Source organism: Polyodon spathula, chromosome 4 (genome assembly GCF_017654505.1).
Source record: "Polyodon spathula isolate WHYD16114869_AA chromosome 4, ASM1765450v1, whole genome shotgun sequence".
Classification (NCBI taxonomy): domain Eukaryota; kingdom Metazoa; phylum Chordata; class Actinopteri; order Acipenseriformes; family Polyodontidae; genus Polyodon; species Polyodon spathula.
Window position 1 is genome coordinate 78,912,614 of NC_054537.1, and position 63,617 is coordinate 78,976,230.

General features: G+C 36.9%; 2 protein-coding genes and 2 long non-coding RNA genes across 4 annotated transcripts; all 4 read left to right on the forward strand.

The window, feature by feature from the left end:
• The first annotated feature begins 783 nt into the window (after positions 1–783).
• On the forward strand, positions 784–10,254 carry LOC121313979 (CUB and sushi domain-containing protein 3-like). Its single transcript, XM_041246748.1, has 5 exons — positions 784–934; positions 4,381–4,497; positions 4,766–4,981; positions 5,390–5,578; positions 10,163–10,254. The coding sequence occupies exons 1-5, from the start codon at positions 784–786 to the stop codon at positions 10,252–10,254; spliced, it is 765 nt and encodes a 254-aa protein (XP_041102682.1).
• A 13,585-nt stretch (positions 10,255–23,839) lies between these two features.
• On the forward strand, positions 23,840–26,812 carry LOC121314908. Its single transcript, XR_005950175.1, has 3 exons — positions 23,840–24,002; positions 24,438–24,594; positions 26,627–26,812. It is a non-coding gene; the product is annotated as an uncharacterized LOC121314908 (long non-coding RNA).
• Positions 26,813–31,501: 4,689 nt separating this feature from the next.
• LOC121313981 (CUB and sushi domain-containing protein 3-like) lies at positions 31,502–36,509 on the forward strand. The gene is made up of 4 exons (XM_041246749.1): positions 31,502–31,687; positions 34,079–34,217; positions 36,149–36,336; positions 36,493–36,509. Exons 1-4 carry the CDS (start codon positions 31,534–31,536, stop codon positions 36,507–36,509), a joined length of 498 nt encoding a protein of 165 aa, XP_041102683.1. The 5' UTR covers positions 31,502–31,533.
• LOC121314909 lies at positions 36,258–39,405 on the forward strand. The gene is made up of 3 exons (XR_005950176.1): positions 36,258–36,336; positions 38,856–39,050; positions 39,305–39,405. It is a non-coding gene; the product is annotated as an uncharacterized LOC121314909 (long non-coding RNA).
• Positions 39,406–63,617: the final 24,212 nt, after the last annotated feature.

Sequence of the window (63,617 nt, forward strand, 5' to 3'; positions counted from 1 at the left end):
ATTTTATCAAAAACGAAACATAGTTTCAGCAGAGAAAATTACCTTCCTTAATTTTGGTTTGAGATTATGTTCTGCTCATGTGTTGTAAGATGTATTGGAAATTACAACATTACTGACTTCTTTGAACATTATATGAAGTATGTCATGACAAACAATAATCATAATGATGTTAAATATGTACTTAGTTTTTTTTTTCTAAAACAAGTTTGGTTGTTTGTCTGGTTATTTATTTTCTGCAGATTTCAGACTGAACTGAATTATGATGTTTTAGAAATTCATGACGGGCCAAATCTTCTGGCACCGCTTATTGGCTCCTATAATGGTACACAGGTCCCTCAGTTTCTGTTTACTAGCAGCAATCACCTTTATCTTCTCTTTACCACTGACAACAGTCGTTCTAACAGTGGGTTTAAGATTCAGTATGAAAGTAAGTAATATCTTTAATGTTGTAATATCGCCTTGATATATGTGTATTTATATTATTTTACAGAGTTAAAAATTCCTTTAGATGTACAGTATATTAAATAATCTGCATTTACTATCAGGTCTTATAAGAAGGGACCCTAATAAATTGACTGTTCACCAATTTACCAACCCACTATTTATCAATGATTGACCCTTTCCTGGCAATGGTTTATACAGATGTGCTGTTCTTATATTTTCGTTTTGTTTCTGTTACCTAGCTGGATTTTTAATGTGCCACATTTTTTTTTTCATGTAAAATAATTAATGTCTCTTTTGATAGGTGTTACAGTAGATACATATTCTTGTTTGGATCCTGGTATGCCAGTAAATGGACACAGATACGGACATGATTTCTCAATAGGATCAACTGTGTCATTTGGTTGTGACCCAGGATACAGGCTCAGCCATGAAGAGCCTCTTGTGTGTGAAAAAAGCCACTGGTGGAGTCACCCTCTGCCTACTTGTGACGGTGAGGAATGGTTATGAGATCTAAAGCAGTCCTCTGTGGGTCTTCCTACTTATTAAAATAGTTTCCAATTTTGTTGAAGAGGTTTGAGTACAGGTTAATCAGAAATAAATCTACTACAGTACCACTGTAAAATATATATTTTTACGGTTGCTGTATAATATCACAAAATATATAGATCCATCATTGGTTTAAGACCTATATTTGAACTATAAAATAGTCTAACAGAATACTGGAAGGTTTTCTTCCTGAATAAAAGTTAAAATATATAAAAGTATTAAATATTTAAAAGTATTTAAATATATATTAGTATTAAAGGTGAAGTATGATCACTCATTGATTCATTTTTTTTATTATTTTACCATTGTTCTTTTTTTCATTTAAGTTCATTCATGTTATATACTTGTGTTGAGATTTTAATCTTCAGGGGTGTTTGTTCTGTCAGCAATAAATAAAAGCATTCAGATAAATAATAGTATTAGCATGTAAAACAATTTGTGAGGTTTTTTGTAGGTTTTTTTTTTTATTCAGTAAAAATCACAAGGGAAAAGTGACACTCACAATAGAAAAAAAAGGTTTGTAATGCTATACAATGACAGTTATATACAAAATGACATATTTTAATAACATGGAACTGTAACCCCTATTAAAGTGTTTAGGAGTTAAAAGTTAAATGCCTGCCAACAATCAGGTGTGGCCGTTCCCCAGTTAGGTAATTGAGTGCTAATTGGGGGAATGGGTACCTGTACAAAGGGGAGTAGAAATCCTTTTTTTGGAGTTAGATCAGTTTATATACTAAAATATAACTAGTTTATATACTTCACTAAAAGTGAAGCCTCCTAAACCACTGAAACTGCTGATTCATTTGGTTCACAAAAACATTCACTGAGCCGAAGCACACAAAACGCTTCATTCTCTTTAGTGCCATCTCTTGGTAGATCTGCACAAGTCAATACATTGAGAGTAAAGACAACCCCCTATCTCCAGAAAGAATGCATTTAGTAAAGTGGACAATTGCAGTGACATTTCATACATTTGACGTTCAATATCAAGCAATTAAATTTTCTATTTTCTCAGTTAATTGGGCATCTATAATTGAAACAATAGTTTCTGTGTAAAGAAACATTTCAGTGCATTCACTAAAGACAGCTCAGCCGTTGCTTTTTTTTCAGAATTTCCTGAAATATTTATTTTACACCTCAACCACACATGCGGTTAACCAATAAAACCTTCTTAAATAATCATACTAGAAATATAAAAAAGTGTTGTCCAATTGAAAACAAGCTCTTGTTGCTTGAAATAAAAAACAGAGTAATTTGATGAGACTTCAGCAACTGTAGTGAGTAAAATGGTGTGATGAGCGGGATATTTTGATTCAAATTACACCAGATTCTTTGGTGGTGCTTGTAGTGTAGCTCTAGCTGTAAAGTACAGAGGTGGAAAATAGTGAGTTTGAATCCCTGCCGTTTCCATTTTTTAAAAACATTGTGTACTCTGTATGCTTTATACACTTATAATAGAGCAGAGAATGTTTAAACCAATAATGTTCACAAAGAGCTCTGATTGTTCATACTTAATGCTTTTTTGTTTATTTGAAAATACATAAATGTTTATGAAAAAGCAGTATCTTAAAAAAAAAAGTTCCTTTCAACTTGACTGAAATACCACACAGTGAACACTGCTAACAAAAAGAGTAAGTCTTGGGTAAAAATAAGATAGTTTTCTTCCTATCAGCTACTGCTAAACACCGTTCATGGGTTATGTGACCTAGTGGTTAAATGAACTACACAAGCCTTTGCTTTCGTAACACTGTTTGCTTCAATTGGTTCATGTGGGGTCGAATCAGCTGAGGCTTCAGTCCCATCACTAATATATATTGTGTTTGGACTGTTTTTTAGAACTATATAGTGAAGGCGAATGCCCAGCCAGTATTGTTTGTGTGTTTAAACCTTTTGTTTTGGCCCTTCTGTCTGTCTTTGTTTTGTGTTCAATAAATATGCATTTTGCGCTTCAGACCTCAGCTTCTGTCTCAGTCTCTAATTCAGATTTAAAAACAGATTGGGCCGTGACGCTATCCTGTCATAACGTACCTGTAATTCTCTTTTCATTGTTAACATATTGACAATTTTTTACACTTATAACTTTAAAGTCTGTTTCATAGCTCTTTTCAAAATGTAAACTATAATGGTACGAAAATGTATTTTAAAACCTTAGCAACAACACTTTTTAACAAAGATCCACTCAGTGATACAGGTAGCAGTGAAGATATTTCTGAAATCAGTAGCAACACAATGAAAAGTTAAACTGAGCAATAGCGACCAAGTATCCCTACAAGGATGTAAATAACACATTACAGGTACCGGTATAATTAATAAGTAGGTGACCAGGATCTAAATCCACAGTAAGTAGAATATATCATAATAAACTAGGCAAAATTGAATCACATTTTCAAGATATAGCCTTCAATAGCATAGCAAGTGCCCAAACTCTGAAATAGTATATCCCTGTGAGCTACATTCAAATTATGTGTAATAAAATGCTTCATATATATATATATATATATATATATATATATATATATATATATATATATATATATATATATATATATATATATATATATAGAGAGAGAGAGAGAGAGAGAGAGAGAGAGAGAGAGAGAGAGAACACGCTTGGCCATAGTTTGGGTTCGTGCCCCTTTAAAAACTCAGAGATAGTTTCAGCGCTTATGCACACTTTTATTCACAACAAAAAATAAACACAAAACAAACAAACAAACCCCTAGCTGCCTCAGAGCACTAACTAAATATATGCAGGTCCCTGACTAATGCGCAGGATAGCTAAGCTGTTTACCTGACACATAAAACTAAAACAAAACACTAATACAAATTTCGATAAAATCAAAACATTTTTTATTTTAAACAGACCTTACGACTTCAGCAGCTGCCCAGAACAAACTGGCTGCACTATTGTTGATAGGAACTGATTTCTGCACAAGCTTAGATCTTTGATATAATGTTCATTCAATCGCCTAAATTCTCATGAAATAGAAACGTGTTCTAAATGATAACACATTTTGTGAAAATATACAATTAAAGTTGAAGTTTTGTTGTAACAGGATTAATGATTTGTTTTTAAGCACAGGTGATATACTGGCATCCATGGTCATTCCTCACTTGTATCCCAGAGTTCTTATCACCTGCCTACTCATCTGTAGTGCAATTTTTTAAACTGTAGCAGATCCTAATACTGATGTCCTTAAGCTCACTTTTCTTTCGTAGTTTTTTTGTTTTTAGATTTGCCTACCATTTCAACATATCCTAATACAATAACAGACATGGTATAGCTCTGTGGCAAAGCTTGCATATAAGTTTCAGGATGTGTTCTTTTTTTTTTTTTTTTTTTTTTTCATAACGTGCTGTAATTTCTATGTCCTGGTTTGTTCCCAGCATTATGTGGTGGTGATGTCCGAGGACCTGGTGGCACACTTTTGTCCCCTGGCTACCCTGAGTTTTATCCAAACTCATTGAATTGTACTTGGGCTGTGGAAGTTAGCCATGGTAAAGGTAAAATAAAAACAAAAAAACCCAATATTTTCTCATGTCAACCCCAGCATGGTTTAAAAGTATATGTATTGTTGAATTTAAGTGGATAAAAAATACATTTCTTACAGATATATAATGGGATTTACATTTTGAAAATTGTCATCATCTTGTAAATGAAGATCTAGTTATGTAGAATTTTGTAATTTCCATATAATATGACATTCAGGAACTCAATTTGCATGTATATTATTAATGTGATCCACAAACCTAATTTTAGCTTTCTTAATAGGAGTGCAATTCACCTTCCACACCTTTCATTTGGAGGATCATCATGACTACTTACTAATCACAGAAAATGGCAGCTTTACTCAGCCACTGGCACGGCTGACTGGCTCTGAACTCCCTGCTGCAATCAATGCTGGTCTATATGGAAATTTCAAGGCGCAGTTACGCTTTATTTCAGATTTTTCAATATCATATGAAGGATTTAACATTACTTTTTCAGGTAAGAAAATTAAACAGGTTTTCTGTGTGGTTCATAAGAGGGTACCCATTACTTTTGTTTAGATTGTAAAACATTTTACAAACAACTAGAGTTTTATGGTTTTAGAGCATGTAGTCATAAATACATAATAAAAACATGATAAAATATGAAAACCTTTGAACTTGTGTTAAATATATATATATATATAGATATATATATATATATATAATATATATATATTATATATATATATATATATATATATATATTATTATAATAATATATATATAGTCAAGAGTTCTCATTTACGTGCAAATGATTCACCCATGCTATTTAAGGCTAGATAAAGTTTTCAATTTAATGAGCTTTATCATCTCAAGCTAATTAATTGTTTTATTTTTTCTTGCTTTTACAATCTATTATTAATAGAGTACAATCTTGAACCCTGTGAAGAGCCTGGTACTCCAAAATTTGGCAGACGGATTGGCTATAACATTGGCATTGGGGACACATTGACATTTTCTTGCAATTCCGGATACAGACTTGAAGGTTCATCTGAGATTATCTGCCTTGGAGGAGGCCGCCGCATGTGGAGCGCACCTCTGCCCAGGTGTGTGGGTACGTTGTCAGCTGCTTTAATTTGCTTGTACATGTAGTGTCTTTGGAGCTGTAAACATGAAGCTTTAGCTGAGCACTGTCTTTAGAAAGGATGTGCCGAGTTCATATGACTATTGTGTGATTATGGCAAATAATCATAATACTCAAGTAAAAGGCCTCTTTTACATTTAGCTCATTATTTTATTTATATGTAATGCATTAAATCATAACCGGACAGTGATGGCTGTGAATCTCAAATGCAGGGATATACATTCCATGCAAGAAAGAGGAGTAACTGGTACTTCACAGTTAGGTCTTCAGAATGAAAATCATTGTTCAATAAAAATCAGCCCTGACTGGTTACCTTCTGAATGGGAAGCAGTGATAGAAATGCACGACATAGCACTTGGTGTTTTAGCCCTGCCCAGTATGATATCTCTGAGTATGCACAAAAAATTGAGTAATGTGTTATATGCAAACCCCTAGTCTTTAGCACCAGTGTTAGGGAATAATTACCACGACACACAGTGAGATAGGAAAGATGAGGACACATTTCTGGCAGATGTCACATCATGTAGCAGTGTACATATCAGCATCAAAATTCAATTAGGACTTGAATTACAAATAAAGTTGTTATGAAGCCACAAAAGTAGTTGAACACTACCCTGCCCATCACATCTCAGCATATATGCTAAAAGTCTAACCTTGATGGAAATGAGTTATGGGTGGTATGACATTTCTTAATTTTTGTGCCTTTAAGCTGCACCATTGAACTTAATTTAAGCATTTTTTTTTTTTTATTTTTTTGCAAGGAATTTCCAATTTCTTTCAACATTTTTTATTTTTTTTTTGTAATGAATTTCCTGACTTTTGTTACTGGTAGGAATACTAGTATTTGTTATGTAAGCAATAACCCATGACAGGGTGTCTAGTAGGGCATATCTTACCACACACCTGGGTGCATTCTGAGGTACAAGGCTCTAGGCTGAGTGCCTTCGAACACCCAGAAGTACAGTAAGATATGTCTTACTGCACAACCTTTATACAATTGCTCTATGTTTATTTTGTAAAATGAAAACAAAAAACAATATGATTTAAAACTTTTAATAATTTGTTACAGAATGTATCCTTCTTCAAGTGCAAAATAGTTCCTATAGTTTGGCTGTAGAGAGTACAAATTAGCTTGAAGAACGTATTACTGCTGAATAAGTTATTTTTTGTACACTAATATATATATAAGCACCGGCCTAGCAGATTATTAGTTAAAAACTAGCAAGGTACGAAGAGGAGATGTCTGTATATTGTGGAGATGTTATTAAATATGCCACGTCCTACATGTTGGTATTATTTTGTCAAAGAAGACATCCTTCTATCTCCAACTATAAAGTTTAATAATAATATAATAGAAGTAGTCTTCCCATCATCCAGGAAAAATATCAGTCTGTTAATGTAAATTAAATCCTCAGAAATTAGGTTAAAGTAAAAAAAAATGTTTGAAGTACATGTTCTGTCTTCTTGATGAAGCAATTGAATTAATTGTGTCTTCTGAATATGTAATTATCAGTTGTATGTAGAATTAGTTGGAAACTTGAACACAGACCCAAGCTATGCATTTAATGATTTTGCTACATTGAATTAAATTAAATTTTGCAGTAGAAAAAGATATTACTAATTGTTATAATACCTTAAATGTGTTTTTGATGCATGTTCAGTCATGGATAATAATAATAATAATAATAATAATAATAATAATAATAATAATAATAATAATAATAATAATAATAATAATAATAATAACAATAAAATACAAATTTAACTTATATAGCACTCTTCATGCAAGCATTCCAGGGTGCTTTACAAAAGAAATAAAAAAAATCCTGTGTCTAATATATAATCTAGGATTTAAGCAATTCAATTGTGCTAACATTCCTGATTATAATTATAACTAAATGCCCTGGCTCTGACAGAGTTCAAACGAATTTTAGGGACTGTCAGAAGATTAGCATTTTCCGATCTCAGGGAACGACTAGGGACATGTGGGGTCAGCAGATCTTGAAGATCAGAAGGTCCAAGACCATGTAAGGTCTTATAAGTAATAAGAAGAACTTTATAATATTAATAATAATAACAGCATCAGTAATAATATAGACTTGAATGAGATAGATGCAGTAATTGTATCCATTAAATATGCAATTAAAACCACGATTAACTAACATTAAAATGTTTAATCACAATTTTTTTTTTTTTTTTTTTTTTTAATTGCTTGAGAGCCCTAGTAATAAGGCACAGAAAAAGCATGGCAAAATATAAATATCCATTTGAAGCCCAGTGAGGTTTTGTATATAATATTTAAAAATATGACTAACCATCATAAACTATGGTAAATACATAGTATAGCCATGAGAAAACTGCTAAATGATGGTGTACATTTAATGTAGTGCACCTCTATAAAAGTGTATCTTGTCTGTGGATTTTAAACTACAGATGCATGATATTTGAAAATGTAAGAACAAACATAATATTATACTTATCTCTATTGCAGAGTGAAGTTTCTGTGAAGAATAGTGTAACACCACCACACTACTCATTAAGCACACACAAGAGAAACGAGGCACACCTGTTCTAGGCAATGCATATTGTATGGTGGCCAAAAGTAAGGTCTTCACATACAGTGATTCAAATTAATTGTGCACACACCAGTCAAAACTACAACATCAACATATTTGGTTATGTTTAATGAAATAAAGAAACAGTAGTAACTAAAAAAAAAAAACAACTAGCAAAACTATCTTAGAAAACCATTTCTAGGAAACACTAGGACTCATGGACTCTTTCAGTCCAGGAATTAGAACTGTTAATTATTCAACTGAACCTATTAAACCATCATGTAGGCCCCGCCTATGAAATATAATTTCTCCCAAGGACAGCATTTTCCCAGGGTTAATTTTGAGCAATGATGTATGTTAGGCTCTCTCAAATCTCCATGGTAAATAAATTTAGGTTCATAATTGTATAACTTAATATCGGTCGTCTGTTTTTTGGTGGTACTGAGGTTTACTATACTAAATTGTTTTAATTCTAAAAACTAAGTCAAAGTCAAACATAGGAGAAGATCTGCATCAAAACCAATGGCCTGGAATTGGTTGAAAGCACGTCTGTATGCATAAGTATGCAATTGTAAACAATATACACACATCAAGCTAAGGAAGCAGGTTTGTGCACAAGTGATGTACAGTATTTGACTTTCTAGCTTGTCATCAGATAATCATTTTACATAAATATTGAAATCAAACTAAGAATAGCTGCTGATGCACACTATACCACATTTCAGAATAAATTATTTGCTGATTCAGAATGGAAATTCCTGTTCTATGTATTGTATTTAAATTGCTTTGTTTTGCTGTTAAAGTTGTCATATAATATTTGATTGCATAACAAAAAAGTTTTTTTTGTAAAATATAAATATACTAGATCCTGTGGGTTTTAGAAAAAAGCTTTTATATTAGATGGTACAACATATACTATTGTAGACTGTGGAATTACTCAACACACATAATAAGGCTTAGTAAACTGTTAGCATAGCATATAATTACCAGAAATGACAGGAATATGGATTTGGAATAGGGTAACTCACTGGTACTGGAGTGGTTCTATATATATATATATAATATCCCCTCCACGACCTTACCACAATACTGCGTCGCTGTGGAAAATCCCTTTACTGTTTAGTCCCATTAAACCAATATTAAATGTGACGGCAGTGTTGTTGATATGAGTGGATTATGGGAGTTGTAGTTTTCCACTACATTTCTGCTGATTGGAAACACCTTTCAGCATGTACCAGATAAACTACTATTCCCAGAAGACACGCTTCCTTTTCTTTGAGAACAAATGTAATTGTTGGTTTTGTTTCTTTTTTTCTCTGTTACTGTTTGTTGGAAGTGGTGTTTATATTATTTTAGCCCTTCCCCAGCAGTATTTGTTTATTTTCCCAACGCAGGCAAACTCATTTACTCTTTTTTTGCCTGTACAGTATATCATTATTTTGTTGGTCAGTCAGTTAAGCTTAGCAAATTGAGTCGAAAGGATGTGCTTGGTTTTTGTCTGCTTTCTCCTGTCAATAAGAACATGCAAAGTTTGTTAGTGACATGGTCTTGAAATATAAATGCTATATTCATGGTATATGCAGTGCAATTTTAAACATATGCTGGCAGTTGTAACAGAAAACATTTATCAGAATAAACAACGATGGACTACTGTTTTCTTCTCTATTGACTAGTGGAGAACATGCGTTTAACAGCCGAATTGGGGTAAAACCTGTTAGACTGCACTTGTTGATCTCTTGATCTACCCCTCCTACTACTATGCACTGGACTTGCCTGACCTACGCACCACGTTACTGGACCCTCAGCTGATGCATTATCCTTGCACTATTGCAGTACTAATATGTCATTGTAACTTGTTGCATCCTAGTTCATATTCTTGGAAAAGTTGGTTGTATTTCTGGAAGGAGAATCTGCCCACTAATCAGCACATCATTTCCAAGCACCATAAAAACTCTGTGTGGCTGCATTCATGTTGCTTCTTTTTTCTTTGGCCTCTCAGTCATGAATGGCAAAGCCAAGAGGAGACGGCCAACTTTAGAACCTGGAGGAAGGGCTACCCTCAGCCATGGGTTTCCTCCTACCAGCGAGTAGGGTTTCTGTTCCTTACCTGAGTGCTGAACTGTTCATATTTAGTTTCTGCAGGGTGCATGGCAGGCCAGAGAGGCTGGGTTCTCCCTCAGTGCATTCCAAGGGTCTGTGTTTCAGCTGTTTACTTTTCATTCATCCTTGTCCTATTTTTTGGGGTAGGTGGCATTGCACCACTGCAGTTGTTACGTTAACCATTCATCATTTCATTTTCCAGTCATGGTTTTGCGGCTTTATCTTTTGGGGGAGGTGGCCCTACGAGCCACTTCCTATCCGTGGCACTAGTCTACATGATGTCATCTTGTTTTTGGTAGTCAGCATTGCGGGTAGCTGTCAGCACCCACAGACAAAGACTCCGGCCAAAGTCATTATCATCATTAATTCATCTGTTCAATTGCAATTTAAATTATCCACATTGCAGATTCTCCATACTGAAATTTTAGTAGTATTACTTGTACTTACTGTAAACTATGCTATATTTAAGTATTAATCTTGCATTGTAACCCTGTACATTACTGCCCTTTAACACCTGTAAGTCACCTTGGATTGACTTTGACACGAAATTGTGAAGTAAAGAAGACTCTACATCTTCAAACGGAACCAAAAACATCCTGCATACTAGTTCATGAAACATTTAGTTTGATGCCACGAAAGAGTCCCAGTGGAGTTTTGTGCAGTTAATGAATGCACTGTATTAAGTCCAGAGCAGTAAAAACTGTATACTGCACACTCTAGACCAGGGGTTCTAAACCTTTTTGCTTCTGAGGCCCCCACCCCACCCCCCCACCACCCCCACATAAAATTTACTGGACCGAGTGGTATATATATATAGATTATATATATATATATATATATATATATATATATATATATAATTTTTGTTTTACTTACTCAATGTGAAATTTGTTACTGGTTCTGAGCAACAATTCTGTCAAGATGTAGAGGTATCTTCGCCAAGCACACACACACGCATGTCATGGTCAATGTTCATCCTGGCTCGGTACTTTGTTTTCATCGATGTCATGGCTGAAAATCCGGTTTCGCAGAAGTAGGTTGTACTGAATGGGACTAACACTTTCAGTGCTGCAGAAGAAGCAGTACTGTATTCATCGGAGCACTCACGTGAAAATGTCTCCAGCGCCTTTTCACTGAACATGGTTCTGAGGGAATTGTCTGATGAAATGTCAGTGAGCTCTTCTAATAGCTTTGATGGGACAGAGGGTGGCAGTTTAGTTTCAATATTCTCAGTAATGGGGTTTGTAGCCCACAGTGTGTAGCAGCTTGTTCATTCATGAGTTCAGGAAAGTAAGTATTACATCTGTTGAATGGACCAGACAGATGCACTGCTAGTTGCGGTTTGATTACATCAAAGTCAAAGTTTCATTCCTGAATGAAAGAATGTAAGCGCTCAAACATATTAGTAGTACCCCCCCCCCCCCCCCCCCCCCCTAACTTTCCAGAATTGTAGTTTCCTTTTGAATGTGATATTCTTTCATGCTGGGCAGGAAAATTAGTTCTCCCACCTTGCATAGTTTTATTCAGCTTATTCATTTCACTGAGCATGTCTGCGAGGTAACCCAATTTTGCCAGCCACACGTCATCTTTCAGCACTTCAGCTGTGCACCCACTTCCTCACAAAGTGCAGCAAAACACCTGGAGTTTGTTGCTCTGGAGTTAATAAAATTAACGAATGTTACCACTGTGTTCAGAACACTGAAGACCTGGTTCAATATATTTCGCAGCAAGCGCCTCTCCGTGTAAAAAGCAATGTGTCCAAATAACACGAGGTGCAGCGGCTTTTATTACATCAGAATGCTTTCCAGTCATTGCTGCGGCTCCATCAGCGCAGAATCATAAAATGCTGAAGTCATAAAATCATCTAACAGTTTGAAAATATTGTCTGACTGTTGAGCTCCTTGCAAAACAAAAAGTCTTCATTTATTCCCTTATTCCACACATACCAAACATAGGCGAGTAAATGGGACATTTAAAAAATGTCTGTGAATTCATCGAGTTGTATAGCCAAATCATTCAGTGCGTTTACATGGTTAATAATGTTCCTTTAGTATTCGGAATACTGAATAATCCAAATATATATTCCGCCATGTAAACAGCATATTCGGAATATGAAGAGGAATATTCCACCTCTGCATATTCGGAATGTTGGAGGTGGCATATTCCACTGGTATGCGGGATAATAAATACTCATCAGGTGTAAATATGATGGCACGAGGGAGAAAACACAACTACTTTTGGTCTGATGAGGAGTCATCACTTTTATTAAGAATTTTAACGTTGTTTGACAGCATGATGTGCAGAAGTGTTTGAAAGGATGGCGGAAAAAATCATGAAGGGGGTTTGAGAGAACTGTGGATCCAGTTCGTCATCGATGTAAAGTTTTAAAAGCACAGTACTATAAAGTAGAAACCAAAACATAAAAAAAGAACAGAAGTGGGGTGAATCTATCAGTTTTTCCGTAGTCAACCTTATGAATGATTTATTGGGTAATCGCCCTTTGTCTTCACCGACCCGGTGTAGAATGCAAACGTGCATCCCGTGAGATAGTGCGCCCCTTCAGCGGAGCAGTGTACCTTTAACATGTGCACGTCATGCGATGTAAAGGGAGACAATGGAAAAAAACCTTGAGTTTAACATCTTAAAACTAAAAGAAACAAGCACATATTGTATGTTTTCCTCTTTGCAAGCTTTTCCCACATCTCTACTTTTGCTTTAGGTGTGTTTTTTCACACAACTTTTTACTCGTATTACAAAATTGACGAAAAGGGTATAAAACACTAGATGTTGTATTCAATGTTTTATTAAGTGTAGCGCTCTATATAACTAGTAAGTAGCAAAAATTACAAAACAAAAAGGTAAAAAGTATTTATTATATAAGGGGTGCACTTTCACACCAGGCGTGGTGTGGAAATCGGGTTTGAAGAAGAAAGTTACCCTGACCAGCTGACTGACGAGACTGAAGGAAAATAATTTTATCAGTATGTCATCACATTATAATATATTAGCCATCACGTACATATTACACTATGTAACACAATTTTTGTTCCTGGGTAGTAAGTGTTATTTCCTAATTGCTTATGCCTCAAAAGTATAGAAAATGGCTATTATTCCCCACAAACTTTGCTTTTGTGACCAGGACAGTGATATTTTGAAATGTACCTATTTCCAATGAGAAAACGGGTGAATTTGTGTCTTTTTGTTCACATAAAGTCAGAAAAAAACAACATATGAATCCAAATTAACATGTATTTATACTAAAGTAATACAAAAATGACTACAAAAGATTTAAAAGTGAGTAGTTTTTCGAGATTAACGATTATACTGTAAATCACTTTCACGAATCAGCCCCCAAATGTAGTCTCCCATCATGTTCTCATTATACTGTCCTTGGTAGCGGCGTTCAAAGTCTAGTATATCCTGGTGGAAGCGCTCACCTTGTTCCTCCGAGTATGCTCCCATGTTCTCCTTGAATTTATCAAGATGAGCATCAAGGATATGGACTTTGAGGGACATCCTACAGCCCATTGTGCCATAGTTCTTCAGAGTCTCAACCAGCTCCACATAGTTTTCGGCCTTGTGATTGCCCAGGAAGCCCCGAACCACTGCGACAAAGCTGTTCCAAGCCGCTTTCTCCTTACTAGTGAGCTTCTTGGGGTGAATTCATTGCACTCCAGGTTCTTCTTTATCTGTGGTCCGACGAAGACACCGGCTTTGACCTTTGCCTCAGACAGCTTAGGGAAGAAGTCTTGAAGGTACTTGAAGGCTGCCAACTCCTTATCTAGAGCTCTGACTAATTGTTTCATAAGGCCCAATTTGATGTGCAGTGGTGGCATCAGCACCTTCTGGGGGTCCACCAGTGGCTCCCACTTGACGTTGTTCCTCCCCACAGAGAACTCAGTCCACTGTGGCCAGTCCCGCCTGTGGTAGTGCGCCTTGGTGTCCCTGCTGTCCCAAAGGCAAAGATTTGGTAAAACCGCCTTGGAGACCCATCTGGAATGCCACCATTTTGAAGTCTCCTATGATCTCCCAGCCGTACTCATCATACTTCAAGGTGTCCAGCAAGGTCCTGATGCTGTTGTAATCCTCTTTGAGGTGCACCGAGTGAGCCAGGGGAAGAGACGGGTACTTGTTACCATTATGGAGCAGCACGGCTTTGAGGCTCCTGGATGAGCTGTCAATGAAGAGGCGCCACTCATTCTGGTTACAGGGGATTCCGATTGCCTCGAACAGACTGGTCACATTGTGGCAGAAGCAGAGCCCATCTTGACGGGTGAAGAAGCTGGAAAAAGGTTGGTGACGCTTCTTCTGATCTGTGACTTGCACACTTTCATCCAACAAGTTCCGTTGCTTGAGCCTAGACGTCAAAAGCTCGGCATTGGACTTGGTGAGACCAAGATCTCTAATCAAGTCATTGAGGTCTTTTTGGTTGGGGTAGTATGGGTTTCTCTCCTCAGCTCCACCTCTGAAATTGTCATCTGGATCTACAATGTCTTCCTCGCTCTCTGACTTGCTGCTCTCTTCTAAAGATGGCTGCTCTCTCTCCGGAGGAGTGGGTACGGGGAGCTCATGGCAGTGTGGCACCGGGGCGATGGATGAAGGAAGGTCCAGATACGTGACAGCAGGTGCATTCTTGCCAGTCCGACGTTTGGAAGGGTCCACCATGCAGAAGTAGCAGTTGCTTGAGTGGTCAGTGGGTTCCCGCCAAATTCTTGGGATAGCGAACTTCATGGCTCTCTTTTCCCCTCTGTACCATCCTACAAAAATACATTTATTTCACCCATGACTAATGTGTAAGAGATTCTCGCAACATTTTTCATATATGATATATTTTTTCAATAACATTGAAAATTGTAAAACATTTTAAAATTAAAAACTTTTACAATTTAAAAAATGTTAACAAATTTTATAACATAAAATTCCGAGCAACAATTGTCCATCTTACCTTCCAGAGTTTTTTTGCAGTGGTCGCAGGTGAAATGAGGTGCCCAGGGTTTGTCTTGATCCCCGACAGGTATGCCGAAATATGCCTTGTAGGCCTCACACATCTTAGCAGATGCTTCCACGGAGTACTTTTTCGCTCTTGTCTTGATAAATTGGCCGCAGACATAGCAAAATGCGTCTGCCGGATGCTTGCAGCCTCTTGATGCCATCTCAGAAAAATGCAGATATGTATCCACTTAGGCAGCTGGAACTAAACTGAACTGGTGGGCTTAAGGCCCCTGTATTTATACTACTATTTATATTACTGGAAAGTTCTAGAAAGTTCTAGAAGTTACTCCAAGTTTACTCAGCACTGAATCTATCTGGAATGTTCTGGAAAATAGGTAAATTTCAAAATATCAATGTCCTGGTCACAAAAGCAAAGTTTGTGGGGAATAATAGCCATTTTCTATACTTTTGAGGCATAAGCAATTAGGAAATAACACTTACTACCCAGGAACCAAAAAAAAAAAAAAAAAAATTTGTTACACGGTGTTATCTATTTATTTTATTTTATTTTTAAATCTAAAGTTCTGCGCACCAGTAGGTTTTGGGGTGCTGTGTAGATACAGTATGAAATGCTCTTACAATTTGAGTACAAAAGAATATACAGAAAACAAATATCAATACATGCTAGATCTGCAAGTATACATCTAAATTTCAAAACTGCATACATTTATATGTTTATTTATATGCAATTACAGCTCCCTAAGATAAATTTAATCAAATGCTCTTTGAAAAAGCAACTATGCATGTGATATATATATATATATATATATATATATATATATATATATATATATATATATATATATATATATATATATATATATATACACACATACATACACACACACGCTCAGTATTTGCTTTATTCATTTGCTGTGGTTATTATTTTACTGTACATTTGTTTACTGTTGACGATGTGCTTGGCTAAACAGGGGCAACTCATCTTCAATCTGTCTCCTTGTTATATTAACAGATATGCGTGCATGTCTACATGAACACATTGCACTGAATTAAGACCCACAAGCATCTACACAATTGCAAAATATCAGATTCCATATCTGAACAAACAAAAACAAATAACAAAAATATACGTCCACACCACCAGTTCTTTACAATAAACAACAAACTGTTCTACTACAATCAGCACTATTTTGGTTTGCAGTGGTAAGCAAGGTACGCATGTGTTAATGGCATAAAAGGAATATTTTGTTTACCATGTAAAAGCAGAATATGAAAGCAATAAGAGAATTCTGCCTGCATGTGTGCAGAGCATTAGGAATATTCTAGTATTCCAAATACTGCATATTCTGAATACTCATGCCATGTAAACGTACTGATTGTCACACAGCCAATCAGTGTACTTCAAAACTATGTCTTTTGACATAAAAGCGGTCTGTTGTTTGACAGAGCCATTTGACATTGCTATTTTTGTTCCTTGGCATTCTGCTCTCCTTTACAATTTTAATGTCACACAGCATTATCAACTCCTCAGAAATCGTATGCAAGTTTTTTGCTTTAGCAATTTTCTGCGCCACTATGTACAATGACACTACAAGCTTTTTTCCTGTGGTAATTGTGAATTTTATTACAGATTTAGTACCAAGCAGTTCCTTAGCATTTTGCTCAAAAAAAAAAATGAATATTGCGTGTTTTTATATATTTCATTCTTGGTCATTTGAATGTCTCCGTAATTTGTAGGGTTTCAATTTTTTCATTGAACAGTAGTTGTGCATAAATTACACACTGTGATTGAGGCCTCCACTTCCGATACACATAAAACCAAGATTCAAGTAGCCGTTTTTGCATTTCCTTAATTCTGTACGGTTAATAACAGCTGTTCTTCACCCCTTACGGTTGAACTTGTTGAAGGAAGTTCTGTATGATCATTCTGTGGGGTTTGTTGTTTTGATGCTAATGGTCGAGTAAAAAATGTGTCCATATTTATTTATTTATTGTGTGTGTTTCCAACAATTTTTCCTTTGCTTTGTCATCTGTCGTGCTCCCACTGAAATAGATCTATTACACCATACCTAACCTGAGAGCATGTTACTTAACCTGTTTAAAAGCTAATAGGTTTCAGCGTGTCATAATCATGCAGGGAAAGTAACACATTCTCTGGTTTATTTTTGGAGGACCCCATGAAACCTCCTCAAGGCTCCGAATGGGGCTGCAGACCCCCAGTTGAGAACCTGTGATCTAGACTATTTGAGTGAGTCATATCACAGATTGTTTTCCTAAAAAATTTCAAAAATTTTCAAAGATACAAAAAAAAAAAAAAAAAAACTGTAGAATTCAGTTAAGTAAAAACTGAAAAACATGATTTGTAGTTAAGATAAACAAGTTTAATTCTTGCCATGTTTGTGCAATAAGTGTGATGACAGATTCTACAACAAAGGAACATCTTTTTTTTTTTTTTTTTTAAGTTAAATAATGTTCCAAACACTAATTACATAATAACAACTATTTCATTATGCTGCTTAATCATCAGCTTAATCATAAATTCCAGTTAAGTATAGCTACTATATTCTTCATGTCATGTCATATAATAGGTATAATGCAATGCTAAAGTACATACTATACATTCCTAAAATGTATTATATGATGTCCATTAAAATATACATTTCTGAAACTTGCTGTGGACATTCCTTACACAACTGCTTGAAGTGCATAAATGTAAGTGGAGTGTGGTCTGTTTTGCATGGACAGTTATAAGGTATTATGTGTTGTCTGTTTTGTAACAGAAATTGAAAAGGTAAATCTCCACCTACATCAGTTCCAAGCACTGACAGATTTTTTATGAAAAAAAAAATCTGTGTAAAATGAAAAGAATATCATTTTTGAAGCAACAGTTAATTTGTTTTGCAAAAGCTTTACTGATCACTCATTTATTATAATGATTTTAGCAAGCGATAAAGCATCATTTCTAGTGTCCAAGGTGACAGCAGCTCTGAAGCAGCACTTAAAAGATGGATATTCACCAGGTGAAAAAATTGGATAATGATAAACTATTATAAAGTATTATGAATATTATTAAGTATATCCAGGAGCAGCAGCATATTGAGGTGGAGGATGACATATGCAGGTTATAAATTCTGATAGCAGTCTTGCCAGATTCATTACCTTCTTTGGATATTGCCAGAGCTGAATGATTACATCTTAATTGTATGTGTATATCATTCTGTATACAGGGAGTCAGAAGAAAAAGTTCAACGCTTGCCGTATGTACCACACACGTGTATATGGTAGAGTCCCTTGCATGACTGATTTAAAATGCCTGATGCAAATGACATTCCTGACGTATTCTGTGACATATGACTGGTACCATGCAACTACACTGACAGCAGGCTGATAGTAAGCACTTAATTATTACTCATTTCATTGGCAGGTCATTCTTTATCCACAACTGCATACATAACTATGTAATGACTGAATAGTAAAAAACATGGAAAAGATGCTGACCTAACACAGTAGTCAAAAAGTAGCATCAACATGAGGCATCAGCAATCAGTTAAATCTGTGTGAAGGGTACTCATACAACAGGATATCATGTCAGGGCAGCAATCCACAAAGCTCTTCTGGCATCAGAAAATGCATGTTGGTGTATCTAATGGTGTAAAGAGCACACAACTGGGGTGTGGCCAGATCATTAAATAGCTGTGTTTAATGTAACAGCAAATCAAGGTTTTAGGGTGACCATCTTACTAAATGCACTGGTTGCTAAATGTTTTGAATAGCTTGAGGCAGCTTTTCATCTCACTGATCTGCTCAGTCGTCGCCATACTGAATGTTTTAGGCATTATTCTGGAGAACAGATTTGCTGCAGATCTCCTTCCCAAAAGGAATTTGTGGTGGTAATTTTTGAGTGTGTAAAGCATGTAAAATACAGGGTTATGTTATGTTTTGTCTGCTATGGATTTATGATACTCCATGAAAATGTACAATGTTATTTAGTGAATTATTTTTATACACGGTTTTTAATATTATTATGCAGTACCAAGCTGTAATATGAGTATGGGTTAGTGAAGGTCTCAAGGTTGTACAAATTCCCACATAAACTCATTTCAAGTTGCATCAGATTTACATTACCATTCTCCATACTCAATTTGTGCTTCTTTGTTAAACCATGATTTAGTGTCAATTGATTCCAAACTTGGTAGTGCTTGGTAGAATCTTATACACCTAGAATTAAGTTCATACAACAAGCACTTTCCATGTTAAGCCTACACAGGTTATGTAGATAGAATACTATATTTGTAACAGAAACTTACAGGAACTGGCCCTAGATAGTATATGTTACATTAAATACAAACAATCTGTAGAAAAATAGATTAGTTTTTGTTATTTCTTTATGTACCTTGTGAGTGATTTACCCCTCTGGTTTTGACAACTTCCAAAACTGAGCAGTGATATTCAAACCAGTTAAAAGGCTAACTTGAATTATTATGAGCATTAGGAGCATATCAGGAAGCCTCCAATGTTTTATATATGGCCTTAACATGTAGTAAAGCTTATATTAAGAAGTATGGTACACTATGTCAATAAACCTGTTCTGCATCTATTTAAAATTCAGAAGACCTGGACCAGTCATGTCTATTTATAGTAATTCCGACCTTAATGAACTGTGTGAATATGGCAAGTAAAATAAGAAGCTTGGCATAGTATGCTGCTTTGTAAGACTGAATTCTCCCTATCAGGGGCTGTTTGAAATTCCTTGAAGCCATACTGTATTTATCAAGTTATTTATACCAAAATGCAATTAGTCCTGTTTTTTGTAAAAATTAAATAAAACAAATACATTTTACAAAACAAATACCAGTTTGGAATATTAATACGAGGACTCAAATGTGCCTTTTCTGTTTAGTACAGATTCGGTAATATCAACATTTATTTTTTCCCTTAAAAAAAATGTTAAAATTGCATTTTGGCAAAAATACTTTTATAAATTTGGCCCTGCATGTCTTTTTCATTATTTCTTTTTAAGAAGATGTAACTACAGTATATTATATTGTAATGGGGTTATGATATATTTTGGAAGGTTTTCACCTACTTCACTAAATTAGAAAGTCCTTATATAAGTAAGTTGTATGGTTCTTGTCACCATTCCAAAGGAAGTACCCATCAGCCTTTCTTATGTTTTCCCAGAACCCATTAAGTAGCCACCAGAGATCAACTTAAATTAGCCACTTCCAGTCAAGATTTGCCTTTCATCCTCAATTCTCAAGTGAGAGAAAATTACTTTGGACAGCAGTGTGCTTACGGCAACAATGATAAAGGGTATTTTCAAAAAATTAAAATACCTCCCGATGAAGATAGAATTCTATGAACCTCATGCGTTTCATGGATCAGCATGAAGTACGTCAATCCTAAAGTACTGTATGTGCCTGTTACATTCAAGAAAGACAGAGCAAGTGCCGTCAGGTTTTGATAGGACTGCTTTCCATCCCACGCATCATGCTGCAGGAATTTAAATGAATTTAGACCTCAGGGTCATAAACAATTTTCTATAGAGGACATTTGCAGAGCTATATCTAGAAAGGATGCTGGTAAAAAACAGAACACAAATACAAAGTATGCTGACATACATCTTGAAGGTTTAGGACATATTGTCAATTTACTAAATGACAGTGTTTAACTGATGTGAATTATTTATATATGATACTCATGAATGTGTTATAACATCTAATTCTGAATAGTAAGCCACTCTATGAACATTGTATACATCACATCCCTCTGTTTGGGTAGCGTTATTCCATGGTAAATTATATATGTGACTGATATGATAATAAAGCTATCAGGCTAGCAAACAATTCACATAAAGAGCAACTTGGTATTGATCTGAAATATTAAGGGTTATTTTTGTCAATGTATTATTCTTATTGTGAAGCCTGTCCCCCTGCAACCCTCTGCAATTAGTGGATGTAAGGAATGCATCAGTAGAAAATCATATATATATAACTTATGTGATGCTTTTTATATCCACCAGGGGAAGAGTGTTGCAGGTAGACAATGGTTACACTTTGGTGCACCAGAAGTTCTTGGAATGTAGACATTATTATTAGAGCTTCTCTGAGGCCACAGGGGTGCTTTAGTAAAGTGACCAGGATGTGTAGCACAGGAGCCACATCCAGAAACCAGTTTGTTTTAAGGAGTTTTTTTTTTTTTTTTTTTTTTTATATATATATTTGCATAGGTGGTATCAATAGAAAGGTTATCATCTCTGGAATAATATTTGACATATTTATCATATTTTGAGAATGAAATCATGTCCTAAATCTCTGCTACTGCTGTTTCCCGGTCGATGGACGCTCTATTTAGGGTGCATGACACCTAATTTAGCACTCCTGTCCAAGGAAGCAACCTGCCCCATCAAGCACTGCCTTGTCTCTGAGGTGACACTCAAGTGCAGCTATTCAGCCAGCTTGTCCGGCGCAAGGCTAGACAACTATAATAGCATCCTGGTAGCCTACCACTGCCATTTGCAGAGGTCCCTTTCTGAGAGCCACAGGCCCTCGCCACAACTGTTGAATGAGCTGCACCTGGTTAACAGGAACCTTATTCATGTATCCAAGCTCAGCAGCCAATCTGTGGGTAGGAACCTGGCTGCGCTAATAGTTACATGTAGGCAGCTTTGGCTTTCCCAGGAACACAACATCTGTCAGGAACAAAGCACTTCTGTTAGACACCCCAATTACACCAGGACATACATTTAGTCTCGCGTGGATGAGGTGCTGCAGTGCTCTCACCGCTTGCAGAAATCCACAAAGGAGCTGGTTCACTTCCTTCCCAAGCGGCCGCCTCCAGTGCATAAACCAGCGGCAAACTGGCGCCATAGGCCACAGCAGCCTTAAAGACCGGCATAGCCGGCTGCACCAGCTGCCAGAGGTGATGTTCGGAACTGACCCGCAGGTGTTCCGGCAACCGACGCAGAGACAGAAGCCTCAGGCCTAAGCAGCAATCCTAGGAGTTTGCTGCCACAGGCCCAGCACCCCTTTTTCATCTGGGTGCTTTCTACTGTTCAGACCAGCTGTTCTCTGCAATTCAAGCTTGGTCCCCCTCCCTTTCACGGCTTGACTACAACATCATTCACTGACCCGCAATGCACTGCTGTGGTGTCTCAGGAGGTAGCAGTGCTGCTGCAAAAATGGGCTATTCACATGACAGACCGCCTCCAGTGGGAGGAGGGGTTTTACTCCAGGTACTTTCTAGTGCCAAAGCGGGATGGTGGCTTCAGACCCATCCTCTACCTCAGACAAGTCAACATGTATCTGAGCCGAAGGACATTCAAAATTTTATATATGCAACAGCTGTTGCAGTCAATCAGACCAGACGTACGAGTTCCATGTCTTGCCATTTGGCCACTCCCTAGCCCTCCATCATATAATTAAAGGAAGAATTTCTGTTTTGCCATCCACTTCCTACACAAGCAACTGGCGAAGAGTTTTTAAACTAATAAATAATTTTGTCTAAGACACAGGCATTGATTGGGGACATTTGCAGCAATGGAGTGCAGTCTATGACATGATGGCATAGTGTGCTTGTGACAAGGGTGCAGGAAGCTCCCTCAGCAGTCTCGAATCATTCTATGATCCACAATCAGGCATTGGCTGCCAAGAAGATGCCAGAAGACCTTACTGTTGCAGTGAAAATTGTGCTTTGTAAAAACACTGCCAGGGATTTTATCATTTTATGCAAAGAGATAGTGGCAAACTTCATAAAGTCGTTGTTACATGTAGAAGTTTGTGATTGAGCCTTTACTGTCTCTAAGCATTAATCATCCTCATAAGATACACTATGACCCAAGAGGTTAAGTATATTCAACATTATTTAGAACCTGCTACATGTCGATGTGTTTGGGCATTTTTGTCTTTCCTTGTGAAACCTGAAAATCAAGATCCACTCAGAAGACCTATACTTTGCAGAACAGCAACACATATGTGGTTGGCGAGGACTAATTGAGATGAAGTCCTATCAGATTGGTTCTGAAAGTAAAGCTATTCCCCACAGTGATTCTTGAGTAGTTGTCTAAATTGTTTGTTTAAACAGATGATGTCTTGATAAACCAGTGGTGACTGAAACAGAAAATGCACAAAAAAATACAAATTAAATCCAAACAAGAAGAATACATTAGTTCAGATAACTCTGATGTTTATTACCCATGCCAAGTTGCTCTTTTGTATTCTACAATCCAGATTTGCAAATTGTCAGACAAAGTGGTCATATTGTTGTTATTCCTGACTGAAAATTAATTTCCCCTTAAAATGTGTTTTATGCCCCTGGCAAAACAATTAATACCTGTGTTGATTTCTCTTGTTTTGTAAAAATACAACTTGATAGCTGGGTTTCATGTAACTGATATGAAATTCAGCTATCAAGTTATAAGTAAGTTATAAGCAAATTTTTATTATCATTACCATTATGTAATGTCAAGCTTAAATCTTGGTTGAAAATATTTTAGATATTTACATACCCGTATTTCTACTATATACTTACAGTCGACTAAATAGTACACAATTTTACAGGACTTTATATATGTGCCAACTTACTTGTTTTCCAAAATCCTTTTCTTTTGACATGCAGCTGAATGTGGAGCATCAGTGAGCAACAATGAAGGCATTCTGCTGTCACCCAACTATCCTCTGAACTATGAAAACAACCATGAATGCATCTACAGCATTCAAGTGCAAGCAGGGAAAGGCATCAACATTTCTGCCAGGACTTTTCACTTAGCACAAGGAGACATTTTGAAGGTATGATTTCTGTGAAGTTAAATAAGTAAACAAACAAACAAACAAACAAACAACACCTCTTACTTATTATACACCATGCATAATGTTTAAAATGGTTGACTGTTTTTCTGTCTTTTTTATCACATTTTAAGAAAAATACAGCACTTTTAAAGAGAAAATAAATGGTTATTTTCAAATGGTTAATTTTAAATAGAGACTCAAGGATTAAAAGGTATTTAAGAGCCACGTGGCTTAACTGCTTAATATTTTGTTGCAGACAAGGGTTTAATCATTGAAATAATATTACACTCCTTTTGATAGAATAATAATGTGTGTGTGTTTACCACTGCAGCATTGTAAAGTGGCTCATTGGCTTATGAACCTACTGTACAGTATGACTAGGTAAAATGCATTCAGTAGTGTATCAGTTTAACCTTTTTACAATGCTGTTTCCAGATTTATGATGGGAGAGATAATACTGTTCATGTGCTTGGCGCTTTCACTGGCTCTGCAATGACGGGACTGACATTAATAAGTACATCAAATCATCTCTGGTTGGAGTTTTATTCTGATTCTGAAGTGACCAGTGAAGGTTTTCAGCTTGTCTACTCTAGTAAGTTCTATTATCATCTTAAAACTGTATGCAGCTAGTGTTTGTAACCTCAATAAATGGCACTCATCGCATAATGAGCTGATTGTCATCTCTTTTAATATTAATCTTCGCTTCTTTTAGTATATATGGGTGACAGACAGACATCACAAGTAATCCAATTTTAACCCTCAACAACCTTCCCTTTAAAACATGTAAAATATTGTGCTTTATTAAAATTACGATAACAATCTGAATCATGTTTAAAATCAGTGTTGATTATATCAACTTTTTAAACTCTTCCAGTGCCTCCATTATATAAAATATATAAAGTCAATCTACTTTTCCATTAGTTGTAAATATAGTAGAGGGAAAAAGTGGAGGTGCAATGCAGTTTTACCTGATGCATCAGGTTATCATTTATTCCTTGGTAAAAGTGTATTCAATACATGCCATAATCTTCAGTATATTCACATTACTAATGAATGTAATTGTGTCAGGTGTATTGCTGTCGAATGGATCGTACATCATATTTTCATTCTTTATTATTTAAAAAGACAAAGTTAAAAACAAAGCAACATTTTTGGTCAGATGGCCTTCATCAAGCTGTAGTGAATAGCAAAACCCACACCATTAACTACATTAACATAGGACCGTAATTAGTTAATTAAAGATACAATCATTGAAAATTAGCAATTCAAACAGTCAACATAATATGTGCAAACAATGCTATTAATATACAATACAGATATTTGAAAACATGTATTTAGTTTTACTTTAGTCAGACATTTTAATATTACCTTATTTAAAATTGTATTAAAGTATATTTTCCAAAAGTATTCACAAATATTCATCACTGCACATACCCAAAATACTTCCTGTTATTAATTATTTTATTGCATTTCCAAGTATAAGTATCCAGTAATTTACCTATCAGTAAGAATGCATCTTAAGTCATATTCTTCACTGAGTGCTTTAGGAAAATTCCAGAAAGTTTCACGGCATAAGAATATGTTTTATTTATTACCTCCTGCATGAAATGCTCATATTTTCAAAACAGAGAAAACATATGCATTTGTTAAATAACTAACTGTGAACAGCTTCAACTAAAAAAAAAGGATAACATAATATATAAAAGACAGATTGCTGATCATTATTAAACTCGATTAACCCCAATAAAGAATTTACTTGATGGACATAAAAACGTGACAGCACTTTCATTTCTGTTTGTCACAAACCAAGATCATTTGATATGATTCGAGTTAATGGGTCAAACTAATAAACCCACTCTCAAGTCATCCAATTCTGCTAAATCCCAGCTCATGTAGAATTATTTTTTGACCTTGGGGATTGCATAATAACGGTCAGAACATGACAAAAGAAGGTTAGAATACCACAACCAATTACTAAACCATTATTGTTGATGACTAGAAATGTGATGGTGAATATGTTTCTGAATCTTCTACTCATGGTTGTATTAACCCACAATCATTATTTTTACACAAACTGTGAGGTGAAGAACCGAAAATACAATCACATATTGAAAAACACTTCCTTCCAAGTGGTCTGGATAGTAAGTATGAAATGCAAAATGTAACCAGGAAACAGAAGTATTCTACATTCACTGATAAACATGTTTCAAATTCCAGCTCCTTCAGGTTACAAGGGTGAGCTTGCGCTAAGTAGGATAGATTGATGTTGGTTTTTTTTTTAAACTAACTTCAGTTCCGTCATTTAATAACATGTCTTCTTGCCAGCCAAGCTTGTTATTATGCTGGCTAGAGAGACAGCAGAGCGCTTGCAGTAAATACAATTTTAAAAAAGTGGATCTTGTTAATAAATTACAATTGGTATACCTGCTGTAAATTATGCATGTGTTTGTACATTTTGTGAAATAAGAAATGTTTTTGTAAAATGGTACAGGACTTTGTCTTTGAGATCACATACACATAACACATGCAATTGTACTAGAATTTCTTTTACAGATATTTTTTTCTTTGCTGTTGTAAGTTTCATTTTTACACAGATTCTTAACAGTTCTCTACACTTGTCACAGGTTTTGAGCTTTCCCATTGTGAAGATCCTGGAGTACCTCAGTTTGGGTTCAAGATCACTGATCAGGGGCATTTTGCTGGCAGCACAATTACTTACAGGTGCAATCCAGGTTACACGCTTCATGGAAGTAGCATCCTAAAGTGCATGACTGGAGAAAGAAGGGCATGGGACTATCCTCTTCCTTCCTGCATAGGTAATAATATGTTTTTTTTTTACTTAATTTAGACAGTGTGTCTATTTAAAGTTGGAAATGTTTTTGTGTGGCATTTATATTTTGTCTACTTCCTGTATTCAGCATTTAGAATGCCAAGATTATTCATTTTAGAGTATTGTTTAAAAAAGATTATGCTTCAAACCCTGTTTGAATAATCAAGCGCTAGGCAGGAAGAAATAACCCACGACAGGGTGTGCGGTAAGACAATTGTAGGCCGAGTGCCTTAAACCACCCAGGAATTTTAATAATTACACAAACTAGCATTTTTAAGGAAAAATGTATTATGTATCTTTCCACTGAGAAAAAAAAAATAGTCCCTGAATACATGTTTTGTACTTTTTTATTTGCCATAAACATTACAGTGAACATTTCCATTTATAGTAAAATTTTTGAGATAAAATGGCATTTGGAAATTAAAAGCAAACTGATTTCCTACATCTGAGGGAGGATTCACTGAACAGCCAAACACTGCACTGGCACCTGACATCGAGGGAGGAGCTTCCAAGTGTTTTTTTTTTTTTTTTTTTTTGTGTGTGTGTAGGAAATTATTCTACTCAGGTTTTGCGGTCTTCAAGAGAAGCTGACCAATAATTTCAGAGGCTGTTTTCACACCGATGGCCAGTAACAGGCGTAATTGTAAAGATTGTAAAACTAGCATTAGATGAAATGTGGACTAAACAACTTCTGTGTAAGTTTGCGCAGTGCTCCAGTCCTTTCCGTCTGCGGCGAGCACAATAGAATTCTGCACCGAACCCGACCTTGTTTAAAAGCCCAATGGTTGTGTCAGAAGAGCAGGAGAGATTTTAATTGTTTTAAATATGTTTCCGAAATTGGAGGGTAGTGTTGAGATGTATCTGTTGTGTCTAATTTAAACATTGCATACTCAATAGTCAGTTTTATAAGGCGATATTTAGTTTAATGGTATGTATTACATGCTGAGTGAGACTTGCGTGATGATTTCTCAGATGGTTTTTGAATAAAGTTACTGCTTGCTTTGTTTTCTTTGTTATGTTCTCTGACTAAATACCAGGGTATTGCCAATTTTTCTATATTTCTTAGTGACAGAGATGAAAAAACTGATTGTTGGGTGATTTAAATGCTATTTCAGTTGTATGTTGACATTTTTACCTACAGAAACGCTGTTTAGATAATTGTTACTGTTAAGGTGTAGTAATATTAATAGATCAAGTTAGTAAGTTGGTCTACTGGTTACAGCCATGCGGTAAGACAATTCTTACCGCACGGTCATGTGATCTTGTTAAGCCAATCACAGCACTTAATTTATCCAAGAACTTTGTTTTATGAGCATTCCAATTTAATAATTATTTATTTTAATATTTATATTAATATATATATATATATATATATATATATATATATATATATATATATATATATATATATATATATATATATATATTCACTGTATACAACAATTTTAAAGACAGATCTTCCTTTCTTTGCTTTTTTCTTTCTGTATTTCATCCCTTCCCAAAAAAACAAAAACAAAAACAACCATATTAACTTGTGCAAGACACTGGTAATGCACAATGGAGATATGGAAACCTTCTTTATTCATATGCCAAATGTGTTGATCAAGATGTGATTTTTACATATCAACTTTCTTTTTATAATGGATCTGTAATGGTTCAGATTCACTTTTATAATGTTACATAAATAAGGTGATTACAGGTGTAATGTATTGTAAAGATCAGCCAAGTGTTGTTTTATTGGCCCTATATTATAATGGTGACCTTTGTTACTGCTTTCTTGCGTATTAGCTTCTATGCTGTTTTATGGCTCTCCAGTTCCTAATTAAAAGAAGCAGGCATTGCAATTTCCTTTTCAATTGGATGTTTTGATAAATAACAGGTTAATTCAGCTGTAAATCAGGAAACAATTGGCAGCCCCAGAATCTGCATTAATGCATGTTATATAAGCCAGTTCTACTTTTCTGAATCTCTACTATGTCTACTTGCAAAGATTGTGTATATCGAAATGCATTTGTTTTGTAAAAACTAAACTCCTTAACTGCAGACAAATTCCATTTAAAACACTGCAAACATATTCCTTTTTAAATTCCTGTGAAGAGATATAAACAGATGTAAATAATAAGAATTATATTTCTTAAGAGACAAAAAATATACCATAACAAAATTAATCTGTGTGGAATCCGGAATCCCATCTGAAGAATTACTTCACAATGAATCTTATCTAAAACATAATCTATTTCTGCATTTTTTTTTTTCAAAAACACTGGCTGCCTTAATACAGCCATACTTAAAAGGGACTCCTGACACAAACAAACTATTATGCCAGATGATGTTCTTTTTAGCAGCTCTTGGATGCATTCTTTGAGATGTCATTCACTGAAAATTAGTTGGACACTTTTCTAAGTATGTTCACCTAAAGCACATCGATTGAGCAAAGCTCTCAGGGCCTCCCCATTGGTTTCTGTTTAAGCTTTCATTATTAAAATAGATCCAAGGAAAATATTGTAATTGTAGAAAATGTAATGGTCTATTGAACTGTAGGCTGTGGAACTTCTGTCAAAAACATGTACAAAAAAATACTAAATCATGAAGTGAATATGTTTGCTTCTAGCTGAATGTGGAGGCAGATTCAAAGGTGAATCCTCTGGAAGAATCTTGTCTCCTGGATATCCTTTTCCTTATGACAACAACCTTCGATGCACATGGGTAATAGAGGTGGACCCTGGAAATATTGTCAGGTATTTCAAATGTGTTTATACTCTGTGCTACTTGTACAAAGGTGACAATCAGAATATATTTTAGAAATCGAAGTCACTCTTCCAATATGAAGTTTGGAGTTTTGTATGGACATTCCTTAGAACCATGTTCTCTATGGTAATATAATATTGGCCAATATATACCACTTTTGACCTTCTTATAAATAGTGTGCTTAGAACTTAATAAACATAGCAAGGACGTTTGTTATAAATTGTTTCACACACTGTGAATGTACAGTACTGACAGTGCAACTTGACAGAGCTATTGAAAACTATTTGATGACCTATTGAATTTTAAGGAACACATCACAGGGATAATAATGCCCTATTGTATACTGTACTCTACATGTTTAATCCCAGTATATTCCTTACAGCCTTCAATTTCTTGCATTTGACACTGAGGCATCACATGACATCTTAAGAGTATGGGATGGTCCTCCAGAGAATGAAATGCTCCTGAAAGAAGTCAGCGGCTCTTTGCTTCCAGAAGGCATTCACAGCACACTAAATGAGGTCACAGTCCAGTTTGATACCGACTTCTACATAAGCAAATCAGGATTTGCCATTCAGTTCTCAAGTAAGTCAAGTTAAAGCCTTCAGCATTTTTACATTCACCAAAAACATATCTGAATTACCTCTAAAGACTATAGTGGCACCTTGGGAACATATACACTATAATAAGTTTATATATAAACTAGAGACATTTTTATTTTATTTATGTTGAATTCTTACCGGTTTGAAATGTCAAAATCCTAAAATAATTTATCTTGTAGTTTCACCGTAACAATTTTTCTATCTTTGTCCTTAATGAGTTGCCATATAATTTTGCACCAGTTTAAATAATTTAAACACGTTTCTTTGGAATCTTTACATATTTACACATACAAATATAGATTAAAAAGACTGATAAAGTATCACTGTAGTATGTATAATCTATAAGGAACTAAAGCCAAGTATTTTAATATTTAGTTGCACCACTGTACAGATCATAAAAATAGTACTAATAGTACTAGTTTGAATTATAATGTGTTCAAAAGTGACCTAAATAGTTGCAGATTGTAATTATTCACAGATTGTTTGTAAACATCACTAAAATGAATTAATATCCCAAACATAGCCAAAGCTTAAATGTTGTGCTCCTCCGACTCTCACCTGAGACACATTCCAGTCACAAGTTGTATTTTTTGCAGTGCTATCTAATTGTAGAGCTCTAACCGTCTGCTGTCTTCCATTGTGTATTGAGAAAAGTTTCCATCTAAGGGCCTGCTACCTGCAGTAATGGTTTCCTGCCTCTTTTATAATATTTGCATTGATATGTTGAGTTAAATTGATAAGGTCAGATATTTTTGTTATATATAAACGTATACTATATTATTATATATATATATATAATATATATATATATATATATATATTATATATAGTCAGGATAAAAGGGTCAGATCTAATAACACAAAATACTATTTGGTTTTTTGAAAAATATATCCATGAGATTCTATTTTATTGTCTTCCTAACTTAATCAATCAAAACTTTCGACGGAGTAACTAACCAGAAGGTCAAATTATTCAAAAGACAGTTTATAATTACGAGACATGTAAAATAGGTGGACTCATATATATACAGCTTTGACTAACCTACATCTAATAATCGTGTACTATCATATTTTGTTAATCTTTACACTACATAAATAGAAACATTTAGAATTTGATGTATTTATCACTCACCTAATTATATACACATATCACTGAATTATTGGACAGAGAGCAGCTTTAAACAAAAGTAACTTTTTTTGTGTGTTCTATATTCCAATAGGAGTTAAGGTTGTAATGTACCGAAGTATAAAAAAGATTCAGTATTGCAACAGGGACATACACTGTTTATTTATTTATTTATTTTCTCTGAATAGGTTCTGTTGCCACAGCCTGTCGTGACCCTGGTGTTCCTATGAATGGCAGTCGGAATGGAGATGGGAGAGAACCTGATGACACTGTCACTTTTCAGTGTGACCCTGGCTATGAGCTCCAGGGAGAGATGAAAATTACCTGCATTCAGGTGGAAAATAGATATTACTGGCAGCCCAGTCCTCCTGTTTGCATAGGTATGTGATTGAAAAACAATCAAAAAGGTTTCAATATGCAATACAAAGAAAGGGTAAAAAACATATTCATAAATAAGTCTCTGAGTACCAAAGCTGGGTAACATTGCTTTCAAAATGAAAGATACCAAACACCTGTAAACAATAACTGAAATAATAATAATAATAATAATAATAATAATAATAAATAATAATAATAATAATAATAATAATAATAATATAGCAGTTACCATCAAGAAGGGAGAATCAGAGACAGGAAAGAGTCAGTGAAAGTACTAGAGCGCACATTTATTAATCCCAAATGGGAACAAACAAAACAAACAAACAAACAGGGCACAGGACCAAAATAAAGAGTTAAACAACAACAACAAAAAAAAAGAACAATTAATATATACAATACAAGCACTTACATAAAGAAAATGGCTTGATACCAGGAGATCTCTGGTTCTAATCCCCTCTCAGCCACCGTGTGATCCTGAGCAAGTCACTTAACCTCATTGCGCTCCATCCTTCGGATGAGAAGTAAGAAATTAGGTTTGATTGTAAGTGACAACAGCAGTTGGTGCATAGCTCAACCCCTTGTCTCTGTAAGTTGTTTTGGATAAAAGCATCTGCTAAATGACTAAAATAATAATAATAATAATAATAATAATAATAATAATAATAATAATAATAATAATAATAATAACTAGAGTTGCCAGCAGCTTAACGGCTTCCAATACGAGCGCATACATTGGTTACTATGTGTTCCATAGTAACCATGGCCCAATCTGCACTCTACAAGGAGTTATTAGCCAGTTTTGTAAGTTGATGATGTCATCCAACATGGCCGCCATATTTTTTATTTCAGCATCTTCCCTTGACCAAATCTTAAAGACAATCATACTAGGATCATCTATGCCAATTTTTTGTTCAATCGGAGACAACGTTTTTTACGATCATATGTGCCTTTCGGTTTGTTTCAATCGGATTAGCGGGTTGGGAGAAAAAGATCTTTGTAGTTTGTGATATGACGTCTGTACCATGCGATTTTTATGTCATGCCACTTGGCCGCCACACCACACAAGTTGTACAGCTTCTTATGAACACCAGTTAATCTTGAACTATCCCTCAAGAACTATACCAGCTTTCAGCGCTCTGCAATAAGGCAATTTTGAAAGATGAATTTTTACATTTAGGCAAAAGAAATGTTTTCAATCCAATATGGTGGCCAAACCATGTGCTTTACGACATAAGTTCTTTAGCATTTTCCATCTTCCCATAAGCATCTATCAACCAAACTAATCTGGTGAGTTTCCAAGCAACTTTTGGCAGATAGAAGAAGAAGCAGCCTAGTAATAATACTGCTAGGCTGAGCAATGCTTTCACTGGTTTAAGCTTGCTTTATATACGCATGGTCATTCCCCAATATAGCACTCATACCTAATTAGGGAATGGCCACATTCCACATCATAACCCCATCCTTGCCAAACTTCCATTCACACATCACACTGTTTACAAATGGCAGGGTTTCCACCCTGCCACAGATAATAATACTAATTAAAATAACGGTGCACATTCATTTTTCTCTCATTCGGAATGGTGTCATTATGTAAAAGAAACTTGGTATGAAACAAAAGGTGGCCTAACCCAATCAGTCCCACGTCACCTAGCAGCCAAGTTTACCCTTTTGTGAGCAATTTAGAAACTTCTATAATTAAAGATGGAGTTGTGCTCATAGATTCCCTCAATAATTGTTCATCACGCATCATCACTTTTCAAGGAAAGATTTGACAGGTATCAAAGTAATGTGTCTCTCATGGCTTCTTTAAAACATAGTCAAAGAGAATGGAATTCAAACAGCCTTCTTCATCTAAAAAATGTTTTGTTCTTAAAGTGAATGAAAACAGTGCCTGTTTCACAAAGTCAAATCTCCTAGAAGGCCTTGTGTTTGAACTTTTAATAGAAATTGAAATGTTGCATTCTTAAAATAAGTGGTGTATTAAACCATGTTTTATGATAAAAAGCCTTTTGACAAGATGATCCATGCTTTTTGCACAATACTGAAATGTACAAGAAAAATATACTTGAAAAATTAGCAAAACAATTTTAAAGGAAGGAAGACCCTTATCTCTATTAACTGTTTGTTATGCTGAATCTGTTGGTGCTTTGTTTTTTTTTTATTTTTTATTTTTTTTACTTTAACTTTAATTCAAATATTTCAAATGCAATGATGCTGATAACTACTTCATCATGGTACCTATGCTGTTGGTCTGATTGCAGCTAGACCAATTTAAACTAAAACATAAGTGATTACCAGGAAGCATAACTGTTAAGATGACAAATCCTTTTTTTTTTTTTTTTTTTTACTTCAACATATTGTTGGGTCAGTAATTTAATGTTTGTGATTTGCAGCACCATGTGGAGGGAATTTGACTGGATCCTCAGGCTTTATTCTTTCTCCAAACTTCCCACACCCATATCCGCATAGCAAAGACTGTGACTGGACAATCACTGTAAACTCAGACTATGTTTTATCACTCGCATTTATCAGGTATTTATTTTATTTGATTGTTTTAATATGTTTCGTGTTTTTATTTTCTACTCTTTGCAGCCTAATCATTTTTTATAAGAAAACATATACATGATTTAAGTAAGTTAAGGCATCACATTAAAATGCAGCTCATGTTTAGAAATCAATGAAAATACCCCCAAAGCATTTATTTAATCACCTAAAAAGCTTTAATGCTGTAAATGCCACAGCTACAGTATATCACTATGTGATGCCTTGGAAACATGACCATATTTGCCAATATTACCAGCCTTCAAAGCACTTAGTTGCCTATTGCCTTTTAAAATGGGCGTCCAGTATCTTCACTGATTTCTGTTATGCGAACCATTTCTACCACTGTACAATTTAATGTGAATAAAGACCTAGTAATGAAATGTCTACTTTGTAAAGAAGATTTTATGACCTCAGAGTGCCGTTTACCATGATTTATTTGATAACTGCAAATTCATAACTCATCACATGTTTACTTCTAATGTAATGATTGGTGAGCTAACTGCTGATTGACAGCTACAGCAGCTAAATTAAAAGACACATCTGCATAAAAGCATAAAATGTATTTGCTTTTATGCTATGTAGCGTTAAAAATGTTCTCATGTTTAGCCTTACATTATCACTAGTGTCGCCATTAGCTGTAGATATGAGTTTACTGAAGTGTGTCAGATTTAACTTTTTTCTAATAATACATGCAAATGGTGCATTCAGGCAAGTATTATACTGTAATACTTTTTACAATATATTGTATAAATGTATATATTTTACTGTATAATGCCTACAAATAGCTCATGTCTCAATAAAAAGCTCTGTTTAGACTGCATAACATTGTATTCCTATATGAACAGACTAGGAAGTTGACATGATACTACAGATGGTATACATTTCTCATTAGCATCTGTTGATATGTAATCTTGCATTGTGGGGTTGTGGTTTGTTTGTTACTTTATGTAGTCTTTAAGTGGGTCAAATATTGTTGCATACAGTTGCTAATAGCCCTGGATTTTATAAACACATTTACAGTATACATTACATATCCGAACACACACATCTATGTAAGCATATAGATACACTAACGTGTCCATTTAAGCTTTTTCCATGTATCCTCCTGTATGTAGTTACAGTTTACTACATTTGACCATATTGTTTTACCATTCTATCTGATGTTTTATATGCTTTACTAAACCTTGATAGTAAATGTGTTTTATATGCCTTACTAAATCTTGAAAGTAAAGGTAATGCGTATTCATTGGGATCTGTATCAAACTGATAAGCAAAACATTATTTTACTAGCAAGGATGATTTTTTACAGTTAACAGTGGATTTATAACTCTAACCAACTGCCGCTACCATAACATGCTATTAAATGGAAATAATAAGAACATAAAACATAATTATGTGACATTAATCATTCAGCTGCAGTATTCTGACATTGTAGATGTTCCTGACAGGATTACAAAAAAATATTAGAGATAACTAGATCCACTGTCAATCTACTTAAGACTTGAAAATGTAAATTGTAATATATGTGTGTGTGTGTGTGTGTGTGTGTGTGTGTGTGTATGACCCATTGGGAAGTTAATTAATTCCTTGAATAATTGTTATTCAGACCTCCTGTATAAGATGTTCATTAGTTTTAGAATGGCCCTCATGCAAAAGACTTTAATAAAGTTAGGTATCTGATAACCGCTAACTACTGCAACATCTCTTCAACTTTCTGTCACAAAGCTTAAAGAGCTTACTAAACCATTTGAAGCATACAGACGACATTACTGTTTAGATGCATAATTTACAATCTCACAACAAAGGCTGTCTTTAGAATAGAGTATAAAGGCACCCACCCTGCACTGGCTGATTTCTATTTTGGTGCAAAATATTTATAGTATTTATAGTAAAAAGCTATTTTGTCTGATATTTTACAGTTTCAGCATTGAACCCAACTATGATTTCCTCTATATTTACGATGGACCCGACAGCAACAGTCAACTAATTGGTAGCTTTCAAGACAGCAAGCTGCCAGAAAGAATTGAAAGCAGTTCAAACTCAATGCACTTAGCATTTCGAAGTGATGGGTCTGTTAGCTATACAGGTTTTCATCTAGAATATAAAGGTAAGCAAAAACTTGTTGTTTATAAGACATTTGATATGCTTGGAAAGTTTTCATAAACACACTTGTTTGTTGCCACTCAAGTATTTATTTAAATCTAAAATACTACTGTACTGCAAGTTTTTTATTTTTGCTATATTCTGTTGATCATCCCATTAGTATTTGTGGATGATTGAAAGCACCACATAGATGGAAGGCCATCTAACAATTACCTAAACACCTCAGATCCTTTGCGGTAGTATTTTCTGGCGCCACTGAAGAACTGTGTACCATTGCATGATAGTCTTCTTTGATTCTTTAAGTGGTAGATCCCACTGCCTTGCAAATGCCCTCACATTACGAGATTCAGTTAAATTAATCAACTGTTGTTCATTCACAATTCTGGAACCCACATTATTATCATGTTCAATACAAGACACCAAGGGCCTCATTTACTAAAGTTTCTTATGCGATAACACGCATGCTAGATAATCCCGTATTTATCAACCAAAATAAAGCATAACTTAAAGCATAAGACTTGAGTTAGCACTCATGCCTTAAAAATAACACGATGGGTTCATTAGCATCTGCTGAATATGCAAAATGCATGTAGATGTATTCAAATGAAGTGGCATGAGAGCACTAATGAGGCTAATGATATGCAGACGATATTTACTAAACTGTGCTAACCAGGAAGCACACCTTAAATCACGGGCTAGATAGCACTGATGAAAAGCAGGTGTTACGAGCCGAGATCCGTCTTGCTGTCTGTCAGCACAAGGTACAGGTATATTTATGTACGATACTACACATCCGAAACTCCATAAATAAGTAAGACTAATTTTAAAATAAATAAGTTTATATACTAAAACACACATATACCAGCCGACTGCATAACATAAATAAATAAATAAACTTTTGAACAGAAATGCGTCTATATACAGGTATATTATGGTTAAATAAAACTGTACAAACAAAATAAGCAACAGGATATTGAAAATACATGTGTTTTTATAGACATAAAAGTATGCAAAAGCTTACTATGCAAATGAAAAAAAAATGGTAATAACTTACTATGCAAACAAAACAAAAAGAGACATAACTGCGTTCATAGATATAATTGAAACACGGTAATATAAATAAAGGAAATTGGGTTTACAATCACAACAGCACATAATATCAAAGAAGGAAGGGTTCTCCTAAATCACGTACCTGCATGCAGTGCACTTTTTTTTTCTCTACACGATTTGGGCACAGCTACCATTGTATGTGTCGGCTGGCACTGGGGTCGTTACCTGCTTTTACTTCTGTACAAATAATTCTGTACCTCACAGCTTAACCGATTTGCACTTTTCTGTACAAAATTATTCTTTGTCTAGCTACAATAGATTATACAGCAGGCTATGTACAGTATAGTTACTCCTAGTTATCATTACCTGTGCATTTCTTGCAATTGGTGTCTGCGAGATCCATGTTGAAAAACACGTCAACGGCATTTCAAAGTACAGAAATGCATTGATCACTGAAATATGCCACCTGGTCTAAATGCCAACTCCATACTTTGTTGTATTCGCAGTTTCATTAATGTAGCCTAAGGGCTGCCGACTGATCTAATCAATGATGATAAAAAAAAAAAAAAAAGAATAGGCTACTAATACTATACTGTATAAGCAAAATGCTTTTTATACTGTATATATATATATATATATATATATATATATATATATATATATATATATATATATATATATATATATATATATATAACCATGACAGTGTCTAGGTAGGATAGTTTATAACTTTATATTTATTTATTTTTGCGATCCTGCCTTTCAAACACTGTTATAGAGTATGTAATACATTTATTTAGTAAAAGTCAAGAATGGACAATTGCATATCTCAATCTCTGCTCATGCCTTTATAGTCAGTGGCCCGTATGTCGTCATTTCGCTAAGACGTGCCTTATCGTCTGTGGTAAGGCACGTCTTAATATGCTAATGATTTCCATAACACACGTCTTAATAAGCGGCATTCACTTTAGTAAATACCAACTTATTTATAGTTTTAAGATGCATGTTATGGGATTGTGTTAACACACGTCTTATGGATACTTTTAAGAACCTTTAGTAAATGAGGCCCCAAGGGACTTATTGCATCTGATTAACTTTTATCTGGTGGTCAGACATCACCAGCTGAAGAACTCCTTCATGGAACCACTTCGGGAGAATTCTATCCTGTTGCATACAGTAAGAAGGAGCATGGTCATCATGCAAATAACCACATAGGTGAATGTTTTACAGATCTTTTCACTACAGGTTAAATAATTACATAACCGTACATTATTGTGTTGGTACTTTAAATATAATTCCCTTTTGAAGTTAGTTTGATTGACAGTTTATTTTACAGTCTGGTGTTTTTCAGCTATGGTACTGCATTCAGTCTAAAGTCAACTACAAGTAGGTCACATCAGGTTAAATACAGAAGAAGGAATAACAGCAATGTGAAACTGATAAATATATCCATTTCTTTTTTTTTATTTGAAGCTAAGCTTCGGGAGTCATGTTTTGATCCTGGTAGTGTTATGAATGGTACTAGACTGGGGAGCGATTACAAGCTGGGCTCTACAGTTACATACTACTGTGAAGCAGGGTATGTCCTTCAGGGACACTCAACTCTCACTTGCATTATGGGGGATGATGGGAGACCTGGGTGGAATAGAGCTCTCCCTAGCTGCCAAGGTAATCTTTTTAAGTTATTTCTTTGAGCCTTAAGACTATTCTGTGTGAGACACATATAGCAATAACTTTAAGAGTAAGTCTCTTTGTTGTGTATTTTGTTGTTTTACACTAATGTAGATATATTTATTCACCTACTGGCATGTTACTTTTTTCTTTAGTAATTTTTATTTTTGATGAATAGCCATATAATAAAAGTGGTGGCACTATAACCTCAGATACTTTATAAACTGTTGATGTTTTTTGTTTGTTTTAAGCTCCATGTGGAGGTCGATCAACTGGACCTGAGGGAACTGTGTTATCACCAAACTATCCCCGGAACTATAGTGTCGGAAACAGTTGTATTTACTCCATTTCTGTTTCAAAGGAATTTGGTAAGAATTTAGATTTTCTGTTTGCCTCTTTCAGCAATGAAGACTTGTGTCTAGATCTGTGAAAAATAATTCTGACTAAACGAATCTAATATACTAACAGATATTATGTTAAGGTATATAGTTAGTCAGAAACTCAATATTAATCTTATTGTTTTATTGTACTTTAAATTGTCTTATTTTTCTTATTGTAAAGATTATGTTCTGTAATCTGATTACTGTAAATGAAAAGTATATGGGCTTGATATTGAACAAATGGTTACAAAACAAAGTACATCTTCTACAAAACAACTTACTGGACCCTGTCTTCTAAGCAACCTCAAGCCCCTTTGACGATTAGTTTAGTCGGTTTAATCCATGAGTGTTTATAATAACACCGTGTAACAAATTTTTATTTATTTTTTGGTTCCTGGGTAGTAAGTGTTATTTCCTAATTGCTTATGCCTCAAAAGTATAGAAAATGGCTATTATTCCCCACAAACTTTGCTTTTGTGACCAGGACAGTGATATTATGAAATTTAACTATTTTCTAGAACATTCCAGATAGATTCAGTGCTGAGTAAACTTGGAGTAACTTCTAGAACTTTCTAGAACTTTCCAGTAATATAAATAGTAGTATAAATACAGGGGCTTTAAGCCCACCAGTTCAGTTTAGTTCCAGCTGCCTAAGTGGATACATATCTGCATTTTTCTGAAATGGCATCAAGAGGCTGCAAGCATCCGGCAGACGCATTTTGCTATGTCTGCGGCCAATTTATCAAGACAAGAGCGAAAAAGTACTCCGTGGAAGCATCTGCTAAGATGTGTGAGGCCTACAAGGCATATTTCGGCATACCTGTCAGGGATCAAGACAAACCCTGGGCACCTCATTTCACCTGCGACCACTGCAAAAAAACTCTGGAAGGTAAGATGGACAATTGTTGCTCGGAATTTTATGTTATAAAATTTGTTAACATTTTTTAAATTGTAAAAGTTTTAAATTTTAAAATGTTTTACAGTTTTCAATGTTATTGAAAAAATATATCATATATGAAAAATGTTGCGAGAATCTCTTACACATTAGTCATGGGTGAAATCAATGTATTTTTGTAGTATGGTACAGAGGGGAAAAGAGAGCCATGAAGTTCGCTATCCCAAGAATTTGGCGGGAACCCACTGACCACTCAAGCAACTGCTACTTCTGCATGGTGGACCCTTCCAAACGTCGGACTGGCAAGAATGCACCTGCTATCACGTATCTGGACCTTCCTTCATCCATCGCCCCGGTGCCACACTGCCATGAGCTCCCCGTACCCACTCCTCCGGAGAGAGAGCAGCCGTCTTTAGAAGAGAGCAGCAAGTCAGAGAGCGAGGAAGACGTTGTAGATCCAGATGACAATTTCAGAGGTGGAGCTGAGGAGAGAAACCCATACTACCCCAACCAAAAAGACCTCAACGACTTGATTAGAGATCTTGGTCTCACCAAGTCCAATGCCGAGCTTTTGACGTCTAGGCTCAAGCAATGGAACTTGTTGGATGAAAGTGTGCAAGTTGCAGATCAGAGGAAGCGTCACCAACCTTTTTCCAGCTTCTTCACCCGTCAAGATGGGCTCTGCTTCTGCCACAATGTGACCAGTCTGTTCGAGGCAATCGGAATCCCCTGTAACCAGAATGAGTGGCGCCTCTTCATTGACAGCTCATCCAGGAGCCTCAAAGCCGTGCTGCTCCATAATGGTAACAAGTACCTGTCTCTTCCCCTGGCTCACTCGGTGCACCTCAAAGAGGATTACAACAGCATCAGGACCTTGCTGGACACTTGAAGTATGATGAGTACGGCTGGGAGATCATAGGAGACTTCAAAATGGTGGCATTCCTGATGGGTCTCCAAGGCGGTTTTACCAAGTTTCCCTGCTATCTTTGCCTTTGGGTCAGCAGGGACACCAAGGCGCACTACCACAGGCGGGACTGGCCACAGAGGACTGAGTTCTCTGTGGGAAGGAACAACGTCAAGTGGGAGCCACTGGTGGACCCCCGGAAGGTGCTGATGCCACCACTGTACATCAAATTGGGCCTTATGAAACAATTTGTCAGAGCTCTAGATAAGGAGTCGGCAGGTACCTTCAAGACTTCTTCCCTAAGCTGTCTGAGGCAAAGGTCAAAGCCGGTGTCTTCGTCGGACCACAGATAAAGAAGATCCTGGAGTGCAATGAATTCCCCAAGAAGCTCACTAGTAAGGAGAAAGCAGCTTGGAACAGCTTTGTTGCAGTGGTTCAGGGCTTCCTGGGCAATCACAAGGCTGAAAACTATGTGGAGCTGGTTGAGACTCTGGTGAAGAACTACGGCACAATGGGCTGTAGGATGTCCCTCAGAGTCCATATCCTTGATGCTCATCTTGATAAATTCAAGGAGAACATGGGAGACTACTCGGAAGAGCAAGGCAAGTGCTTCCACTAGGATTTACTGGACTTTGAACGCCGCTACCAAGGACAGTTTAACGAGAACATGATGGGAGACTACATTTGGGGGCTGATTCTTGAAAGTGATTTAAAGTATAATCGTAAATCTCGAAAAACTACTCACTTCTAAATCTTTTGTAGTCATTTTTGTATTACTTTAGTATAAATACATGTTAATTTGGATTCATATGGTTTTTTTTTTTCTGACTTTATGTGAACGAAAAGACACAAATTCACCCGTTTTCTCATTGGAAATAGGCACATTTCAAAATATCACTGTCCTGGTCACAAAAGCAAAGTTTGTGGGAAATAGTAGCCATTTTCTATACTTTTGAGGCATAAGCAATTAGGAAATAACACTTACTACCCAGGAACAAAAATTGTGTTACATAGTGTAATTTAATTAATGAGAAAACAACTTAGGAACTGGGTATAGTCTGACATTTGCACAATGTGTATTTACTCTCTGTAGAAATTATTAGAATAAATTATATCCAAAGGCTGTTTATAATTCTATGCACTTCCACCAATACGGCTGCAAGCAGTTGTTTGATCTTTACTTACAGTGACAGGAAAGGAAATAAAACTATTCACCCTGGATTATGGAAGGCATTCATTTTTTATATTTATCACAGCACCACATATTACAAGTCATTATAAAAAAAAGTAATAAAAAATAGTTATAGTTTAAGCTTGAAGACAGCAAAGTCAGGAAACACCATAACACACTTAACTCCAGGTTAGGTTTTTAACATAGATACTGAGATGTGACATCACTGTACTCTCTACCATTGCTGAGATACTAATTGTTGAAAATCTGAGTTTAACATAAAAGTAAAGCTGAAACCATAACATACTTAGGAATATTGGTATTGAATTGTATCAATGAGGAATACCATCAGTACAAGTACATGGTATCTCAACAGCAATACTTATACAGTGTCTATGGTCCTTGTTAGAGCATGGGGCTGATTTTATAACCTTTCACTCTAGTTTTTTTCTAAAGGTAAAATGTACTTCCCATGTTTATTTCTAGGTTTGCTTTTTGCTTCTGAAAAGTTGGGAAATTTACGTTTTTGTTTTTTTTTGTGGAGGTGGCGGGGGGGTTAGTATCCGTCTAGTTAATTTCCTAGAGTGGCAATTTATGCTTGTTTTTTTGTTTGTTTGTGTTATGCTCTACCATATAAACCATTGAGTCTTCATACAATATCAATTTCAGAGTTATTAAAAAAAAGAAAAAAAATGTGTTCATGGAACTGTTCTGGACTGTCAGTATCTTTACAGCATACCTGGTACTTTGGTTTTCTGTTGGTATGAGTCAAACTTTACTAGTCTGCAATTATTTTTAATATTTTCTACCCAATTTGGAATAGCCAATTATTTTTAGGCTCAGCTCACCGCTGCCACCCCCTTGCTGACTTGGAAGCAGGGAAGACAAACACACCCTGTCTAGTGAAGCGTGTGCCGTCAGCCGACCACTTCTTTTACACACTGCAGGCCCACATGCAGCCGCCTCAGAGCTACAGCGTCGGAGGACAATGCAGCTCTGGACAGCTTACAGGCATGTCCGAAGGCGCCTGGCCAGACCACAGGGGTCGCTGGTGTGCGGTGAGCATAGGACACCCTGGCTGACTTAAGCCCCTGTGTGTGTGTGTGTGTATATATATATATATATATATATATATATATATATATATATATATATATATATATACACCATATAAATACTGTGTCCCATAACTGATTCTATTTCTTACAGCAAGATTACTGTTATAAATTCACTGCTCTGTGGCCTTTTTTAATGTTTCATTATTCTGTCACACAGAATGATAGCAGTAATATTTCAAACAATGACAGGTTTAGTCTAGAAGATAAATTATTCTCACAATGCATGCCCGAGGTGCAATTTGTGAACACATGCAAGACTCATCCTCCCTGGCACTCACACAGTGGTATTTCAGAATGGGTTAATGATCTCTGACTGTTAAATATTACAGCTTAAAAAGGGATTAGAATTAAACATGTAAAGCTTAAATTACTACATTTTAATTAGTGTTAGGGATTTCACAGCTTTACATGTTTTTATGGTATATTATGTTTTCTCTATTGTAATAATGTAGTTAGCCTTGAATGAAATATTGAGAGTAAAAAATACTTTTTTGCAATAATAATCATACTCCAACCCACTTATTGACCAAGAGAACTGATCAACAAATGACCTCTGTTACAGTTGTACGCGAATTGCCTCTTGTCAGCCGCTGTACCTTTAAAACAAATGTTACTGAGCTACGGAGCCCTTGTGAGGTGCCTGGCCAGCAGGAGTTTCTGAAGCTTGATTAAATGAACTGTACCTAGACAGATTTTCCTACCCAACCCATGTCACCGCTAAGGCCAATAACCATGTTCTGGGCTCAGCACATCCAGGGTTTTAATCAACTGAATCATCCATCACTCATGCAGCGGTGCCTTGATTAGCCACTAGGGACATTCCTAACTATAGGTTTAAATAAGAATTAGGATTCTGAAATAGTCACTATATTGAATTTATAGCTGTCATACATGTGCATTTCAATAATATTTCATAGGAGTAACATCTCAACAACAAAAAAGAGTTGACAAACAACTTAAAGAATACATATATAGTAGTACATGAACATAATTAAGAAGCAGTGTAAAATTTACTTGGAACTACATACGGCTTGAATAAAATAAATCATTCCACCATTACAACATACCAGCAAAAATATCAACATTTATTGGGACACTGTCTTTAATTGATACTGCGATACTTTTGATTGAGGTAATTACTATAATTATAACATCTTGTTGAAAAAATGTAGGATAGTGTAGTTACTTCTTTTCACTCTTGCATGTAGCCCAGACCTGTGACAATGTGACCAGTATACAGTATTAGAATATATTCTGTTGTATTGCTCGATCACATAGAATTCTATTGCTCATTTTGTAACTGTCATATATATTTCACCTATTTTTTACACATCTTGAAACTCCTTCCTATATACAGTATTATCTAATTTAGTGTCAGACTAGTTATTATTTCCTTTTATCTTTATTGGAAACCACTTTGAAGCAATGCTTACCAAGACATAATAATTTATTTGACAGCATCAATAGCTGAATCTTAGTAAACCAAATATACACCCTGTGCACAGATGTGTTTTTTTTTTTTGCGTAATAGGGTTTAAGTTTTTTATCAAAAGCTTTTGAAAGACATGTGTATAGCATTTTTTGTGCTTTTTTTTAAAAGGCTTCAGCAGACATTGAATTCAGAGCACCCATAGCAAAGGCAATGCTGATTTATACTTTTTGCATTAACCATTAGAAACATTGTGTATGCGCTCTGTAAATAAATGATCCTATCAATGCGGCAGCAAAAGCAAGGTTATTGTGCGTATTGATTTGAAGAGATTATTACTGTTAATTATATTACCTGTATATACTTTTCAGGTCCTCTTTCACTTGACTTCCTTCTTTTATTTCTTGCTTGTTCACTATATTATATATTGAAGGTTTTTTTTTTTTTTTTTTTTTTTTAACTGATATGAACAACTGTAGTTTAATTAACCATCTATGATTTGGTTTATTTTTTGGCTTTTAAATTGTCTTGCAGTTACGTGCGTGTTGTGTGTGTGAAATTTTGAAATAAATAATGCATGTATATGAGAATGATGTACTAATTACATCATAGTTTTAATGATGTAATCTCTCCTTCCAACTCACACATTTACTACGCTACTATGAAGTAAATAAGATGGATGAATTTGACGACATTTTATAAATTGTTTGTTCAAGAGTCACTCTCATGACAAATACATGAAAAGTATCACCATCAAAGATAACACATTGTTATTTTAGTCCATAGATGCACAAGATAGTATCAGTTAGAGTTTATCTGGTTGTTTTCTTAAGTATGGAAGGCATTTGTGGAAAAAAGTAAGGATAGGTACTGCTGCTGGCAGTTTGTAAAAGGACTTAACTACTGTATTAATTTCTCACAGGACCTGTACTGCCCCATTATTCTTCGAATGAATGCTGTTTACATGTGAACGGAACATCTTATACAACAGTTTGCTAATGAGCAGTTGAATAGACCGTGGTGAAGACTCTTTTTAGCTTGTTGTTTCATTTAAATGAAAACAGTTGCAATTATGTAAATGATGGTGAACGGCAGAGTGCATTTTGTATATGTGTCCACGCTTTTAAACAGTTGTGTACTGGTCAAAAGGTAGCTGTTGCTAAAACCATTTTAAAGAGATCTCAAAAGAAGAGGTGTGTGAATCTTTTGAAGCATCTCTCTATTATAAGCAGCACTCCAGATGAGACTGAGTTAAGTAATTTAATCTCCAGTTAAGACACTACTGCCCGTTTTACACTAGCCACTCTTAGATGGCTTAGATCTTTTTTTTGTTTGCTTGTGCGTATGAATGCATCACAGGTTCAGTCCAGGTCCAGCTGTGATAAAAGTGGCTTGCTCCCGAGGGGCTCTGTGAGAACTTTGGTCTGTTTTTGGTCTATAGCCGTCTGCACCATCCCCAATAGCAAGGCTCCCAGTTGATTTCAGAAAGTGGGAGATTCATTTTTTACTCAACTAACCCTAACCCTAACCCTCATCTCATTCAGAGACATTGAGGCTCCCAGTGCAGCTGATTCATCACTTGAAAGGCGTGGCAATTTAAGGTTCTGGAGAAACCTCTCACACCGGGACTTGATCTTTATATTTCGGGTCTGTCCTGCCCAATTAGGGACAGGTGGTCACCCTGCATGAACATTTAACAAGCAGCTGAGGCAGGCAGCTGAGTCTGAATAAGGCTTTGGACAGGATAAGTGCTTCTGACCTTCTTATTTGAAAAAGAAAAGTTGAATTGCATTCTAACTGCTTTTGGATTCCCATAAAAGTACTCTGCTTATTATGTGAGAAGACTTCTAAGTAAGCAGCACTGCCTGGAATGGACACTAACAGAATGTTTAATACAATACATGTTTAAGAGGGCACTTGATGTATTATGGGATTTGTATAGTGAAGTTAGACATTCTTACTTTAATGACAGCAGAATGCTGTTGGGAAGGAAAACAGAAACTTTTTTGTTTGCGTTTCAGATCAAACTATTGGGATGAAGCTTCTTGTTTTGTAAGAGTCACTCTGAAAGACCTAAAGCTTTTTTCTGTAATTTGTCAAATACATTCAGCGTCTCAAATAGCACACAGAAGTAACCACTTCTAACTGAACTGAGGTTATTGACACAGTTCATTTGGGGAAATTTCATATACAAAGTGTATTTTATTAGGAATACATACTTCCCACCCTCCCAGCTGTTTAACTGAACTTTTACTGTAGTCGTATGTTTGAGGTGTTTTTTATTGATTTCTTGTACATTTTTTCCAAACAGCCAATTCTCTTTAAATGTTTTAGTGCCTCTGCAGAATTTTAAATGTCATTTTGATGTGAGCATTTGCAGTCTGCAGGTTGGCATGTAAGCTGTGCTCGCTTCTTGACAATCGTCTTTCTCATACTGTACTCCACATACTAATATGTTTGTTGTCAGGACAATAAGTACAGCTCATGGCTTTGGTATAGTTTAAAACATGTTTGTATTCAATTATAGTAAAACAAATATTTCTATTATCTGAGATGCTGCTTCCAGAAGTAAATATTGTGTGTTACTAGGTATTTAAAATATGTTATACATTATGATGTTATTAAGAGGCATGCATGCATTTTAATGTTACCTTAGTGAGCTTGTATTTTGAAAGCAGGTTCCCTTTACAAGAGTTCTTGTCAGGACTTTATTAGCACTGGACTGGGAAGTGTAATACAAAGTGTAGTGAAAGCAGTAGGCAAAGTATGTGCTGTTTTAAATTGTCTAAATTCTATAAAACAAGATCATATATGTTAATCATCCTTTCTGATGTAAGGATAGGTGCAGTGCAAACAATCGCGGCCGCAAAATCGTGGCAATCAGGGAATTATTTTGCACTGCGGCCTATGTAAGCTTAAGAACAATTCAAATTACTCCACACGCACAAATAATGAGCTGCTATCATGATCACAAGGGTCACAACTTAAAACCTGGAGGTGAGGTGAGTTAGGAGTACAGAGAGTAGTAGGTGCTGTATGAGATTTGTGGAGCACAAAAATCTAACCAAACAAAAAACATATGTCAGAGGAAGTGCAGGAAAGTCCTCTTGGTGTACGGAAAAGAAAAGAAAAATGTTCTGAGGTGCTGATAGTCCTGAGGTCACAGCATGAAAATAAGTTATTTGGAAAGGCCTCAAACAACATCAGTTATGCTACCGAAGAGGCCATATAGTCCCCTATGGTAGAGAAATTCAATGCTGTCGGTGTTACCTGGAGGACAGTCAGCCAGGTGATGAAAAGGTGGCAGGATCAGTGACGGCGAACCAAAGCGAAACTCGCAGTGCAGCACAGGCATGCAGCAGGAACAGGAGGGTCATCATCCACATCACAGCTGACACCGCTGGAGAAGCAAGCGGAGGGGACAATCCATCTCAAACAAAGTGACCCTGGATTTGAGTATGCAAGGTCTTCTCCATCTTGCTCTTTTTCAAAGGTTTTCCTGGCTGACCTCAACAAGAGCTAAGCGTTGCCGAATCAAGCAGTGTACCACAGCAGCCTTCCAGAAGCCAATGACAGGTCTCTGAAGGTATGTGGATTTATACAGCCGTACTCGCTTCTACAATGGTTTGCACCTTGTCAGAGGAGGGGCAAAAATTTTGGAGGGTCAGCACTTGCCCAATCTCATTATAATGTATACGCCCGTTTAGTATTCCAGTCCCTCGCCCAATTCCATTCTATTTTCTTCATTTGAATACATTTCAATATCAATTCACGGGGTGTGAGCTGGGGGGGGTAGGGATAGGGCAGAGGAAGCAGAAGGGAGCAGTAAGTAGGACAGAGTGCTGGCTAGAAAGGACCAGACCTAGGATAGAAGAGCGGGCGAGGCCCTCTCTAATAGCGGACCAGCGAAGCTGGACATGGAAGCTAGGATAGAAGGTGTTCACTGACTGAGGGCGGCGATGCGGACACGAGCCCAGGGGCAGAGGACCCAGCAACCGAAAACACATATGGGGGTTATGACTAGGGGAGCCGCCCCTCAGAGGATGACGGTCCCGGAAGACCGGGACACGAAAGGAGATAGAGAGGGAGAGGTACCCAGCGTCTGAGACTTCTGTAAAGGGACGCTATTTAGACCCCCAGTTGGCCGAGACTTCATGCTCCCTTTGACCTGAGATAAGAACAAGGCATAGAGGTTAGTATGGGACTCGAGCATGAGTAGCCACATCCCGAATTGAGACAGAGTAGAACAGAGCCTTGAGTGAGGGGAGATAAGCGCAGGAGCTGCGAAAGAACAGAGTGTGGCCGGGGGTCCGCTCTGACTCACATGATGAGAACCCCCCTGAAGGTCAAGGGAGGCTGAAACCTGCCCTGAGGTCGGGGAAGTGAGATCACTTGCCCCCCAAAGGATGGACCCCCGGCTCCTCACCAAATCTCCCACACCGTGAGACAAACAAAAGACAGCACATGCCAGCGTGAGACAAACAAAAGACCTACAAATGGGACAAACAGGAGGATGGTAAGTAATTTAGTAGGATGTGACAATGTGTATATCTGCTGCTCAGTGGAGAGTAAAAAACCCCTTGAGGTTGATTAGGGGAAAACCTCTAGTGGCCCTGGCAGACAGGTAGCCCCCACTTCGGGCATGCTAGCTTTTTTAGAAGGAGCAGCAACTATATCAGGGAAGGATGAATGAATGTAGGAATCCACTGCAGAAGAGGACCAGCTCCCCCACATTTGTGATCAGGCTGGGGGAAAAGGCTGGGGGTTTGGGGTGGGGGTGGGGGGGGGGGGGGGGGGGGGGGGGGGGGGGGGGGTTGAGGAGGGAAGCCTGCTCTGGAGGCGAGGGTGGAGAGGAGGGAAGCCGGCGAGGAGGGAGGGCTGCTCTGGAGGTGAGGGTGGAGAGGAGGGAGGCCTGCGAGGAGGGGTCCTGCTCTGGAGGAGAGGGTGGAGGAATGGAGGGAGGTCTGCTCGAAGGCGAGGTGAGTGATGATAGGAGTGAGAGGAATCAATGAACAGATGGTCTGAGGGGGGGGGGGGGGGTGGGGGGGGGGGTGGGGGTTCCTGCTGTGGAGATACCTTGAAAAGGGGGATATTGGACTTGATTCTTGACGGGTGAGTGGACCGATTACGCTGAATTGATCCGTCTTGAGGTATGCACCCAAGTGATGGAGTAAGCATGGAAGGCGACCGAAAGGCAGCTGATCTCCATGGGTAAATCATTGTAGGGGGAGAAGCAGCTTTTCTGAAGAGTGGAAATTAGCAAATGGAGAATGTATGTTGATATAGACAGACAGGAATGTGAGGCAGGGGGAAGCTCTTACAGAGGGTCAGGCAGAATGCTGGTATGGAGAGACTGGAGGAAGAACATGTAATGCTGAGCAGATTGAAAGAGGTTACTGAGAGTAAGATTCAGTCAAATAGCATCTGGAGAAGCTGAGGATTCTGGATGGGGGTTGTGGAAGCAAATGGGACCAACTGACTGAACTTGGATACCAAAAGTAGAGGCAGAAGGAGAGCTCGAACTGAGGGCTGAGGTGGCAGCTGAACTGAACGAACATATTAATCGGCTACTGGGGATGCACAGCGCCTTTGCCCCCATATTCTAGAAATGAGGGCAGAGATGAGATGCCGCCTTTCCATGTGTTATTTAATACAGGATCGATCAGCGGTTTGCTACTATCATGTCTGCTTGAAATGGAAAAGGTAAACTCACATTCAGAGATTTGGGTTTTGCAACGCCAGTTATTCTCTTAATAGTGGAAATCCTTAGCTCATAATCAAGACAGATTTCCAGTCTCGTACCACGTCTCAAACCAAGTATTGATGCTGTAACATTTGGGAGGATGAGCGGAGATATGAATAGGATTGCTGAGGAAGTGCCCTGTATTTTGATTAGGTGGGGATTGGCGTTAGTCTTGATTGTGGGAATGCTGCCACGATCTGCGTATTGGAGGAAGGCTGGAGCATTTTAGACTCTGGAGAATCTGCAGATTTAAACAGTAAACTAGAGTGACTTTTGCAGCTGCAGTAGTGAGCTGATCTGAAGAGTGAGTGGAGATCTGCTGTAGTGAGGTGCGATTAACAGTAGAGGGCGGGATCTACTGAACAGAGCAGAGGTCTGAGGAAGAAAACAATGGAGTGCTGTCAGTAGTGTGCAAAGGCCCAGCTGTGAGAGCAGAGATCTGCTGAAGCAGAGAACGGCGGACTACCATTGATAGAGTGCGGTGGTCTGCTGCAGAGGGTAGGGATCTGCTGAATGCAGTAGATATTGGTCTTTCAATGTTAAGGCAGATTTAGATGGAGCCAGAGATGGGGCTGCTTTTGGGCAGAGATGAAGATTGCAGAGATCTGAGACCGCTGCAGAATCAGAGAGGATGAAGAATGTGTTGCTCCGAGGCGTCTGCAAAACCTATTGATTGGTCGGGAGCAGTTTATTGTCTATTGGGGGTAGGAGGACATTGACGGGAACATTGCTAAATCTAGGACATGTTTCCATGACTAGCGGCTCGCGATGATGAAATGATGTTTTTTATGAAGCTGGTCGGATTGGAGGAGCAGCACCAGATGAGGAAACACGAATCTGGGAACAGGAATAAGTCACAGGAATGGATGCGCGATGTAGGGAAGCAGGACGTTACTATGATGGTAGATACTGAGCATCTCAAAAACAGCTGAGTAAGGTTGCTTTATGACCAGGTCCTTGAAGAGGGGAAGAGTTGAAATTGTAGAACATCAGTTGCTACAAAAGGTTGAGGAGGAGGGGGACTCCTGTGAATCCATCAGAGTGACAACAAACTGCAGGAATGTATAGAAAATCTGGAGCTTGCGAGCTTCACAGTGATAGCAAACCAGCTTAGAGACTGTATAAAATTTGTGGTGTTATACTGCCATCTAGCGGTTATGATTAGAATTAACCATTGGCTTGAGTGAAGCCGGGTAGAATATATTTGGTTATTGTGATTAAAATCCTTGTCGGTGTAGAACAACAATTGCATATTCTTTTAGATTTGAATATCTTTGTTACATATTTTAGGACAGTTAGTCATGTATATAAATACGTTAACACAGTATTTAGATGTCACAATTCAATGAGTTGAACGAGCCCTCGCAGATTGTGAAAGCGCAGCAGCAGCAAGCCAGAAAACCGCAGCACTGAGGCACGGAACCCGCAGCGCCGGATGAAGCTGCCTGGTCATCATGGCGACTTACCACTCCCCGCAGTCGCTCAATGAGGGCATTGCCATGGTAGCCACGGACTGAGAGGCGCCGGTGGAAAAGTTGCAGAACAGCAGTGTTGTTGAAGCATGTTGTGACCAGTTGAAAGCACAAGCCGCCACATGTTGAAATGGAGTATGAAATTGAATGGATAGGTCTTTAAAATGTTGAACATAGCTAATAGAAATCCAGGGCAGGATCTTATGAAGGAACGGTAAATTGTGCTGGCTCCGGGAGCAGAGGAGGGGTGCTTGATTGCAAGCGAAGAGTAAAGTAATGTTCAGCTGACAGATCTTTATGGTGGATTAAAAAAGAAATTATGGCAAGGCAAACGCTGACGACGGGAATGTCGATGTCTTTTTGAAGGAGCTTTAGAGGTTTTAGTGGAGGGTCAGTCTGTCTAATAAAGACACAGACGAGTTGAGAAATGAACCTGTGGTTTGGAGGGTGCTGTTGCTGGACTGGAGGCTGGAAAGAGCAGGAAAGACTAGCGCTGGAGCTCCTGCAGCCGAATGGAGAAGCTGAATGATGAGAAGCAGCACTGGATCAGGTAGGAAAATATTTTATAATATCTTGGGAGCGCTGCGCAGAGAAATGACCTCCAGTGAAAGGCAATGAAGTGTAGATTAGCGATGAAGCACGAAAAGACGGCGTCTGAGCGTTTGCTACAAAAACAAAACACTAGACAACGAAGGTGCAGGTGATCAGATAGATAATAGGTACTAATTGGCAGGAGATTGGAAGCCCCGTGCTGCACGCCCCCTGAACTATGCAGGCTAACATTTAAATGTAATAATGGTGGCAAAGTTATACTTTGATAGCGAGTGCACAACAGAGGTGAAAAACATAATTTACATATGCTGCAATGTTAGTGACCACTAAAGTTCCACTTTTGCAGCCGCAAATCACTTTGCACGTATCCTTACGTTGAACCCATTTTATAATTTAACTGTTTTCCATGTAAAACATATAAGCAAGTATTTGTTTAATATTAACCCAGTATGTAATTCTGCATATCATTTAAAATATTTCTGGGCAAATTTCTGTTTTAAGATAGATTACTGAAACATTTGCAAGAGCACTGATTGTGAACAGTATTTAGATATTATGAAGACTTTATCATCAAAAGTGATGTTGCACCTTTTATTTATACAAGCTGCAAGTATAAAACTAGCCTTGTGTATTCACTGATTATGTTGGGTACCTTCATAGTTGCTTAATAGACATTAAGTATGTTTTTTTAAGTTCTGCATGAGCACATCTTAAAATCTTTGCTTGGAGCAGACACTGGTGAAGCAATTTTCACAGTACACTTTGCTGGTCTGTTGAATCTGCATGTCATTGCAAGCTGTATCCCATTTGTGTCATCTGCTATAGCTAGATGTACCTCTTTAGCTTATTTCTAACCATTTTTGGGCAGTGTAGCATTAAATGCTGTTGTTTCTCTACAGTCTTCACATACAATAGGATGACAGCTTATGTACATACGTGATGAGAAAAATAATATGCCTAAAGAGTTCTAGTCTAAAGAAACTGAACATTCTGAATGTTTCCTTTTAACAAGAACTGCAAGCACGAGAAGAAACTTCATGAGTGCCCAAATGCATTTTTAGTCCTGTGAAATGTGTTGAATTGTTTTAACACAAATGGCGCTCCATAATATCGCGTGATTGATTACCTCAATCAAATGTGTTTATGCCTCTGAGCTTGTTAAACAGCATCCCTCTGTTTTCCAGTGCAGATAACTGTCAATAAAAGCACCCACTGCACATATTGTCTGTTGAATCTATGAGACACGTTTTAAACATTAAGGGAGATTGAGTTTTGGATGACAGTTTTGCTCCTGGATCATTGGAACACTTCAGGTTTTACGACACAAGTACGGCATCTCCTAAAGAAAAACAACCAAAGTCTCAAGTGCAGATTCCTCATCACATACAGATGATGTAATGGATACTGTGCACGTTTATATAGAACTTATTTTATAAGAACTATCACTGCCCATTTTTTGTCAGAAGAAAAGAAAAATCAGACCGTTTCGTGAAAATGACCCTTTTGTTAGTGAAAGCAGTAATCATGAACAGAAGCTGAGATCGTCTTTAAATTGTCATTGGCCATAAAGTCAATATACAGTGCATTAAGATTGATGCTCATTTTCCACTAGAGCATTTGTAAACGATTCAGGGTTGGATAACTGGTATCAGTTCTGCTCTCTCGACCTAGACTGCACTTTTCACACTGTACACCCCATAAAATGAGTCAAGATTGCTTTTGACCTCCTTTTATCAAAGTCTCTCCAGTGACCAAGATTGATTCTTTTTGACATTTCAGTTCAGCTCACATTACAGACAAATGGATATTTTAGAGGCATGACAAACCTTGGGCATGTAACTTGTGGCGTACTCCATAAAATCATCTGCGTAAAGGGAGTTTGAATTATCTTTCAAGACCGTTGCCACCACTGCATTTTCTACTGTTATAATTCCATTAACTATATAAGCTCAAAACTTCCTATTTTGTGTGATATGGGAACTCAGCAGACACAATCTTACAGCACCATTCACTTTGATCTGTGTCCTAAGATGACTGTCATATGGGTTTACCAATACTAGACCTAAAGCTTCATTTGTATTCTGTGGGTCCCAAGGTTCATTTCGATCATGGGTGTAGCAAAAATTATCTCTTTCTAGAAATTTTTTTTTTTGTTTGTTTGTTTTGCCCCAAAGCTTTGTCTCATAAATTAGTTGAGGTAGAAACTTCATATTTTCAGGGTTATATAAACTCTGCATGCTTTATGTGTTTATGACCATGACATTGACCTAATCTGAGTCTTTCTAGTATAAAACTGTGCTTACCAAACTTCTAAAATACAGTATGGACGTATAGTGAACAAAACAATAACAGTGTATTGTAAAAAGAAACATTACACATGGTCATTTTTGATACAGGATGCAGTCAAAATTAAACAAAACTAACATGTTGCTTTTCAAAAGAAATATATTTGACTATACACTGACTGGCCAAAACAGAAAAGAAAATGTAAAACTGGAAAGTAGGCTACAATTCATATTCATGTTGTCAGGTTAATCTTCTGATCTTCTAAACCAATATATTTTATGTGCGATGTGTATTAAAGCATTAAGCAACAGTACTGAGAAATCATATGGATCTAACTGATTTCACATGGGCATGATAATGGGTTCCATTGCAACCAGCTTGTCCCTCAACGCACTGGCTGTATAGACCAATGTATTCATGAAGACAGTCTCCAGCATTTTCAGAAAACCATCCCTGTAAAGTACAACTCTGGTTGCATTCTTTTGTCTAATCGGTGATGGCATACAGAGCTCACAGCAGACAATCACAGATTATTTTGCTTTACCTCTATTCAAAGTGTTTGTCTTTTTACCCACTGTTTTCCATTAGTAATCCAATCAATTTCTTAGAAGAAATTGTGTGGGAAGGTATTTTAAAAATTAGCCTTGGATAATTATTTAATTCATTATGATTTGGGTGCCCATAAACAAATCATAAAGCTTCTAACTACTGAATAAGTAACTGTCTGCTGTGAGTGCTTAATTCTGTTATTGTATCTCTGAGAATATTTGCAAAATAACTGGGTAGGTAACATGCAATCTGGCAGTTACACAGATTGTGTTAACAGTATCTCCACAGGGGCAGAGATCAGATTTTAGCCAATCATTACTCATCAAATTACAGTGATTTTTTTTTTCCTTTCCGTGTACAGGGATTTACAAGCGGGGCCACAACATACACCGTTACACCAGTACAATATGTTTTGTACTATGTACTTTATATAACATTAAGCTTAACATTACATTTTAATTCTGGCACTGCATTCCATGAAAGAGCATTTAAAAAGTACCAAATTTAGAGGTTCAGAGGGATGGGAACATAAATATTAATGTAGCTGGAGGTACGCCAGATGACAGCCCTGTACATCTGAACTTTGGGAGAGATTGGGAACCAATGAAATGTTTCTGATGGAACAGGTTGAATTCAACCAGGCGATGGTGGGAATTTAGAAGACATTTTCAAAAGAAGGCCCAATGCATAATCCATGTAAAATGAAAATAAGTAGTCAAAACTGATTAGGAGTATGTTAATAAAAATATCAAATAAATTGCAAATATGTTGAAAAAGATTTTGCAGGAATAGGTAAAACAAAGCAGGACACTAGGGAACGTAATGTGTTGTGTTTTAAACCCTACAGCCTGTTCAGTAGCACTTTAACAAATATCACAGTATAATACAATGTCTGCATATTAATATATTGCAAAACTAACAAATGTAAAATAGAATGTGTTAAACAAAGATATCTGATTGAAACATTTAAATAAAGCAACCAGCAATAACACCACAGAGATGTGCTTGCCCAACATTGCAATATGATTTTCTAATGAAGAATAATGATACACTTGTGTAATACAATTAACAAAAAAGTCTGAATATATATATGTGTGTGTGTGTGTGTGTGGACTGTAGTGGGTTATAGCAGAACATGTTACTGACGGGAGTATAATGCCCGAAACCGCAGGCTTACCTGGGGGTAACAATAATCATTCCAAAGGGCATTTAATTTTCTGCTATGGTTGAGTCTGTAGTACATATTTAATATATGAATTACTCAATCAGTCAAGAAAATAAGTGGGGCAAGTTTTGTTTAAATATAGCTGATATATACAGAAAAAGTTCATGCCGTGTAGTTAGCTAGGTTTTTTAGAGTTTGGAGCATCTTTCTTTTGTAGTATGTTTTGTAATTCGGTGTTCAGTGTAAATTGGTGTTCAACCATTTTCTCTTGTGAAGAGCATAGGGGAGAAAGGAGTTCCTTTGAAAAGGGGCAGGTCTGACAGTGGTGTAAACCAATCACATAACAGACAGAGACTATTGACTGGTGGTGTAAGGATGTGAGGGTAATAGTTAAATCTATTTTTCCTCCTATGATGAGGTTTTAACCAATCGCAGGCCAGGATTTCCAATGACTTTATAATTGTGTAGCATACAAGTCAATAATTAGACAGGGAAGATAAAAAAAACAGGAAGACACACAGAATAATGAGAACATTGTATCATAAATGCATGTAAAACATTTAGAAGTAAGCCTTATTATAATTATATGAAAATAGCTTTAATTTCTCACTGACTAACCTTTATTTTGTTGCAGCAATGAATTCCTACCGTTTTAGAACTAAATATATATATATATATATATATATATATATATATATATAATATATATATATATATATATTTTTTTTTTTTTTTTTTTTTTTTTTTTTTTCAACAGTTCTGTTGCGGGCAGTTTGTATTTTTCCAGACATGATCCCTTCATGATGTGGTAGACGTATATGATGAAGCAACCCAGCTGAACTCTTCGCTGCTGTCCTCACTGTCTGGTTCTCATTCAGGTATTCAATCTCACTTAAATAGATACTGTATATGGCTTAGCATGGCTGTACCCAGCCATGAAAAATGACAGAGGCAATGCAGCCTTCTGAACTCGACACAACCCTCAACTCAACTACCAGTGTCAATCACGCACTGTCTGACATAACCCTTCAAGTATCCCACTTACTTCAAATGCAAAAAGGGATGAAATGCATTTTTATTTGCGGCAGAGCAATATCCAAAAGGGCCAAGTATGATTTTACCCACGGTATGTGCCTCGGGTGCTTCATAGCTATTTTTGCAAGTAATGCACAAACAAGTAAAATATGAGTCACCATTTACTTTTTTACTACAATAACATCTCCAGGAGTATCAATGTATCTCCATAAATGCTGTTCAAAACAAAGGGTTACCTTCATTTAATTGTTTTACATGTTTTCATTATTTTGAGTAACAAGCAGGATAAATCATTTTCTTACATGTTCATGATGAATACATGTTAAATGAACTTTTAAAATGATGTAACAAATTTCCAATATACAGTGTATATACAGGATGATTAGAAAGTAAGTTTACCACATCATGGCTTATGTTTTTTAGTCACAATACCAACATACAATAGCACGGACCAAACTTGCATCAAAAACACAAGCCAAGTTAGTAGAAAGAATTGGGGCAACCTTGACCCCCACCGCTTTTACAGTTGTGCCTATTTGCTTTTAATGCCCTTTTTAAGGTTGCCCCAATGGTTTCTTGAAACTTGGCTTGTGTTGTTGATATCTCCACTTTAAAAAGCTGGTTCTACCCAGCAATTGGTATTACCAGCTACAAAACAAAGGGGTTGCAGTCCCGAAAATAATAAACACAAAAACACGTCTCCAAACTGGGTGCTCTGGTGCAGGTGCGGTGCTCTGAGTGCTGGTGCTCGTGCGCGTTCAGGTCCGGGCTTCTTGCTGCAGCTCCAGCTTCGTATCAGCCGTCTGGCAAAACAAACACAATACTACTCAATGAACCCACACTTCATTCAAGATTCCGTCCTTGTCTCCTCCCATTAACCACAACAAAGGAGACGATTACGGTGTCACGTCCCCCTAAACTACCCTAAGCCCCGCCCCCTCCGATAGCTAGTTCAATCACGTCTCCTCCAATTCATGACTGAAACTTCGCTCACCGTACTAGGGCGATGACTCCAGGTACCGTAACGCAGCCCTCTTCCTGAATGGCCGGCTCCCGACTGTCCCTGGGATGAACTGCCCAACCATTCAGTAGGAAGCCCGCAGCTCCTGTTGTACAGTGCCCTCACCGGTCGAGAGGGAGATTTTTGATTTGGATTCATTCGCTCTCTGTCACAACCAGTCATAAAACAAACTTTTAATGAGATGGAAGCAGTAACTGTAACAATTAAATATGTTATTAAAACCAAGGTTAACTGAGATGCATGTTTTTTTTTTAATTTCAAGATTAATCACGATTAATATTTTGGAACGGCCCTAATATCTATATATATATATATATATATATATATATATATATATATATATATATATATATATATATATATATATATATATATATATAGTGGCTTGCAAAAGTATGCAGACCCCTGACCAGTTCTCTCATATTACTGAATTACAAATGGTACATTGAAATTTCGTTCTTTTCGATATTTTATTTTAAAACTCAAAATCAGTTATTGTAAGGTGGCACTGGTTTTATGTTGGGAAATATTTTTAAGAAAAATAAAAAACTGAAATATCTTGCTTGCATAAGTATTCAACCCCCACACATTAATATTTGGCAGAGCCACCTTTCGCTGCAATAACAGCTTTAAGTCTTTTGGGGTAAGTATGTACCAGCTTTGCACACAGTGTTGCAGTGATTTTGGCCCATTCTTCTTGGCAGATTTGCTCCAGGTTGTTCAGGTTGGTTGGACGACGCTTGTGGACCGCAATTTTCAAATAGTTCCACAGATTCTCAATGGTATTGAGATCAGGACTTTGACTGGGCCACTGTGGGACATTCACCTTTTTGTTCTTGAGCCATTCCAATGTTGCTTTGGCCTTGTGCTTGGGATCATTGTCCTGCTGAAAGGTAAATTTCATCCCAAGCTTCAGTTTTTTAGTGGACTGAAGCAGATTCTCTTGCAGTATTTTCCTGTATTTTGCTTCATCCATGTTTCCTTCAATTGTAACAAGATGCCCAGTCCCTGCTGATGAGAAGCATCCCACAGCATGATGCTGCCACCACCATACTTCACTGTAGGGATGGTGTGTCTTGAGACATGGGCAGTGTTAGGTTTGAGCCACACATAGCACTTTGAGTTTTGGCCGAAAAGCTCTATCTTGGTCTCATCTAACCACAAAACCTTTTCCCACATCATACCTTGTTAACTCTCATTCTTTCTGGCAAACTCCAGACGTGCTTTCTGATGGTACTTTTTGAGTAACAGCTTCTTTCTTGCCACCCTCCCATACAGGCCATTGTTATGCAGAGCTCTGATATGGTTGACTGGTGCACCATTACTCCACTCCCAGCCACTGAACTCTGTAGCTCCTTCACAGTGATTGTTGGCCTCTCTGTGGCTTCTCTCACAAGTCTCATTCTTGTTTGAGTGCTGAGTTTTGAGGGACGGCCTTTTCTTGGCAGTGCCTGGGTGGTGTGATGCAGCTTCCACTTCCTGATTATTGATCCAACTGTGCTCACTAGGATATCCAAACACTTGGATATTATTTTGTACCCTTTCCCTATTCTATGCATTTGTATTACTTTATCTCTAACTTCTGTAGAATGCTCTTTGGTCTTAATTTTCCTTCAGATTCACAGCCTTACCAATGATCCTTCAACAGTGGGGTTTTTATCCAGAAAATGTGACAGCAACTTTAATGGTTCACAGGTGGAGGCCAATGATAAGGTAATTGTGTCCTCGTTTGGGCAATTTCTTTCATCGGTGCAAACTGGGAGCTTCCACAGCACAGGGGTTGAATACTTATGCAAGCAAGATATTTCAGTTTTTTATTTTTCTTAAAAATATTTCCCAACATAAAACCAATGTCACCTTACTATAATTGATTCTGAGTTTCAGTGTTTAAAAATAAAATATCAAACAGAACGAAATTTCAATGTACCATTTGTAATTCAGTAATATGAGAGAATTGGTCAGGGGTCTGAATACTTTTGCAAGCCACTGTGTGTGTGTGTGTGTGTGTGTATGTATATATATATATATATATATATATATATATATATATATATATATATATATATAGAAACTTATCACTTATATTTCGATAAAATTCACTAGATGTGATCGAAAAATTACAAACTCTGTTTTAGAGCAGGTGCAGTGACTTTTTATTGTGTTGATTTAACAATTGTCATTTTGTTGTCTCAAGTTATCGGGGGACGGGGGATCCTGTGAAAGTCACAGGCTACTAGCGTGTGTAGCCACTGTTGGAAGCAGTACAAGCAGTACATCTGCACCAGGTTTCAGATGTTGTCTTGTGGAATCCTGGCCAATTCCTCTTGTAGTGCCTGGATAAGCATCTGCCTGTTCAGTGGTCTCTGAGCCCTAGAAGCCACAGGTCTCCCAGTTTGTGGCCTGTCATTGACAGAGTGTGTCTAGTTATACCATCTTGCCAGGTTTGAAATTGCTGGCTGTGAGCACCCAAGACGTTGAGCCACAGTATGCTGCCCTAGTCCAGCCTCCAACAGGCTAATTTCACGAAGGAGCTCCTCTCTTGATAGACGTGGCATATTGGTGTTTTTCAGTGATTTTCTTTATTGCCTTCTTGCCCAGTCATACAGTTTGGAGGGACGGCCTGATCTAGGCAGGGTCTTGTTGGTGTCATACACCTTCCACTTCTTAATAATTGTCTTGACCGTGCTCCAAGGGATATTCAAGGCCTTTTGATTTTTTTCATACCCATCCCCTGATCTGTGCCTTTCAATAACTTTGTCCTGGAGTTTTTTGAAAGCGCCTTGGTGCTCATGGTTGAGTCTTTAATTTGAAATGCATTACCCACCAGAGGGAACTTACAGGAACTACTGAATTTATTCTGAAATCATGTGAATCATTACAATTTAACACAGGTGGAGGCCATTTAACTTGGTGTGTGATTTTGAAGGCGATTGGTTACATCTGAGCTAATTTAGGATTGCTATTACAAGAGAGTGGGGGTGGACGGGTGGGCACTTATCCAACCAAGCAATTTCAGCTTCATTTAATTGAAGTAATTTTCTACAAATTTCTAGAATATTTTTTTCATTTGGAAGTTGTGCGGTAGGATGTGTAAATAAATGAAAAAAAAAAAAACTATTTTAATGCATTTTAATTCCTGGCTCTTTATATATATATATATATATATAAACTGATGATGATATACACATAAACTTGATGATCTAATACTTGACTGTGCCCAGTAAGTTTGGTGAGTGTGTCAGCATTTACCAACTGCAACCCTTTACCTGCTGCACACAGTAATCCGATTTATATATTGTAAGTTTGTATTGTCCTGTCATACTTGTCTAAAAAAGTACAGTCATTGTCTCTTTACAGTATTGTGTTACTCTATAAAGCAACATCTTTAGGTGCAGGTTTCAGAAATTGTCAGGCCCTCACTGGAAGTGGACTTGGTCAATAAGAAATTAATATGGTCTAATTGGAATTGAGTGGGATCCCTTCGTGCCTACGTCACTTCTGATTTGCTTTCCCTTATCTGAATTCTGCTGACCTCTATAACCCAGCAACATTTCCACATATACATAGTAGGATTTTATTTTAATTTAGTTTTTAGTAATAGTAATTGTAATGTAACTTAACACACCCTGTTTTGCAGGAGAGTCACTCCCTTTAAGCTCCGGTAACCACATCACCATCAATTTTACAGCAGTTGGTCCAGAAACTGCTAGGGGGTTTCATTTTGTTTATCAAGGTAAGTTGAAGCCAAATGATCTGGTTGTCAAACTTTATGTTCATTTCAAAAACCATGAAACATTCCAAATAGAAATATAACCTAGCAGATTATTACTTTTTAGACAAAGGTGTATTTTTGTATATGTATACTTTTTTGTATATGTTTTGTATACTTGTAATGTAATGCACTTTTTCCATCTCCTTTGAAAATGTGATTTTATTGATAATACAAGATAACAGCAGTTAATGAATCTCAAGTGTGACAAAACCATATTTAAAACATTAAGTACATGTGTTATAGGGGGTGGTGTTACCTGTGTGGGTTGTCACTGGTAATAAGCGCTGTCATTGGTGTTTGACATGCTGCACAGGCGCAGATTTAATAAATGCAAAAACAAAACAAAGCTAAGAAATAAAAGTTTGCCCACAGACGGCAAGCACTACTCCCACTAAAAGAGAGGTCCCGCTCCAGGAACCTACTGCACTGCGAAACCCTCACTATACTGTTTGAGATCAATTTCCCCTAAACTAACCCAACTTGGCTGGTGCCGGAGTCCCGGCATCTACCTGGGGACTCCGGCTCCTTGTGACGGTCCCGGCTGGGCAGCACCTTCACGGAACCCGTCTGGGAGTTGATGGGTTCCATAGTAGTTCTTTTCCTCCTGGAGTGGACATTCTCCCCCTTGGTGGCAACACCGGAGCGTCAGCACAGTGCCCGTCTGTGGCCTAGCAGCAGCCAAGATCTGTGGCGTAGCGCCTTTTTGAGCAGGCCGTAGGATCCCCGGGCACTCCCCCAACCAATCACAACACATTAGTGGTTTTAATTATGATATTGTAACGTGTTTTCCTGTTTGGATTGAAATCATGTAATATTATGTTGGCTCAGGAGAAAGAGTAGAATAAACCAATTTAGTCAGCAGCAGCATATCACTGAATTTAAAAGGAAAGCAGCAATAACATTTTATTCGGACCTTGTGTTGTTGATTTATTTTTTCGAAACAAACTGAACAATTGCAGAATACAGTCATCTGTCATGTGTCTGACTGGTGGGACCAGAGTAAGGGCAGATATATAAAAAATCGGATAAACAAATCCTGTTTTAAATACCATTATACACAGCTGTAACAGTT

Bases quoted from the DNA above. Each gene is read 5' to 3' on its own strand.
- LOC121313979 (XM_041246748.1), top strand. From the start codon at position 784: ATGCCAGTAAATGGACACAGATACGGACATGATTTCTCAATAGGATCA. The intron at 935-4,380 runs GTGAGGAATGGT...GTTTGTTCCCAG, and splicing joins CCCTCTGCCTACTTGTGACG to CATTATGTGGTGGTGATGTC. The intron at 4,498-4,765 runs GTAAAATAAAAA...CTTTCTTAATAG, and splicing joins GGAAGTTAGCCATGGTAAAG to GAGTGCAATTCACCTTCCAC.
- LOC121313981 (XM_041246749.1), top strand. From the start codon at position 31,534: ATGAATGGCAGTCGGAATGGAGATGGGAGAGAACCTGATGACACTGTC. The intron at 31,688-34,078 runs GTATGTGATTGA...TGTGATTTGCAG, and splicing joins CAGTCCTCCTGTTTGCATAG to CACCATGTGGAGGGAATTTG. The intron at 34,218-36,148 runs GTATTTATTTTA...GATATTTTACAG, and splicing joins TTATCACTCGCATTTATCAG to TTTCAGCATTGAACCCAACT.